Source organism: Myodes glareolus, chromosome 14 (genome assembly GCF_982192425.1).
Source record: "Myodes glareolus chromosome 14, mMyoGla1.1, whole genome shotgun sequence".
NCBI classification, from domain to species: Eukaryota; Metazoa; Chordata; class Mammalia; order Rodentia; family Cricetidae; genus Myodes; species Myodes glareolus.
The window spans coordinates 9,717,113-9,778,060 of NC_142039.1; the positions used below are offsets into that span (position 1 = coordinate 9,717,113).

Genomic DNA, 60,948 nt, shown 5'->3' on the forward strand with positions numbered 1-60,948 from the left:
CAAGAGGTCAGCACTGGACCTGAGGAGGACGAGGTTTTTATAGCTCAGGGGTAGGGGGGGTTCCAAATGGGGGATTCGGTGGGCAAAATAGGTGGGGATACAGAAGCAGAACACAAGGATAACAGATTAGTCTTGGCAACCTCCTAAAACAAAGGCATGGCTGCAAGGTGGTCATGAGGTAGTCATAACAACCTTTTGAAACAAAGGGAGGATTGCGAGGTGGTTATAACAACCTTTTGAAACAGGCATGGCTGTTGTTTCCAGGAATAGGCAGCGCAGAACCATCTGGAGTTAAGGTTACAGGCGGGGCATAGCCCAATCTTTGAGAAACAGATTTAATCATAAACAGGAAGGAATCCAGTTTGTTTTCTATAAGATGGCTTCGAGGCTAAGATGAAGGCAGGATGGTTTATCAGAACTGGGCCTTTCTTCTAGCATTTTATGTGTCTCAAAGGCCTCATGAAGAAATGCACACGGGGGACTTTGTAAGCCGGGGTGATCTTTATAAATGCCAGAGATTACTAGGGGCCAGATTTAAGGGGTGAAGCACTCTGACTGATTTGAGGATTTCCTCATGGGTTGTACTGGAAATTAGAGCTCATGCAGTCCCGGGAATGGAAAAGAATCATGGGGGCGTTTGATAAATGTCTCTGCCTTGGTAAATGAGAACTTGGAATAGAACCATGGTTCAGCCCTGGAGATGAGTACAGCCCCAATGGGTTAGCGATAATCGTTATGTCTAAAAGTGTAGTTTCTTCTTTTAAGCCTGAACTCTTTCCTATTCTGTCTAGGGGTAGCGTGTGGAGTGATCCAGTTTCAGAAGCCATTCATTTGGGACTTCACTTACCCAGTGGTTATCCCCGAGGCTGTCCCACAGAGGCAACAGAGACCTTGGAAGACCATCTTTAAAAAAAAATCAAAGCAGCCACACCAGTTTGAGAAGCTTTCTTTCTTGTGATGTTGGGGACCCTTGTTGATAGTAGGCAAGCTTTTCACCATAGAGCTACATCCCAGCCCGAGATTGGTTCTGGTGTGATACAGAGGGACCATAAAGATAAGTATGAGGAAGGGCAGGGGGGCATTTGCTGCTAAACCTGACCAGCTGAGTTCAAACCCTGGACCCCATTCGGTGAAATGAGAGAACTGCCTCCTGCAAGTTGTCTTCTGATTCCCACATGCGCTCTGTGGTATCCAGCCTGGGACTACAAAGCTCTGTGGAAACACCACACACACACACACACACACACACACACACACACGAACCCTAAAACAAACCCAAACAAAAAAAAAAAAAAAGAAGAAAAAAACAGGGGTCTGGGTGGGCCAAAGATACAACTAAGGACTTTACTTAGGTAAAGGTTTGGTTCTCTGATGCTGGCATTTAAGATTTAAGTTCACTGACATTTAAATAGTCTGTGTGCGCAGTCGGGAGAAGGTGGGGAATTCTGTGCGTGACCAAGATCTTGGGTTTACTGCTGTCTTTGTAGGGTTCTGTGCTTTTTCTGCAAGACTGCATGAGCACAAAGCCTTCACCAGAATGATGTCAGAAAACTTAATTAAAGTAAGAAGGAGTAAGGCTCTCGGGAAAGAGGTGGAGGTGGGGTCAGGGTGGAGGAAGATCGGGTTTCTTTGTCCCGATGATGCCCCGCGGAGCTCTCTGTGTACAGGCTGATTATGGAAGCTTTTTCCCGGGACACTTTGCTTTTCTGGTATTTGTGTTATTCTAGGGTTTTTGCAAAGCTCTGGGTACCTTTAGAACAGAGAGATGAGTCCCTGGATGCCAGCCCCTGAACTTTAGCCAAATCAGATGTAATTAAGACATCAAAGGGCCCATAGACAAATAAATAGTGCAAAGACTATGGCTAAAAGGGTGTGCAGCTTTATTTGACAAAGTAACAGAGATATAACATCATCTGGATCGAATATCTGTGACTGATAGGAGCCAGGCTCCCTGAATAGCCTTCTAAGAGTCCCTGTAAAGTTAATGGTTAACCTTTTGGGAAGCTGTCAAAACACTGGACATTTCCAAATGAGACAAAGAGGTGCATCTCAGGAAAGCGCTCCTGTATTCCTGCAAAAAACGTGCAAGCAGGGTTGTGGATTTGATCAGAGGCTTGGGCTCCAGCCATGGTACTATTGATGGGTGGTGGTACTTACTGTTAGAGGTGGGCTCTTGCAATGTTACATGTGTGCTCCAAAGGGGATAGTGGGACCCCGTGATGAAAATGGGTTGTTTTAGGGCGGGAATCCCCAAAGTGAACAGTTCTAATTATTGTCCTTGGCCAGAAACTGACAATAACTTTGATTCTGTCCTGGCCGGAGGTCAGGAAGGGATTTCTCATTTCCTCTTAACTGTCTGTCCTTTTACACAACCTAAAGAAGTACCCCTGCCTGGAAACTCCATGTGATGATGTGACTGAAGCTGAGAGGTCTCTGGACACTCGTGGGTGGGACAACCGGACTAACTGCTTCGCTGTGCCTCACCCAGTTTCCATAGGAAAAACCTCTAAGCTAACAGCTTGGTGACTCCATTTTCTGGCCCTGCTCCTGGTGTGAGGGAACTCTCCTGCCTATAACCTTACAATAAAACTTCATCTGAAACTCATAGTTCCATTGTCCCTGTCACAAGACATTGGACCTAGAAGTCACTGACCCAGGGTTACTTTGGTGGCTGTTGATTTGTCCAGGACTCTGGCATTCTAGATTGTGTTCACTTGCACAAGAGAGAAACTCCCCTCACTCTCAAGGACCCCTATTATTGGATATTTGCACATAGTGTGAAGATATATTGCTGTGATTGATTGGTTAATAAAGAGCTGAATGGCCAATAGTTAGGCAGTAAGTATAGGCGGTACTTCCAGGTAGAGAAAGGAAGTGGGAGGAGATAATGGAGGCATGGAGGAGACACCAATGAGACACTGAGGTAGACAGACACACAGAATGAAAGAGAGGCACAAAGTCACATGGTAAAAAGTAGGTTAACAGTAATGGGCTATTTTAAGTTGTAAGAGCTAGTTAGAAACAAGCCTAAGCTAAAGGCTGAGATTTCATAATTAATAATAAGTCTCTGTGTCATTATTTTAGAGCTGGCTGTGGGACAGAGAAAGGCTTGTTACAGACCACATTTTGCCAGTATCTCTCAGATCCTTGTTTTTTCCATTTTTTTTCTTGTTTGTTTCTGGTCACAAAGTGAGTGTTGTGCTACATACTTCTACTGTGGCATTGCTACAGGACTCAAAATAATGGGGCCTATGTACTATCAATGGAAAATCATTTGGCACCAAAATTGTTCCTCTTTTATTATGCTAGGTATTTTGTTATAGCAATGGAAAACAAATACATGAACTCCTCCTTTTTCAGTACTGTTAATAGAACCCTAGGCCTTCATGCAAGTTAGGCAAGTGATCTACCACTGAGTTGCATGCCCTAGACTTCTCACTAAATTTGTGTGTGAGAGTGTATGTGTGGACACATGTATGTGAAGGTCAAAGGACCCCTTTGAATACTGTTCCAAGCACTCTCTCTTGCTATTTGAGAGTCTCTCACTGGACTGGAGCTCAACAAATAGGGAAGGGTGCTTGGCCAGTGGGCTCCAGAGATCCTCTTGTCTCTGCTACCCAGTTCTGGGATTGCAAGCACACAGCAGGGCGCCTGGCCTTTTCGTGGGCTTCTCCCAGATACTTTGCAGGGCAGGAAGCTGAGGTCACATTCTTCTCAGTCTATGTGTACAATTTGATTTTCTATGGGAACCTGATGATGTATACTGGAATTCACTCTCCATGTAGGCTTTGCTTATTTCTCTAGAAATAGAGTAAGAGCTAGATATGCCAAGTCATGAGTGGAAGCAGTGATTGTCCTTGGGACAAGAATGAAGTTCTAGAAGGTAGCTTGCTGGGGCCAGCTCCAGGGAGGGGGAGGGGAAAGGAAGTCACTTTTGCTTTCCACTGCCCATCTCGTCCAGTCTATCAGGTTTCGAAAGTTAATCTGAGTGAAAACATTTTCTTCCCTTTGAAAGATTACTTGGTCTGAAAGTTTCTGTTTACTTTAATTCCCTGAGAATTTGAATACCACTACTTTATCAGTATATTAGGGTCCTGTGCCACTGCGAAGAAATTCTCAAGAAAAGAAATCCAATGGAGATAGGATGTTGGAGGGAGAGCACTGTTGGCTCCCGGCTTCTTAGCCCTGAAATAACCATACAGAAACTGTACTAATTAAATCACTGCTTGGTCCATTAGCTCTAGCTTCTTACTGGCTAGCTCTTACATATCAATTTAACCCATTTCTATTAATCTGTGTATGATTACGTGGCTGTGGCTTACCGGCTAAAGTTCCAGCGTCTGTCTCCAGTGGCTCCATCGCTTCTCTCTGACTCCACCCTTCTTTCTCCCAGCATAGAACCTAGCTTTCCCTTCCTAGTTCTGTTCTTCACTGCCATAGGCTCAAAGCAGTTCTTTATTCATTAACCAATAAAAGCAACACATAGACAAAAGGACCTCCCACACCAATAGGATTTATATTACCCTATAGCTTAGAGTCTATTCACGGTTGCTTGGTCCCATGCAGTGAAACAGAGCATCATGGTGGTAGGAGCTTTTGGCAGAGGAACATCTTCATCCTAGGGCTGACATCATGGCAGTGGGAGTGTGTGGCAGAGGAAAATCTTCATCCTAGGGATGATGAGGAGCAGAGAAGTGGTTTGACCGGCTTGCTGGGGTTTCTGTCCCGCTCAGTACCCCACAGCCGGCAACTCCCAAGGAAAATCACACGGAGTCTACATTAGATTATAAACTGATTGGCCCTTAGCTCTGCCTATTTATTAGCTCTTATAACATATATTACCCCATTATCCTTATCTATGTTAGCCACACAGCTCAGTACCTTTTCAGCTGGGCAGGTTACATGCTGTCTCTTCGGTGGTCTGCACAGGAATGGCGGAGGGAGCTTCCTCCTCTCTAGCCTTCTCCTATTCTCATTGTCCTGCCTCTACTTCCTGTCTGGTTAACCCACCTATACTTCCTGCCTGGCCAATCAGTGTTTTATTAAAATACATGATTGACAGAATACAGACAATTCTCCCACACCAGGGAGGGACCTATTCCCACTAGCCTACTTCTCAAGTTTCCAGAACCTTCCAAAATAATGTCACCTGTTGGGAACCAAACTTTTCATAGTTAAATCATAGGAATCAATACTTTTCGTTTGTGCCTATTTCTCCTTACTTATCATTAATGATTCTGCTAAGGAAGTTGTCATTTGGGGGTATAGTAGCCTGCGATAGCCCATATAGACTAGTCTTTCCCTTCTGGGTACAACTTTCTTCCCTCAGTGGACTTCACTGATGCTCTGTGGAATACACAAGATAATAGATTTATTTGTTGTTGTTGTTGTTGTTATTGTTTTTGTTTTTTGAGTCAGGGTTTCTCTGTGTAGCCCTGGCTGTCCTGAAACTGGCTCTGTAGGCCAGGCTGACTCTGAACTCACGAGCTCTACCTGCCTGTGCCTCCCAAGTGCTGGGGTTAAAGGTGTGTGCCATCACTGGCTAGACTGGTTCAGAATCCCAGTCTCAATTGGTGTTCTGTCACTTGTAAAGGACACACTAGTATCAGGACTACGATTTTGACAGCAGGTTTCTAAATTGATTAAGATGATTTTTCCCAACATTCATCTTTGTCTTCCTCAGCATTGGGTAAGGCAATTTCCACAGTAGATTTCAAAGGATTAGCTATCCTGATGTTCTTTACACATAGATGCACATAAAGCATATATGTGTGTGTGTGTGTGTGTGTGTGTGTGTGTGTGTGTAATGATATATTACATTTCTGGAGAGGTATTAAGCAATGAGGAACATTTTACTGTGCATAGTTCTATTAAAATCCAGAGCTAGGGGGTTGGAGGTGGCTTAGAGGTTAATAGCATTGGATGCTTTTGCAGTGGACCTGGGTTTGATTCCCAGCACCCAATGGGCAGCTCCAATCAGTAACTCCAGTCCTAGAGTGTTTGTCGCCCTCTTCTGGTCTCCACAGGCACCAGGCATGTACCTGGTGCATAGTTAAAAAGGCAGGCCAAATACTCATATGTATTAAAAAAGAAGAAAATCCAGTGTTAGTCAGATAAATCTCCCGGAGAAGAAATGCTTCATTTTTCCATTGGTCAAGGTCAGACTTGTTTGTCTGAAATAACTTTCTTACAGACATAGAAACACCACCTCAAAGTGATTTCCCCAGGACTTGCTGAGGACTGATAGGTCATTGATATAATAAGTAGGTAGGTCATTGATATAATAGCAAGGGGACACAGTAAGTTCCTGGCAGGGCAGAGAAGGGAAACTCTTCTTAACTGGTTTACATAATCCTGTTTTCACAGTAGCTTTGAGGTGGGAATTATCGGCCCCATTTTACAGAGGAGGAAAGAGAGGTTCACTTGAAATTTCTTGACCTGAATGAAAACCAGGCCTGTCTCCCTAGTCGTTTTTTCTTCGAGTTCCCTATTGCTGAGGTGACTGTCTTCCCTTTCTATATGGCTTAAGAAAGCCTGTTATTTATAGTTATTTTTAGAACAATTCTAAGTTCAAAGTGCCTTTGCAAAAATCCAAGGAACCTCATTCTTCCAACCCTGGCAGAAATTACTGTCTGGATCTGAACAGTGTATGTTCTGGGTTGGAAACGTGTAGTTTCTTGGCAGTGAACTGAGGTTTCTCAGACTGAGGGGAAAAAAAGAAAAAAAAAAACCTTTTAAATGGAGCCTTGTGCCCTGCTGCTAAGAGGAGAAGGAACTCCGGAGCCTGCGTTCCCAGTAGCACGCTGGGAAGGCTGCCTGGAACCCAGCGCCGGACAAACACACCTGCGGGCTCCGGGGATCTCATTAACATAGATCACTGAAAGTACTGGAGCTTGATTCCAAGCCTGGGTGGAGGTGGCAGCTGCGAATGGGCACCAGGACAGGCTCAGGGGTGATTTTGCACATCCTCGCGGACCTGGCGAGATGTCTGGTTTAAACCCACTGTGGTTGTTCAACCATGCTTGGGGCGCTGTTTAGGAGGCCCATTGACCAAGGCACACCGGAAACACTGAAAAAAAATCAGGTTAGGTAAATTGCCACAGTGGCCATGAGGTCAAAAACCTGCTTTCACTGTCCCTCAGGAGAATTTCAGTCCCATATGGGATGGTGGAGAAGAGATGGAAAGAGAAGGTAAGGGGTCATTTCCCCCTGGTGCTGGGTGTGAGTTTGTGCCGGAAGCAGAGTGAAACATAGGACGGGAAGGGCTGCCCTGGGCATGCCAACACGAACATCCACTTCCAGCTTTTGTTGTTGTTTGTTTAGTATGGAGACTCTGCTGGGTTTTTGTTTTGGGAGAATATCTCTCCATCCTTTCATTATTCTTGTTTTTACTCACTTCCCCTCATCGTATAGAAATATTTGATATTTGAAGTAAAGGATCATGGGGCTGGCAAGATGGCTGAGTGGGTAGAGGGAACTCTGCAAACCTGATGACTGAGTTCAGCCTCCAGGATTCACAAAGTGCAAGGAGAGAACCAGCTCTCACAAGTTCTCTCTCTCTCTCTCTCTCTCTCTCTCTCTCTCTCTCACACACACACACACACACGCACACACACACACGAGAGAGAGAGAGAGAGAGAGAGAGAGAGAGAGAAAGAGAGAGAATGGTTTGCTGTTTTGTTTTTGAGACATGGTTTTTCTTGTGTAGTCCTAGCTGAGCTCACTCTGTAGCCTAGGCTGGCCTGAAATTTAGAGATTCGTTTGTCTTTGTGCTGGGATTAAGGAAGTGTACCACTGCCTGGCTGAGAATGTATATCTTAAAAATTAAGAAAGAAGAATCATGAAACTGCCCACCAAACGCTTCCTTATGGTGGTATTTGTGCCAGTGGATCTGTCTGAAGCGGTTGAGAGCTGAGGGAAGAAGTGATTGTTGACGAGGTCCGTGCTATTTGCTCTGGACAGGGAGTAAGGGAAGGATGAACTGTGAAAGATAAATTTCAACTATATGTTTCAGTTTCAGTAAGTGATCCTTTCTTTTCAAATACATAAGGTTGTGGTAGCTTTTTGTTTGCTTCGATTTTTAAAGTCATCATTTAGGGACTGGGGCGACGACTCAGTTGATAAAATGTCTGCTGTGAGAGCAGGAGGCTCGGGGTTCAGATCCCAGAACCCAGGTAAGGTGATGGACACCTATAACCGCCTCTGCGGCCAGAGGCACGTAGGTGCCTGAAGCTCTTTGGCCAGACACCTAGTTGAATGGATGAACTTCAGGTTGGAAGAGATACAATATCAAACAATAAAGGGAAGACACTAAGCAAAGACTCCCTATAGACTTTTCTTATTGTTCTATGATTAGAAACTGCTTTGTGGATGTGATTATCTGTGGACGTTTCTTCCTTCCTTCCTTCCTTCCTTTTTTCTTCCTTCCTTCCTTCCTTTTCTTTTTCTTTCTTTTTTTTTTTTTAAGAGGTTTCTCTATGCACCCTGGCAGTACTGGAACTCACTCTATAGACCAGGTTGGCCTCATACTCCACCTGTCTCTGTCTCCTGAGTGCTGGGACTAAAAGCGTGCATCACCACTGCCTGGCTGTCTCTTTAATTTCAAGTAGTTCCTTTTTAAAACATTGTTCAGCCTATTTTTCTTCCAGATCAAGTCAGGAGTAAATTGTGTTATCTGATCTCCTGAATAAAGAACCATGATAGGCAAATTCCACTTTTTTTCTCTTTGAACCTGTTTCCCCATTCATCAGTCAGTGGTAATCCTCCCTGACTTCATGACTAACTTGGAGACAGACCAAGTTAACCTGTTTACCTTTGAAGCATCCTAATGAGTTTTTGGAGAACTGATTTGTGCACACTCAGATGGTGTTCTTGTAAGGATTCTGTTACCCCATCCTGCTTTTTCTGAGACAGAGCTGTCTATGAAGATTCTGGAACATCCATCCATGGGCACTGACTAGCACCGAAGGAACTTTTAATTTTAACCTTAAACAGTGTCTGCTATGGGACTCATGAGCTTCATGGAAGCACTGATGGTGTGGTCAGCTGGGTGTCAGTCACCACTAATGGAGCATGACCAATAGAAACCTTTCAGCTTCTTTCATCTTTACCTGCAGGGTATCCGCGCCCCCCCACCCCCCCCAGTGAGAACGTGCAAATGGGGAAACAGTCGGGGTAATCATTTCCTTTCTTTCCTTCACGTTTGCTTTGCCTGGCAAGCTCTCATTTAATAAATAGCGCAATGGGCAAGTATGGAGTGTCTACCTTGTCTGTCTGTGTCAAAGCATTTTGGGGTCATGCCAAACTTCCATAAAGGGAAATTGAAAACTGATTCCTTTCCTCACCCAAGCAAGGCACCACCGCCAGCATCCTTCTCTTATAAGCCCAGACCCTTGAAGCTGAAGATTTTCAAAGTAGGGTGTGTCTCTCCAGCTGCTGCTTCAAACAAAAGCCAACAGATTAAATTAATTTAGGTTTTGGGATAATTCTCATTCTTTTAATTCATAAAATGCTTCAGATACCGCAAGAAATGTCATCTCCCAGACGATGGGGGCTAATCTATATTCTCTCATATTCTCTCTCTCGCTCTCTCTCTTTCTCTTTCTCTCTCTCATCAGAATGCAAACTATTAAGACCTACCTCCTGGGTCCAAATAAACTTTTTATTCCAAATGCTTTCTCAGCATCTTACAAGGGTTTTCTCCATTCTGTACGTAGAAACTCAGGGGCTGTGTTCAGAAGAGAAAAGAGGAACAATGTATTCATTACAGTCTGTTAAGTTGCCAGCACTAGGCAATTAAAAGGTACGCCTTGTGGAAACACTGCAAAACAGCGCAGTTAGTCCTATTGTGTTCTCATTAACAAGACTGTTATTTTAGCTCTCCAGGTGGAAGCTGAAGAGAGTGGCAAAGCTTGCCTGGCTAGGAAGGATCTCCAGGAAAATCAGGACTTGTTGATAGCCGGAACTTGGGCAAAGACTTTTGTTTAGACTCTAAATAAACGTACACATCCCTTTGGTTGTATAAATACAATGCACATCCATTCTATGGGACTAGAGGAAGAAACCCTTTAAAGGGACATCAAAGTCTTCCCAAAGCTAATGGATGGTTCTGGTCCTACTGACTCTGTCAACGCTGTCGCCGCTAAGGAATGGCTCCCTTGAGACATGGGAATTTGGATTCTTTTCTGGTAGGGTACTATGTTGTGAATGCCACAGACAGTGCTGGGAAGGCTGGCTAAGGTTCTGATAGGTTTTCTGCTTGTGCCCGTTGCTCTTTGGCAACTGTTTAAAAACTATGACCATGTCATTGCCACTTGCCAAATTTTGTGGCAAAAGGATTGTGACTGTCTGATTTCTCCAGCTTTGCCTGTTTGTATGGAAAACACAGTCAAAAATGTTAGTTATTCAGATTCTCTTCCATTCTGAAGAGGAAACAAAGTAGCCTACCTTAAAGACTTTACACTTCATGCCAGTAACTTTAATTTTCACACAATGGGAACCTGTATAGTTCTTGTTATGATTCCTTGAAAATATAGCACATTGTTTTAAAACTTAAGTAAACAGGAGGGGAAAGTCCCATTAAGAAGTTGGCCCCAAAAAAAAAAAAAAAAAAAAAAAAAAGAAGTTGGCCCAGGGCTCTTTTTTTCTTAACGATAAGCATAGCATTTACCAGAAGACAGAGATAAAACTGAGATTGCTTCAGACTCACGCCGTCTTTAAGAAGAAAATCCCTCGAGTCACTTCCCTCAGGTCCTAATCCCCTAATTCCCCAAGGACCTAATAGTTATCTTTGTCCAGATGTCATAAAAATTCCTGCTCATCTGGGAGTGCCTGCCTTTAATCTCAGCACTCGGGAGGCAGAGGCAGGGAGTTTTCTCTGAATTTAAGGCCAGCTTGGTCTACAGAGCCAATTGCAGGACAGCTAGGGCTACATAGGGAAACCCTGTCATGAAAAACAAACAAATAAACAAAGTTCTTGCCCAGTGAGGTCTTTTGCACTGACAGTCAATAGCACGAGAGATCAAGACCATGTGCAGGTTTGACAGGCTACTGGTTTACACTTTCCTCTGACGGCCAGCTACTGCCTATTCCAGGATGCCGCCAGGTTAAAAGCCTACCACAGTTTGTTAATTAAAAGTTGATCTTGGGAAGCATGTAACTTTTATCTAAAACATAGCCTTACAGCAGTAATTTTCATAGAAATCTCCATAGCAACAAAGTGGAGAGGAGAAAGAAAATCATGCTCTGCTAGGGAGATCCAAACGCAAACTCCCTGGGAAATCCCTAGGGGTCTCTGTCCTCCATCCAGTCACGTGTGAGCACACACACAGGTGAAAGCTGGGCTGGCTCTGCACTTTTGGGGAGGAAAAACAAGTCCGGCAATTAATGTGTAACAGCAATTGTCATCTGTATGTGGGCTTAGTTCTAAAAAGAGCCAAGGTTTTCTTGTTCATTACTGTCATCATGATGATCTGATTTCTACGGCGAGCCTGGCGCCGAGTCGGAAGGGTCACAGATGGCCTTCAGTGATCCTAGCCTTCCTGCCCCCTTCCATGGCACCCTTTCTTCTCTTTGTCAGCATTTCTGTTTTAGCTTTTAGTGGAACCTGTTGAAAACTGATCATTTGGAGAAATTCTGAAAAGAGGAACCTCGAAGACCCAACACTGAAATTGTGTGGAGAAGGAAAGGTGTGTGTGTGTGTGTTAGAACCACACAGAATTAGATGCCCTTCTGTTCTCTTGCTAACATTAGACTATCTCCAAAATATGTTTAGATTGCTTTCAAAACAGAGACAACAGAAAAAAGTCAAAAGAACAATATTAGAAGAAAAGTGTAGACCTGGATTACCTGAATTTATACAGGGCGAGATATCCTGGGTGTGGTAACACAGTCCACTATCCCAGTATTCAAGAGGGAGGCAAGAACGTTGAACATTTGAAGACTGGTCTGTCTACAGTGAATTCCAGGCTAGCTTAGGCTCTCAGATCCCATCTGAAAACAATAACAACACAAAAACAAAACAAAAAGATGTTTGGTTTTGGGGACCATATAGTTTCGGTCCCAGTCTGCTCTTTTGTTAAATGCACCAGAGCACTTTAGTGGGGGCAATAAACAGGCAGCTGGCCAGATCTGTTTGTGAGCTGTATTCCCTAGTCCTTAGTCTGGTCTGGACTTGGAATACTGAGATCTCACTAGGCAGAATCTATTTTCAGTGAACTATATTAACAGAAAGGACTGCCTCATTGCTCAGAGATATCCCAATTTAGTTCTGACTTGCCTAAAGGTCAGAACAAAAAGGAAAAGTGGGTTTCGATTTAAAAGGCACACTTTCCATAAGATTTGAACACACCAGTTATGTAGAAGAGTGCTGGCTATGCTAATCCAAAGGGAAATGGGCAAGAAAAGGTCTAAGAGACAAAGACATCCTGTTTTCTACAGTTTCATATAGCTGCTAAGTGCCTCTGGGAGCTAAAGGCAGGATGTCCAAGCACAGTCTGGAAAGCTGGGTCGAGGACACAGGCCCTGCATTGTCGGTGCTTGTGTGATCACGGGATAGAACCCAGTGACTTGAAGGAACAAGTTCCCAATTAGTTGTCAGTAATGCCTAAGTCTGCCGAGCAGCCTCACATCCAGCTGCAGGCAGCTCTGTTAGCAGACAAAACCACAAGGCTTCTGGTGCTGTAGCTCCTCGAGGGCTTTTATTTGTGATTCTGGAGTTGAGCAGCACAGAACCAGGGCAGGCTCAGAGAGATGCTGCCTGCACTGTGCTCAGAAAACATCTCTGTACAGAAGACACAAATGTAGTCCAGGAGGTGGAGCTGAGAGGACAGGTGATGATCTCGCTGGAGCCCTTGGCCGCCTGCTCTGACTGGAAGGTGGTTGAGACTCAGGTCTTTGCTACTCCTAAGTTAGGTGTTCATTTGCACCCTAGGTTACTAGTTTAACTTTGAGGTCATTTCCTAATTCATGTCTGCTGTTGTTCTCTGGCCCCCACACACATGCTGGGGCATGGGCAACCCTTCACCACACCGCACACACCACAATACACGGAATAAGGCTTAAAAAAAGTAGGAGGAATTCACACAGCAATTATTTTCATGTCTGGCTATTACTTCAGCCCTTCATTACTGGTGTCCTATTGATTGCCATTTATTTAACGGTTTCTTGGTGCCAGGCTTTCAGCTAAGCAGGCTGTTTGCATGATGTCATTTGTGTCTCACCACCTACAGGGGTGCTTTCTGTGGATCCCATTCCCCTCTTTCTCCATCTCTGTTTCCCTCTCCTGATAAGGAAATTGAGACTCAGAGTGTAATAGATTGTCCAGAACCAGTCCCATAGTGTATGGATCTGAGCATATGTTCAGAGTCTTAATCAAAGCTAGTTTGTATTTTTATATTCAGTTTATTATCTTGTGTGTGTGTGCACATGGAGGAGATTAGAAGACAACTTTTGAAAGCTGGTTCTCCACTTCCACCATTACATGGGTCCTGGGATTGAATCCTACAGATAGTGAGGCTTGGTGACACGCACTCTTAGCCACCGAGCCTCCTCTTTGGCCAGTAACCAAGGCTCTTACCTGCCATCCTTCATAACATACCCAACTTCGAGCACTAGAGATGAAACTCAGTGCCTTAGGTGGGGGCCCTACTACTCAGACACATCCCCAGTCCTTAAAAAAAAAAGACCAAAAACAAAAAACTAAACCCAGAACTATTTATTTTTACTATTTCTATGCATGTGTATTTGTCTGTGTGAGCGTCTGTCATTGGTGTGCAGTGCCTGTGGAGGCTGGAAGATGGTGTGGGGTGATTGGGAGAAACTTGCTGAATGTGCTGAGAACTGAACTCAAACTGTCTGGGACAGCAAGAAGCATTTTAACTGCTGAACCATCTCTCCGACTCCCTGCCCCTGCCCTTTATGAAAATTTTATTCTGAGGCAGAATCTTGCAGCGTTTTTCAGGCTGCCCTAAAATTTGAATTCTGCTGCCTCAGCCTTGGAGCTAGGGGTTTGCAGGTGCCACCACACCAGCTCTTCTTGGCGTTCTTAGGGATTTGCAGGTGCCATGGCTTGCACACCTTGTTACCTGGCTTCTAGGTTGTGGCAGGTCGGGCTCTCATCTTCACTGCTTGGCTGCTGACCCTTGGATTGTCACTCGGCTTTCCACCCTGCCTCTCCATCACTGCTTCTCAGCCACACCTGCCATTATCGCTGTCTCTGTCTCTACCCCAGAGTGACAAAGACTGGGTTTTCATCTCACATATAATCAATCTCCATATCTCTGTAGCTGTAGTTTAGACTGTATCTACTAGAGGCCAGTGACAGAAAAGGTAAGTTCAATCTCATGGTTACATACGCAAGGTTGCATATACAATAGCAACAACAAGCAATACCTTTCTTAATGTGGCAGTTCTCTTCATATCTGACATCAACAGGAGCTTCATTATAATATTGGGAGCATTTCATTGGCGCAGCCATGCCCCCAAATAGAGAATGTAGTCATTTTCCATGACCACCACCGGGCACAAAGAATGTTATTAAACCAACAAGGATATAAAGATTCCTGAAATGGCAAGTATTTTCTGTCCCTAGTGATGAAAACCAAATATGCTGTTCGCATTGTAGACTTGTGTAACCTATTGGGTTGTTCCAGAACATAGCAGGGCGAATTCAACGACTAAGAAAGAACAGAAAATAAATCTATTCATTCATTCTGGTCTAGATAGACTGAGAAAGCCAAGGCCACAGCTAGGAAAATAATCAGAGGGGTCAGGCCGAGAGAAGGGAAAGCAGAAAGGGAAAAAGCGAGCAACAGTAAGTTGGGAGTCATGGGAGCTGCGTGGAATGTGGGTGACAAGTTCAAAGTTCAGACCCAGGACAGCGGAGGCTCTAACCACTTCTGCGGGGTGAGGGCCAGCTTGCCTGAGTAGAGAGTTGGCACAAGGGTGGCCTCTGAATGAACCGATTCACAAGTCAGAGAGCTATTTCTTTGCTAAGTAGTTCTTGTCTGAGTGTACTGACAGTGTTTGCAATCTCGTTGTAATAAAGGGTTTAGGTATTCTTGAAGTGGACTAGTTTATCCTGAACTTTTTTTCTCTCTCTTTTAGAAAGATCCCTACATATGTTCATGATGTATGTGTGCGTGCAGGTGGGTATGTGCTCCAGTGTGCATGAGGTCAGAAGGCAACTTCTGATGTCAGATGTTAGGTCCCTTGTCAGCTGCTGTGTGTGCCAGGCTAGCCGGCCCATGAGCTTCCAGGGTGTTTCCTGTTGACATCTCCCATCATGCCTTAGGAGTGCTGGGACGATAGATGTAAGCCATCCATCCCATCAGCTTTCTGTGGGTTCTGATATGAACTCTGGTCTTCATGCTTGCTTGGGAGTATTTTACCCCTGGGGGCATTGTTCCCCAGCTCTTACCTTGAGAAGTCTCAATGGAGCCTCAAGTTGTGCTGATTATTTTCTGGTTAATGACATAATTATAATTTTGCAATACTGACAGAGAGAGAGAGAGAGAGGAGACTGAAGAATTTTTTTTAAATTAAACCTTTCAGCTGGGTGGTGGTGGAACACGCCTTTATTACTCTTGCACTTTGGAGGCAGAGGCAGGCAGATCTCTGTGAGTTCGAGGCCAGCCTGGTCTACAGAGTGAGTTACAGAACAGCCAGGGCTACACAGAGAGAAACGCTGTCTCACAAAACAAAACAAAACAAAACAAAACAACAGCAATAACAAAACAAACCAAAAACAACAAAAAAAAACCCTAACCAACCCCCCAAAAATAGCGTTTTCAAACTTAAGCTTTGAAATAACACCATTTCGATAGGTAAGGTGGTGGTGCTTAAATGTAAAAGCTAAATGTAAAATGTTCAATCAGTTCACAAAAACAAGATTTTAAAAAAGTCATAACAGCATAAGGTTTGCAAAGTTCAGTAGAATTGTGGTGGTTTTAGCATATGATGGGGTGTCTATCTCCTTGTTAGTGCAGCTTTGAGGAACCGGTTGCGGAAAAAGGGAAGACAACTCCCTAAGCCCTGCAGAGGGGAGACTCCCTCAAAAGTAGAACCAAGTTTGGTAAGTCTCCGAGGTCTGGAGTGAAATACAGTGAAATTTGCATTTATATAGCACTCCTTCTGCACTGCTTTATGTGTGCCTTCCATATTAAATAAAAACACAATTAAGAGTTAGCTCCAAAACACCAGGTCAAACATATCAAACAAAATCAGGGATGGCAATTAGTGCCAGGATGCCAGAACAAACAGATGGCTATTGAGTTTGGATTTAAGAGGAGGAATAGGATGTGCCAGCTGCATATCAATAAAGAAGTCACTCTGGAGCTTGGGCAACAAGAGCTGGGAGGTTGGGCTACCGAAAGAGCCAGGATGGGACAGTGATTGGTCCTGCGCAGTGCGTTTATTAGAAACTGTAACTATCCGGGGCAGCTAAAATTATGGGACACTTCTGTGTGCCAGCCACGATGCCCTGTGATAAAGACCCAAAGATAATCAGATCTGAATTCTGTATTTCAGCCAATTATAATCCAGTTTAAAGGAGGAAAGCATGTGTGGAGCCACTTGGGGGACCTTCACTCTATGTGGTAGTGTGAAGACTTCATTCCAGGCATAAAAATAAGACCATGCTGTTCCATGTGAAAGCCGGGCGGGCGGGGCGGGTTGGGGGAGCTCAGAACTCTCATATTTTTAAATCTAAAACTCTCAGAAAAAAAGGAACAGATTTTCTTAAGATGGCGCTTAAGTTTTCTAGCTTTCTTGTTCTCTGTTTGATGTCAGGGCGCACCTAATTGACTGCAGAAAGATCGTGTTGGATGATTTCGTCTTAATTAATCAACAGACTGACTAGCTTATTTATTTTTGGTGCTAAAGATTGAACCCGGAGCCTCTTGTGTGCTACGCAAAGGCTCTACCAACATCTCTAAGTTAATAATGAGGCCTGTCCCCGGCCCGCTGGCTGTGTGATACCCACGGAGTGTACCGTCTGTGCTGTCTTACCTCTTTGTAAGACCCAAAGAGCACCTGTCCGCCTCTCTCCTTGTTAGTTCCGGGTCTGGCTTTGTTCTCCCTCCTCCATCCCCAGAGATCGCCCTCCCCAAGGCTGCTTCAGTTTGCTTACTTTCCCGGTACAAAGGCGCGCTTTCCCTCCCTTCCACGACCAAATCTCCGTTTTGTTTGTTTGCACCTTCCCGTAGGTCAGTTCTCCCTGCAGGGCCTCGCTCATGGCAAGCCCTAATAAATATTTGTAATGAAGCAATTCCCCCAGGTTTGTCTCTCTAATCTCCCCGCTGGCTCCTTCCTCCCCTGGGGAGCTCATCCATTCTCGGCTGTCCCCGCTGGGCAGAGGCTCTGGAATCTGCATATTCAGATCTGACCTGTCATTGGAATGCCTTTCTTACCCTCCCGGACGTTACTGATCTCTTCACCTAATTGTCTTGCTAGCGCCTCATTTTCAGCATCACCCACTGACATCACACCCAGACTTGTGCAGGGTGTGAATGGGTAAAAGCTGACGGGCTGCTGACCGAAGAAGGGCAACTTCCTTTTCCTCAGAAACTACATCTTTAGTTGTCCAGTTTGCACGTGAAAATTATTCTTTCCCCCTGAAAGAAAACTTTTATGATGACCAGGAAAAGGCAAATGGGCTGGAGATAGGCAGGAGATAGTGATTGCTGAAAGTTTGGGAAAAGAGAGGGAGGAATAGATGGAACACAGGATTTTTAGGGCTGTGAAATTGCATGGTAGGATACTTAACATGGAGTGTGTGTGTCAGTACACAGTTGTGAAAGCCTGTGACATGTACAACACAGAGCAGACTGTAAAGCAAGCTGTGCATGGTGATAATACATAGATAGAGACATAGGTTATAATTAATGTCCCACACAGGTACAGATACTCATGATGGGAGAGGGCATGAGAAAACTCAATGCATATTTCATTTAGTTTTATGTGAACTCAAAACAGTTTAAAAAAATTCTGTTGTCCGAGGATTTCTGTCCCGCCCTGTCCCCCAGCCATTTAGTCCCAAGAAATCATACAGAAGTCTACGTTAACTATAAACTGATTGGCCCATTAGCTTAGGCTTCTTATTAGCTCTTATAACTTATATTAGCCCATTATTCTTGTCTATGCTAGCCACGTGGCTCAGTACCTTTTTTCAGCGAGGCAGTCACATCTTGCTTCTTCTGTGGTGGGCTCACAACTGCAGAGGAATGGGCTTTTCTTTTTCCCAGAATTCTCCTGTTCTCCTTGACCCACCTCTTCTTCCTGTCTGCTTATCCCACCTATACTTCCTGCCTGGCTACTAGCCAATGAGTGTTTATTTAAAATGTAATTGACAAAATATAGACCATTCTCCCACACCAATTGTCTATTAAAAATATGATAGAAAAATAAAATAGATACAAGATAGAAAAAATATAAGATAGAAAACAATAAAGCTTGTGTTTTACTGAACACTTGTAATAGAGGGTTACAATTTTTTCCCACCAAGTAGAATGTTTCTATGTAACCCTGGCTGTCCTGGAACTCTCTCTGTAGACCAGGTTGGCCTTGAACTCAGAAATCTGCCTGCCTCTGCCTCCTGAGTGCTGGGATTAAAGATGTGTGCCACCACTGCCCAGTGAGGGTTACAATATATGTATCTTTAACTACTATATTTTATTTTTGTTTTGTGTGCATGTGGGGAGTGGGCAGCACATGGAGGCCAGAGGACACTGGCAGGAGCTGGGGCCCCTTTCTTCCATCCTGTGACTCCAGGGGGTGGAACTCAGGCAGAGGAGCTAGGTAGCCAGTGCTTTTACCTCCTGAGCCAAAACTTACAATGTTTATACCAAACAGACTCTGTGCAGACAAAATGGTTATTCACTGTGGAAGGAAGAGGATCTAGGGGAGGCAGCTCAGTCAGCAAAGTGTCCACCACACAAACATGAGGGCTGGAGTTTAGTTCTCAGCTCCCACGTGAAAAGCTGGCTGGGGCATGGCAGCAAAGGACTTTAATACTTGTGCCAGAGAGGCTAAGGCAGGTGGGTCCCTGGTTGGGCAGTTTAGCCTAATCACCGAGGCCCAAGCCAACAAGAAACCCTATCTTAAAACATACAAGCAAACAAACCCAAAATAAATCTAAGCTGAACAGCTCTGAGGAGCAAAACCTAAGACTGACTAATTAAATGTATGTTTTCATGTTTGTCTCTCTCCCACAAACCACACACCTACTTCTTAAAGTCCTAACATTGTTTCTCTTGGTTATATCTGGCAGCTATGTGAGTTCTGTCCATTGGTTCTAGAACCCAGCCCGCTCTAGTTTGCTGAAGGGACATCAGGGCTTCGGTGGTGCCAACACGGGAAAAATCGTGATGACTCTAATCTACAGGACTTGGGTGAGCATGTATGTAGACTTAGCAGAAGACTTCTTCAACCATCTCAGCTTTTCCTGTCCTGTCTATGTACCTAACCCTCTCTGTCCTTCCATCCAGCTCCCAAATCACATGGAAGCTAATTATTAATTATGAAAGCTCAGTCAATAGTTTAGACTTGCCACTAGCTCTTCCTACTTAAATTAATCCATTTCTATTCATCTATGTGTTGCCACATGACTGTGACATTTACCTGTTTTTCTGCTTGTCTTGTTCCCTCTCCATCTGGTTGGCAACTCTTCCTTCTTACTAGCGTTCTCTCTGCCCCGAAAATCCTGCCTAGCTGTTGACTGTTTAGCTTTTAATTAAACCAGTCCAAATGGCACATCTTCACAGTGTCAAGGGATATTCCACAACGCATCTGAACTGTCTTTTCTCTTTCTCTTTCCTACTAGTTTGTTGTCCTCATTTTTGAGACTGCATTTGTTGCTCAGGCTGGCCTCTAAATTACAGTTCTTCTGTCTCAGGGCTGGCATTAACAGATAAATGCTGCTGTTAATACTTGTCTATTTCGTGGTTTTTCTGGAAAGGCAAAGAAGTTTTAGAGAGATTCAGTAACAGATTATAAAATTGGCCCTTTTGTCCACTTATACTTGTGGGACGTGGATCAGACAGCTGCTCTAGCATCTCTTCAAAACTCTTGCTGAGCTCGAGACAATGGTGCCAGTGGGCCAAGGACCCAGGCATTAGGAATCAGGGGCCAGGCACCAAAACTATCTGTGGAGGACCACAAAGCAAGGCTGGTTTCTACATTTCCAAATGGTTGGGGGGTGGGGAGAGAGAGAATAAGCAAACCATGGTTGTATACACCTTCAATCCCAGAACTCAGGAAGCAGAGGCAGGGGCATCTCTGTGAATTAAAGGCCAACTTGGTCTACATAATGAGTTCCAGGCCAGCTAAGGCTGCATAAGGAACCTTGCCTTAAAAAAAGGGGGTGGGGGGAGAGGTCTGATAATGGCTTAGCAGTTAAGCGTACTGGCTGCTCTGTCAGAGGACTGGGGTTTGATTCCTAGAACCCACATAGCAGCTCACAGCCGTCTGTAACTCCAGTTTCAAGGGATCTGACACTCTAACATCAATGCACATAAAATAAAAATAAAGCAATTAAAGAATTATTTTGTTACATATGAACATATAGAATTCAAATTTCAGTATCCGTCAATAAAATTTTATTGATTTTTTATTTTCTTTTGTTTTGAGACAGAATCTCAATATGTAAACAAGCTAACCTTGAATTTACGGAGATCCTTCTGGCTCTGTCTCCCAAATGCTGGGATTAAAGGTGTGTGTCACCATGTCTGGCTAACAAAGTTTTATTAAAACTGGTGGCCCATTTACTAATTAATGTCCTATGGCTGCTTTTGGGCTGTCATGGCAGAGTTGAGACTGTGATTATGAGATTATAACCTGTAAAATCTAAAGACTAACTTTGCAGTTGTGACAGAGCTGTCCTCCTCTGGTGTGAGCAGCTACAGCAGGTACCTGCATCCTCCTCTGGTGTGAGCAGCTATAGCAGGTACCCGCAGCAGACTTCTCTTTGCTACGCTCATCTCTCTGAATGCAGGAGGGGCTTCTGGGATCTCACTGCCAGTGTCTTGGAGTTGTTGGTCCCTTCAGAGATGCCCTTCTCATGAAATACAATGGGAACAGTGCCCTCTGGAGGAGGTCACAAATTCCAAGTAGTATCTTGTGGTGAAAAAGGCCCCTGAAAGGCTTAATAATTGCCTGTTTCTTGCGGGTTGTAGTATGGTATGGTACTTTTGTACACTGTAGCTGCCTCATGACTTTTGATTTTGCTAATAGCTCTTCTCAAAAGTCCTGTGGAACCTGGGCTGATCACCGAAACGATTCAGATTTCAATTCTTATCTGTTAAAGGAGAGGACTGCATTTCCAATGACTTTAAAACTCTCCCTTCCTCCCTCCCTTCTTCTCTGCCTCTCTCTCTCTCTCTCCCTCCCTATGTTTGTCTCTTCTGAGCAAAATCCTTGACCCAGAGATAATAAAACAGTTGAAAGCAGAAGTGGATTCAGCTTGAGCCTCTCCCTCAGTGGTCCATAAGGGGCTGCAGAGAAGAAATCCTCAAACTCCTCCTAAGCCCTAAAAGACAAGGGTTCTGTTGTCCCACATTTTCCTGTTGGCATCCCAAACAGCCAGGACCAGTGTTTCTCAGGGGACTAGTTGGCAGTGCCCGAATCTCTGATGCCACTGATTTTGCCTCAGTTAGTACCACCTCTAAGGAGACTGTACTGGCTAGTTTTGTAAGCTTGGCACAGACTAGAAGCATCTAAAAGAAGGTAGCCATTGAGAAGATGCTTCTGTAAAATCCTGCTGTAGGGCATTTTCTTAATTAGTGATTGATGTGAGATGGGGAGGGCCCAGCCCATTGTAGGCAAGGCAATTTCTGGTCTGGCGGCTCTGTGTGCTATAAGAAAGCAGACTGAGCAAGCCATGGGGAGCAAGTCAGCAAGCAACACCCCTTCATTGTCTCTGCATCAGCTTCCACCTCTAGGTTCTGTCCCTGCTTGAGTTCCTGTCCTGGCTTCCTTCAGTGATGGGCTACGATGGATAGTCTCTTTCCTTTCTGCCTTGCTTTTGGTTGTGGTGTTCCATCCCAGCAATAGTAACCCTACCTAGGGTGGAGAAAGAACATTGTCCAGATGCTTTGGATAACAGAATTGCTTGCATTTACCCAACACTTCTTCCTTGCCAGAGACTAGGCTAAGCCCTTGAGGCGGCGTTTGTCATTTAGTAAAGACAATAGCTTTTTTTTTTTTTTTTTTTTTTTTTTTTTATAAAAGTGAAGGTTCTGGAGTCTTGCGAAGGGTGTGTTGCTATTAGGTGGTGTAAAGGTTGGGTGTGCACTCAAGAAGTTCGCTGTTATGGCCATTCTAAAGGAGGCCTTGTGATTACCCAATATTTCTCTGGCAACTCTTTGAATGAAAAGGCATGCTGTGGTGGTTTGAATGAAAAACGTCCCCATAGGCTCACATATTGGACTCTTGGTCTCTGCTGGTGTTGCCTTTTGGGAAGGCTGTGGAACCTTTAGAAGGCGGAGCCTTGCTGGATGAAGCACATCACTTCAGTCTCACCCCACTTCTGGTCCTGGCTCTGCTTTCTGTGAGTTGTTGAAGATCTGAGCTCTTAGCTTCCTGCTCTGGCCATCTGCTGCCAGGTCTCTCCTGCCTCTACAGAATCTCTTTCTGGAACTTGAACCCCAGCAAACCTTTCATCCTGTAAGTTGCCTTGATCATAATAGATCATTGTATCAATGAAGGGTAACATCCACATGATAACTGATGTCCGCCTCATTTGCTGAGTGATTTTTGGGCAGGCTTACCCTAAGTCTCTTTTCCTTCTTGATCAAATGGGAATCACGACGGGAGCATGTAGATTAGTTAGCTGGGATGTGTAGTCAGTTCCTGGCACAGCCCATGTTCAATAATCTATTATCACTAATGAGCACACACACTTTCTCCTTCTTTGTGACTTAGTGAGCAGTTCTTAGACGCAGTGCTGTGAGATTTCGCATGTTGAATGGACTGCCTTGATTTTCTTTAGTTGAATTCTCTGGTTTTATATAAGTTACTATGTTTTTTAAGACTCAAATTTTAAGACTCAATTCAAGACTGATACCTTTCACTTACTCTAATGGATCAGGTAGTATCTTATTTTATTGAGTGTCTATTAATACTTCCACCTTGGCTTGGATAAATGTTCCCAAAGGCTCATGCCCTAAACGTTTGATCAATGGTCTATAGCATGGTTGGGAGGTGAAGGACCTTTAAGAGGAGAGCCAGGTGTGGTGACACAGCACCCAGGAGGCAAAAAAATCTGTGGGTTCAAGGCTAGTTTGATCAACACAGTGATTTCCAGGACAGACAACAGGGAACAGAAGGAGGCATGGGAAACCTTTGAATGACTAGGGTCAGCCCCTTGAAGAGATATTGGTACTTCACTCTCTTGTCTTCCTCTCTTTCTCTTCCCTTCTCAGCCGCCATGAGACCAGCAGTCTTGTCCTACCACAGGCTCCCCTCTCCTATAGGAGTAAAAACAAAACAACAGCAGCCGCAACAACAAAAAGGTCAATAGAACATAGAAAATCTGAGAAACGAAGAACCCAAACCCAGCCCAGTATTTCCTCTTTTGAAGTTGCTCATCTCAGGTCATTTGCTACAGCAATGTGAAGCTGCCCGACGCAGATATTCTCATGGTCATCAAATGTTCTCCTCCCTGCGGGTTTCACGTTTTCATCCACGCTGTCAGTCACACTGTGCTGGGACAGACGTTGTCTCTACAGCACAAGAGAAAAGGCACGGACTTCTTCTGAAAGACAAAGGTTTAAATGCAGACTCTACCTCGACTCACTGGGTTCTTAGCTGTGAGTCACCAAGCCCAGGGATTTCACTCACAAGCCAGGAAGCAGGAGTTCTCGGTGGGGATTGCGCGAGAAGACGCTATGAATGACTCGCCAGGTGTTGAACTTTGCTCTGATTGCTTCCCGCTTCTTTTGCACCAATCGCAGAATTCTGTCGGTAGCTTTCTGCTAGCTGGAGTGTGAGGCGTGACTGGAGAGTAGACACTACCAGTCCATCCCAGGCTCAGTTCATTTATGACATTTCAGCTGTGCCATCTCCAAAGGCCGGGGCCGGTACTGATCTCCCAACGCTGGACATCTAAGAAGAAGATGCCAGTTCAGTTCTCTGTCAGTGTGGCTAGTTTTTGTACCATAGTTGCTCACAATCTACCAAAGCTATGAGAAACCACAGAGGAACAATCTGGGGAGGAGTCAAGGTCTGGTGTCTAACGACAAACTTGGATGCCACGGGAGGAGCCCTCTCTAAAGCCATCTTCAACCAGTGGTCAAAGATCGGCATTTGTTGATGGGGATCCTGACTGTGGAGAGTGTGTCTAGGGCAGTGCTTCTCAACCTTAGCTGCACTTTGACTTTGTCACTGAGTCCTTACTTAAAACACAAGTTAAAAACAAACAAGCAGGGGCTGGTGAGATGGCTCAGTGGTTAAGAGCACTGACTGCTACTCCAGAGGACCCAGGTTCAATTCCCAGCACCCACATGGCAGCTTGCAACTATCTGTAGCTCCAGTTCAAGAGAATCTGACATCATTATACCAATGCGCATGAAATAAAGTTAAATAAAGTTTTTTTTTTAAAAAAAAAAAGAGAAAAAAAGGAAAAAAACCAAACAAGCAAACAAAGCAAAAACAGAACAAAACCTAAGGGCTGGGAGATGGCTTAGCAGTTAAGAGCACATATTGTTGCTGCAGGGGACCCAAGTTTGCCTTCCAGCATCCACATTGGGTGGCTCTTGGGCTTCTGATGCATTGCCCTCTTCTGGCCTCTGCGGGCATCTTCACCTGCATGCAACATAGTCCCAAATAAACAAACAGGCATACACAGAATTAAAAATAAAAATAGGTCTTAAAAGCAAGACAAAGCAACAACAACAACAACAAAAAATCTACCTCTTAATGGTAGATTCCCACTCAGCAATTTCCATTTAATTGCTTTGGAGAGAAGCCTGGGCACTGAGACATTAAAAATTCCCTGACAGAGTTTGCTGCTAAGATGGAAATATCTAATACTGTAGCCGTCAGTCCCATGTGGCTATAGTGTGGCCGTCAGTCCCATGCGGCTATTGAGTCTTCAAAATATGGATAGTCAGACAGAGAACCTGAATTTTAGTGCATTTAAACTTAAATGTAAAATAGTCACATAGGGTTAGTGCCTTCAGTTTGGGGTGGCACAAGCCTGTAGTAATTAGTGGATATTGCTGCTGGAGAACCCTGCCTAGGTGGTATTATTTTCTTTAGCATCTTTCTGAAGTGTTAATATGCCTATTCACTGAGGAAGAAAGCAGAACTCAGGGAATTCATGTAATGTACCCAGGGCTGCACGAGGAAAGGCTAAGCAGTCACCATGCATGGTGCTGTGAGAAGCCTGAGGCACAGCCCAGGCCACAGTTAAGGCCTTTGGGCATCCCTAGAAACATGTTCCAATGAAACTCAAATGTTGGGAGACACTGGCCTGGCCCTGTCAGAAGTTGATAGGACCTGATTCTAATGACACAGGGAATCGTCTCAAGGGTCTAACTGGCCACATTGCCTCAAAGCTAATGGTTAAACTGGGCTCCCCATTGTGCCACTTCCTAGGGGTCAAGCAAGCTCCTGGGATGGAGCATGTTGTCAGGGTGAGAGGGCCAGAAAATAAGCATTTTCATTAAAAGTTTAAATGACCTACACCATTTTAATCTGCACACAACCTTTCAGAGGGATTTTTTGTACCAAGAATCTGGGCATGGTACAGTAGCTTTGGGTTTTCCTCGAACCTTTTGCTGTAGAAAGAATATTGAACAGGTTGTGTGTCTCCTTTGGAGGCTCAGCTGGGGAGACATCATCCCCTAGGTTGGGGACCTGGCTGGAATAAAACAGGATAAAGGAGGAGCTTCCTGACTGCTGGAAACCCAACTGCTCTGCTTTACCACGCCCCCTGTCATCAGAGATGCAAGTCCCTCAAACCATGAGCCAAAAAAACCCAAAAAGACCCTTTCCTTCTTGAAGTGTTTTACTCAGGTGTTTTGGTGCAACAGTGAAAAGTCTGACTAAAACAATGAGATAATACACTACCCATTTTTTTTTAACTTGGCTTTTTTCACTTAGCACAATATCTTCCAGAGTATTTTTGTTTTGTTGGAAATAGCAGGACTTCTTTCTTTTAATGGATGAAAACTATTCCTTTGGATAGGTATATCACTTATTACATATATAGTTTTCTTTACTCATCAGTGGTCCCTGGGCCTTTAGATTATACCCATATCTTAGCTACTGTAAACAATGCTGCAGTGGATATGGGACTGAAGATGCTTCAAGTTATAGATTTGGCTGTTTATGCCAAAGTTAGATTTCTAGGTTTTTAGATAGCCTTAATATTAATTGTCTGAGGAGCATATATAATATTTCCGTAACAGCTGCACTAGTTCATAATTTCTCCTCCGTGAACAGAAGGAATGTTGGCATCTGGCTTCCAAATTCTTCATATATATATATATATATATATATATATATATATATATATATATATGTATATATATTCTTTTTGGTTTTTCAAGACAGGGTTTCTATGTAGCTTAGGAGCCTGTTCTGGAACTAGCTATTGTAGACCAGGCTGGCTTTGAACTCATAGAAATCTGCCTGCCTCTGCCTCCCAAGGCACGGGCCACCACCGCCTGGTCAAATTCTTTATACTTTTAAGGTTATAATCTCTCTTTTTATATATTCAGCCCCAGCCCAGTCATGACCAAGAGCCCATTGATACAGTTGGATCAATGTAAAGTGTAAAGGATAAAAAACAAACTGAAAGACTAGCTTTCAGGTAGTTCATGACCTTTGGAGTGAAATAAAATATGTACATAAAACAATTAGTAATGTCTAGAAAAGTCTAATCAGGGGCTGGGGAGGTAGTTCAGTGGTTAAGAGCACTGACTGCTTTTCCAAAGGTCCTGAGTTCAATTCCCAGCAACCACATGGTGGTCTTTGTTTATAATCAGATCTGGTGCCCTCTTCTGGCCTGCAGGCACGCATGCAGACAGAACATTGTACACATAATAAATAAATAAAATAAAGAAAAATCTAATTGGTTGGTAGGCTTTATCAACAAGTACTGTGATAATCTGGAGATGTGAGGTTTACCTCAGGATGCTTACCAGAAGTTATTTCCATAGTTTGCAAATTCCTGAAAAAACTTAACACAATTAAGAAATTAACATTTCCCGTGGAAGACTGGCAACAAACTTGGAAGAGTTGCAGTATCGCCTGTGTCCACCAGATGATGCCACTATTCAGGGGAATTCCAGAGTTTGGCTTTGGGGCTGATAGCATAATTGTCGTAAATTTGAGATAATGCCTCGAAAGACACTTTAATTATTTCAGACAACAATTTCCTTACTGTAATTTTGCACAGAGTTCATGCACATTAGCTATGGAGAATTGGAAAACAAAGAAAGACTCAAGTTTCTCTTAAGTAAATTCTCTACGTTGGTTCATTTTCTGAGCCAAGTCTCTTTCCCCTTGTAGTGTTTGCTCTGTGCAAGTCAAGTGACTAGAAATGAATAGAAGCTGGAACAGATCTATACCTGGAGACCAAAGCTGGAAGAGAGGACCACCACCGCGGACGTAAACTTTTCACTCTATTAGACATTTACTCTCACTAAAATATGCAAATATATTCCCTTCAGTGATTCTGGATAAACAACAGATTTAGCCCAGCGGAAAAGCGAGTGTGGACAGCTTGATGCAATTATATTCAGCATTAATGAGCTGTGGGTTCCTACCTCAAGTGTTGATATTAGTAATCTTTGATAAGAAAAGAGTATCTAACCTTTGAAGTAAAAATGTTCTGTGTGGCTGGGTATTTCCAACCATGAGCATTTATGATTTTGTTTGACAAATTGGCCTGCTTTGGAATATTGAACACCCACTCTTCAGAGGATAAAGAAGATGAAAGCGACGGCATTCATTTGCTCCCAAGAATCTCAGAGCTCTTGCAAGGTTTTACCTGGGAGATCCTGTCTCTGGGAACCTCTGGAGGTGGATTTGGCAGGCATGCTCGTTTTTCACGCTTGTCTCGGGGAGGAAGGCCTGTTGGCTTCAGTCCAGCCAGCCTGAGACAGCTGTTGGAGTCGTCTGTCACACCGTGTGGTGCTACACACCTAGACGGAGTCGCCACCCCTGCTCAGAGGACTCAGCGAATGACTAGGAAAGCCATCATGTGAAGCCCACCCAGAAAGAGATGTGATGAGTGTCTCCATTTTATTGCTTCAATCCATTGCTTCGTTTGTATGCTTGTGAGACACTCAGCTCTCACAGTGACCCAAACATAGTTTTAATGCTATTGTGGCCACCACTATTACTGTGACTATTACTGTATTGTTTAGTGGAGTTGCCTTATTGCCTAATCTGGCCTTGAACTGTAGGCTGGTATGATTTTCTTGCCTTAGTTTCCTGAGTAGATGGGTCCTGAAGTATGTGCCATTGATTGTGGAAACTGATATTACTATTATTATTAATAATAATTTTTAGTGTTGGGGATTGAACTCAGGCACATGCTAATCAAGTGCTCTACCATTGAGCTAAGATCTAAAATCCAAAGCTCTAAAATCTAAATGATCAGGTTATGGTAACTGTGATAGTTTTAATGTTACTGGCCTCCACAATCTCATTGTGTCACTATTAGAAAATGTGGCTTTGTTGGAGTGGGTACGACCTTGTTAGAGGAAGTATGTCACTATTGGGGCAGGCTTTCAGGTTTCCTGTGCTCAGGATACTGCCCAGCGTCTCAGTCGACTTTTGCTTGCCTGCAAGGCGTAGGACTCAAAGCTACTACTCCGGCACCATGTCTGTCTGCACGCCACCATGCTTCCCATCATGATGATAATGGACTAAACCTCTGAAACGGTAAGTGAGCCCCCCAGTTAAATGTTTTCTTTGTAAGTGTAGCCATGGTCATGGTGTCTCTTTATAGCAACAGAAACTGTAGCTGAGACAGTCACTAAAATCCACTGAGTAAGCTGGATGGTAGTGGTGCACACCTGTAATCTCAGCACTCAGGAGGCAGAGGCAGACGGACCTCTGTGAGTTCAAGGCCAGCTTGGTCTGCAAAGCAAGTTCCAGGACAGCTAGAGCTGTTACATAGAAAAACCCTGCCTCAAAAGACAAAAAACAAGCAAAAATCTTGTTTATGATTATATTCTATATACCATACAAGCTATTATGAATGTATCTTCTTAATTTTTTCCAAGCACATTACAAGTTATATGCTAATTCCAAACAACCCATCCCCTTGTTGTATCATCTTGATTTTTTAGTTTCTGCTTTCTTCTGAGTGGCCATAAACTGTGTGTGTGTGTGTAGGGGGGGAGGCTGCCCCGCAGGATCATTTCAAATACCAGAGCTGAATACTGGTACAAGATCAAGCCAATCCTGAGAGCTTTGTTTCCTTTGCCAGTGATCCATTGGGAATAAGCACGTGGTCTGGACCTCCTTAGGTCTCAAGGACGTCATTCTGGCGTTGTGACTAGATTGCACATCATAGAATAGCTCTGTTCTGTCATCTGCCATGATGAAAGCTTCTTCCCAGTAGTTGTCACCCGCCACATGAAGCTACTGAGCACTTAATTTAATTTTGTTTCTTTGAGGTACTGGGCATTAATCCCAAGGCTTTGCACATCCTAGGTAAGAGCTGTACCACTGAACTACATCCCTAGCCTTTAGTTTTCTTCTTCTTGTTGCTGTTTGCTTTTTGTTGCTGTTTGTTCATTCACTTTTTTCAATTTTTTGTATGTCTTATGAGTGGTTCGCCTGCACGGATGTCTGTGCATCACACTGTACAGGGCCCAGGGAGGCCAGAAGAGTTGGATCCTCTGGAACTGCAGTTGAGGTGGTTGTGGTCCATCATGTTGTTGCTGGGAAATGAACCCAGGTCCTCTGGAAGAGCAGTCAGTGTTCTTAAGCCCTGAGTCCTCTCCTCAGCCTTTGTTTTTGATATAGGGTCTCACTGTGTAGCCCTGGATGACCTGGAACTTGCTTTGTAGACAAGGCTGGATTTGAACTCACAGAAATCTGCCTGCCTCTATCTCCCCAGTGCTGGGATTAAAGGCATGCATTGCTATGCCTGGGTAGGCCTTAGGTTTAAAGTACATTTTGTGTGTGTGTGTGTGTGTGTGTGTGTGTGTGTGTGTTTTGAGTCAGGGTTTCATGCATTCCAGGTTGGGTTTGAACTCACCACCCGCCTGAGGATGACCTTGAGTCCCTGATCCTCCCTCTTCTGTTTTCCTCGCGCTGGAATCACAGGTTTGTACCACTATGCTGGGGTTTATGTCCTGCTGAGGCAGGGCTTGGAAACGGCAGAATGCTATTTAGGTTGTATTTTTAACTGAAGATTCTGGAAACTGAGAATACCTTAGAGTATCTTGGGCACATGAGAAGCAAGTGTTCTAACAACACCGAGTTATATCTAAGGTCTACAACTGATCAATCAGATTATGGGAGCTGAAATTCACTGAATAGTTATTATAGTCTACATACCATATACACTAATATGAATTCTAAGAAGTTTTGCAGGAGGGGTGCTCAGCCTGGATTTAAAATCATCCCAGAAGCCAGTGTTCCTCTATGTTGCTGCTGTTACGGTTACTTTTATGCTTGTTACTGTGGCTTTGAGAGTACCAAACATGGAACTGCATCCATGCACGCAGTAGAGAATTGAAATACAAGACACCCTTGTTGTCCTTCAGACCCCCAGAAGGGCTGTCCTTTTACTTTCAGAGAACCTTTCTGGTCCCTCGACTCTGAGAGAGTGTCCTCTCCTGGGTTAGTTATTGCATTTATAGAATCTCCCCACTGGGTAATTATCTACAACTCTGCTATTTGGAGTGTCTACATGGTGCATTTAAAGGGCCTTGTAATCATGGGTGTACTGGAAAATCAGTCTACCCGCCAGTCAATTATCACAGAATCACAGGACTGGAAGGGATGACAGATGTTATTAAGTCCAGCTCTGTTCCCAGCCCTAGCCTCAGGGTGGGACCCTAAGTCCACCCAGTCTGCTCAGACACAGCCCAGCTTTATCTAGAAAATGTGGCATTTTGGGGCGGGATGATGACCTTGAATGTGATCACTTCCTGAGAGTAAACCCTTAAGCTTAACTGCCAACCCTTTGAGTTAGCCAAAGGCCCTGCTTCTTGTCTCTTCCTTTTGTTTCACCCAGAGTTTCCAGTCTTGGTACCAAAGGATGGGGGTAGGGACCTTTGTAGATGTGACACACTTCCCAGACCCGGTGGCCCGCAGGCCTGTAGCCAGCTAAGCCCTGGAGCTAGCAGAGACTCACTCCTGCAGCCCGGGACCCCCGTTGAAGGGCAGAGGGCATCGTCTTTTTCCAAATCAACTGACCTGGGGGCAAAGCCCTTGTGTCAACTTCAGGATGCCAAGTTCGTAAGCACATTTCAAACTCTTTCCCTCGTACAGGCTTTCGACATCAGTGCCTTCAAAGCAGCATCTACCCTCCTCCAGCATTTTCCCTAGGCCCAAGTCCTTCGTTCTTGGGGTTCATTTGATCCGTTTCCATAGCAACATCCACTTGTTGCATTTTGAATCTCCCATCGAGGTCCTTGCAATTTGCCAGCTAAGCCACCGATCACAGGCGTGTGTGCCAGGTTAATAAGACAAAGTCTGTTTCACTTTGGCCTCGCCCTTTTTGTCTCCTTCCAGTCGAGGGCAGCCTTACAAAAGAAAGGGCCTTTTGCCTTTCAAAATCCTGAGACCTCTGCTCATTATCCTAGGCGATACTTGGGACCGACTCAGTGTGCACTCCCATTTCCATGCTGTCTCCGGGCAGCTGCTCTTCTGAGTGAACCATGGCAACAGCTGGGAGTGAGAGACAGGGGCAGCAAGACCTGCTTTGGGCATGTGAATGTGTGTCAAAGGTGAGACACCTCTTTATTTCAAAGGTAAGGTGGTCAGGATGAAAACAATTCCATTGTGATTCTCAGCATCCTTTATTGAAGGCAAGAATTGAAGTTGGAATCGAAATAACGTCGGCCGCTTTGTCTTCAGAGAATCTGGGCGCTTTATGTCGGTGACATTAATCAGAGAAGCCTGGAGCTCTGCGGTCCCCACTGCTTTGACGTTTCAGATGTGTGGAGACTGGAGTTAGCCACCATTTCCCCAGGGTGTGTTTAGTCTAATAGATATAAACCAGGACCTGCAAGAAGTATTAGTGATGGGAGAGGAAAACTCTCCCCATAAGCGGAATCACAGAGAGAAATCCAATAAGGGGATCAGCAGATCAAAGCTCCCATCACCATCGGCTAACCCTCCTTACCGACTTGAGCGGCATGTTTCCTGCACACACTGGCCCTCTGCCTCCCCCTCCCTGAGGTTTTAAGCAGACGCTATCTGCTGATGTTCTGCAAATGTTGCTTGTTTGTTATTTGTTGCTCGTTGCTGCGGAGCCTTTGGAAGACTCTCTAAAGAAAAACGCTCTGGGCTACAGGAAGCGCTGCTTTGTGTGTGGCTGGGACTTTAGTCAGGGCACATGGAAGGGCAGCATTCTTCTCTTTAGGAGGTGCCAGGTATGAAGCAGGAACCAACTGGAGGTGCAGAGGCCGAGGGTTTGACCTTCAGAAGAATGTCGGAAAGTTCTGCTTGTCTGATTGCATTATGAATTTTAACAGAATCCCTGAGAAGGGAAAACAGAGGGACATAATGATCCAGTGCCTAGGGCTTTTTGGCTGCAGATACACCAAATACTCTAACGAATGAACACAGAAATCAAGGGCAGTTTGTAACGCAGCGTCAATCTGCAGATCTGTTTTAAAGGCAGGCAAAAAGAAAAGGGGAAATCCTCTAAATTAAAAGTAAATGCTTGTGATTGCAGACAAGTCAATGAAACACGTATTAATGGAGTGGAGGGGCCCACAAGATTGTCTGCACTCGGCAGGCTCTGTCAGTGAGGTTGGCACACCACAGACTCTGGACACTCTCCAGAACCTTCTGGGCCTTTCGGAAGTGACTCTGAAGCTGAACAGGGCTGCAGGACTCCTAGCTGGCACTGTCTTCTCCAGGCCCAGGAGGCTGCAGCAACCTGAACTGGATTCTTGGATGGGTTATCCAGTACTAGGGTTCCCCGTGGGCCTTAGTCACCCAGGGCTCTTCTGTTTTAAGGCAACCCAAACAAGTCAGTTAAGCAGCCAGGAAGCACGCTGACTTGTTTCCTAGGGAAACCTGGAAGTAAGACTGGGCCGGGCTGCCTGGACCTAGTGGCTCAGGGAAATAAAAAGTGTAGCTTGCATTCTGTCTTGTTTGACCCCCCATGGGGTGTCAATTATTCCAAGGTTGGCTCTGCTCTTGGTTTTAAGCTAGATGCCAACTGCTTTTAGGGTGGCATACATTCCCAGCCATGCTCAGAGACAGTGAGCAAAGGCATGGCCCTCCCTCAAACATCAAGCCAAAGTCATACATCTTTTCCCTCCACCATAGGTCCCTGCTCCCACCCTCTGGCTGTACCCTTGAAGCAAATGTGGCAAAGAGAAAAGAAACAAAACAAAACAAGGGTTTCTTGGTTTAGACATCAAGCACTTCTTGTATTAGGATTTTCATTGCCATCACAAAATAACAGAAGAAAAAGATTTTAAGGGACCAAAGCATTATTTGGGCTCACAGGTTCAGAAGGTCAGCTCTTCGTAGCAGGGAGGGCAAGCGGAGCAGAACAACTCATCCTGACAGCCGGGAAGGAGGGACCGAGGGGAGAGAGAGAGAGAGAGCACCATTTGCTCCTCACATTCAAGACTGTTTTCCCTCCTTGCTGATGCTCTCTGGACAAGCTCTCACAGGCTTCCGCAGAGATGTGCTGCCGGAGCTCACTGTGTGGAACAGCACAGGGAAGCCCTTTGCCTATGGTGTGCAGTAGGTCTTTATATTCAGACTGTGTTTTGACTCAGTTTACACAACACGATTCTGGCTGTCACTGCTTATTCATTTTTATCTCTTTCCCTCAGATGTGGTATCTCCACTCAGCTTCATAGTCAGCTGATTCTCATATCTGGTCTTTAGACATGATGTTCTCTCTCTAATTCCCATGTGTGCCACTCATGAGTTACACCGGTGTCTATGAGTACCAATCGCTTGGATTTCCTGAGTCACTAGAATGGCCTGGCCTGGAGCTCTTGGGGAAGGCGCCATCATCTTGGGGAAGGCGTCAAGCTGGTGGTAGGGAATGGGGCAGCGGAGTCTGGTAGGCTGTCCTATGAGTACCTGGACTAAGAGCTCCAATGAATTTGACCCTGTGCTGTTATACCACAGTACACTGTGTGAGCTAGTGAGATTGTGTACCATCTGAACACTGACCTCCAGCCAGCAACAGAGTGGTCACTGCCTGCTGAGAACAAGTTCAAGTCACAGATCCCCAGGAAGTAAAGTCCAGCCCAGGGCTGAGTAGTCAAGAATATATGCGTAGATTCCAGCAGAGGTGTGTGGAGTCCTGCCCGGGCTTCCTATTGTGTGTAGCTACAGGTGATCCCAGATCTCCTGCTTCATGTACATTGGATAGCTCTGTCTGTTCGGTCTGTGCCATCCAGGTAGCTTTGTCAAATCAGTCCCTAGATAACTGTCTTAACAGAACACGCAAGCTCTGCGGATACAAGATTCCATTATTCCTTTGAAATGTTATACATGAGAAGGTTCAAATGGCTTAGAAATCATCCTTATTATCAGAAGACACATAAATTTTACATTTATCAATAAAGACCATGGATAATTAATGGAGTCTTTAAATATCTCACTGCTGTACCTTTTAGATAGATAGAAGATGGCTTGAAAGGCTGAGCCAATGGCTCTGTTGGAAAAGCCCTTGCTGCAGAATCACGAGGACCCGAGCTTGATTCCTAGCGACCACAGAGAAGCTGACTGTGACCGTGTACACCTGTGATTCCTGTGTGGGGGAGGAAGGGACCTGTGGGTCCCCACGGTGCCCTGGTCAGCCACTCCAGCCGATTACCCAGCTCTAGCTTTAGTGAGAAACTTGGTACCAAAACATACGGTGGAGAGTGACTGAGGGAAACATCCAGTGTTGACCTCTGACCTGTACAGACACACACACATAGTGCACGCACACGTGCACGTGTACCCACAAACACACATGCACACCCATGGCTTACTTCACATTCACTGGTGCACATTTACACAATCGTTCTTCACTTAAAACTTGTGAGAGTTTTTTTATTTAAAAGGTGTCTCCTTTTGGAAATTTCAAGAGTTTTTCTTTTAAAAGTTGACAGTTTGGAGTCGGGGTGATGATACATGATGATATCCCTGTATATGGGAGACTGAGGTGAAAAGACTACAACCTTAAGTTTATCCCAAGTGACACAGTCAGAGTCTGTCTCAAAGCAGAATAATACAGTGACTTTTTGCTATTGAAGTTGAAATTTTTGCCATAATTGTCATAATTTGATATAAAAAGGTTGTGTTCTTAGAAGTAGTTCAATTTCCTTTTTAAAAAATTTAAAATGATTTTATTTGGTAAGATTAGAAGAATTTATTATTATTGTGTATGTATGCATGACGTGCACATGTGCCACAGCATACGTGTGGACATCAGAGATCAGCTTAGAGGAATGATTCACTCTTTCTGCTTTTAGGTAGGTTTGGGGGCTTGAACTGGGGCTGGAAGACTCGCACAGCAAATGCCTTTTACCTGCTCAGCTATCTTGATGGTCTGTGGTCCAGCCCCTGGGAAACAGAGGCAGGTGGATCTCTGTGAGTTCAAGGCCAACCTGGTCTACAGAGCAGGTTCCAGGGCAGCTAGGGCTACAAGGAAAAAGCCTGTCTCAAAAAACAAAACAAAACAAAACAACAACAATGATACTTTCAAAAGTTACAATATCATGAAGGATCCCAACTCGTTTTAACCACGGTTATACCGTTTTGCAAAGGTTCACAGATAACAAGCTCAGCTCAGGACCTCCGGAATGCTGAGCAAATAACAAGCTTAATTCAGGGCCTCCGGAACGCTGAGCAAAGATACCTGAGGTTAGAGCAAGGACAGCCTTATCTGGCTGCAAGACAGGGGATTTATGGACTGGCCATAGAAACAAAGAAAGAGAGGATTGCGAGGCCTGAGTCACGTATAAAGCGGGGCTCGTCACGAGTCAGGGGCTGTGCAATCAGACATCTGGTCGCCAGCCAGGAAAGGGGGGTGCGACGCGCATCCTGACCAGCAGGAATGAACGCCACTAAAAACGAGAATTCCTTCTCTGTACACGTCTTTATTCGGAGCATTCCATTGAGGAAAATTGGGGGAGGGGAAGAGAGCAGGGACAAGAGAAAGCTTAGAGAGAGGAAGTAGAGTCCCGAGGCAGCTGCTTTTAAACGGTGGAGAGGCTTGAATGCTGTCCTGATTGGTTAATGCCATTCTGCTGGTCTGAGCATGTGCAGGCAAGGGTGCAGGCAAGGGTGCTCAGCCCCACGTGGCTAAGCCAGGTATACCTCCAAACTGCAGGACCACCTGTGCCTCCAGGTGGCTCCCAACAGCTCCCCCTATTATTGTCTTTAAGAGCAATAAGGCAAAACTATTTTCCAATCTGGTCCCCACCTCATGATGTGTGGACCGATTAAAGAAAAGAAAAACAAGACACACCCTCCGCCTATGCATATCTTCCTCCATGCTTTGTGGGACTATCTGGTCCCTAGAGGGTGCAAAGGCTATGCATGGCTAATTGCCTATGAGCTCTTTTGAAGCTGAGAGCCAAACTTGGGGTGAGGGTACACATTCCAAGGCTTCCAAGGCCTGTGTCACAAAGACCTTGTCCCTCCTCACTTGGGCTAGCAGGTAGCACACCAATCAAAGACATACAGCACTTCCACCTAGACACAGCATGCCAAGAATATCTCTGCTCCCACCCGTTCCTAAGGAAGGAAAAGGCAAAGTAGAGTCAGTCAGAAAATCGTTAAGAGATAAGAGGTTGCACAGGGTGCTGCTCAAGTCAATGGTGTGAAACAGCTGCTCTTGGCACCGCCCAGAAGGTCATCTCTGCTGCCTCCGCATGAATCTTCCACAGCAGGACACTCAGCATCCACTGGATCATCTTTCTTCTTTATTTCTCTTGTCGGTCTTGCTGGCACCCAGATGTATGTCAGCATTCCTAGAAAAACATAAACAAAACTCTCCTCCCAAATAAACATTTAAGAGTACTAAAAACTCTCAGTGTAAAAATTCAGCACAATCAGTACTGGAAGTAGGCTGGTTTTGAACTTAGAGACTTGCAGGTCTCTGTTTCAAAGAGCAAATCTTGTTTGTCTGTGCCATCAAAGCAGGCCTTAGAATTAGACGGAATTGCTTTCAAACAGAGCATCTCTGTCTGCTGTTGTTTTTCCAGCAAAATTTTGAATTAAAAATTAAGTGTAAAGAATGCAAGAGAAATCCTTTCTCTGGGGGAAGCTGTCACTGGTAGTCCCCCTCTTTTGTCTAAAACCAAAACAGTTGTCACTGGGAATAGAACTCATGACCTTTGGAAGAGCAGGCAGTGCTCTTAACCTCTGAGCCATCTCTCCAGCTCCCCTATTCAGATGGAAAAACCTCTAGGTAGCATTGTTTTATTCCACCCGTTGCCAGAGGCAATAGGTAATGGTAACCAGGTTGACGCGCCTTTATTATGATAATTAGGACCAGTCCTGCCTGAAGTTTATGAGGGAAAATGGACGTCGACATTCGATCTGACTGCTTCCTGCTGACGACTGGACGATGTTTGGGGGATAAATGTTTTTATCTGACTGAATTTTTTGGCGACCGTGGTTGTGAGAGGCGGCAGCAGCAGCTCCGCCTCTGAGGCGCGGCCCACCGTGGCGCGCTCCGCATGGCCCAAAGGCATGGCTCCGCCCCGGGCCGTGCGCGGGCTCGCCAGTTTATCCTGTGCACCCTGCCTCACCTCAGGCATCGAACTCGCACCGCCGGCCGTGAGCCTTTTCCAAGCTCCGGCGAGGGGGGGCCTCTCCTGCCCGGTCTGCCCGCGCGCAGAGCCCCGTTCTCTGGGAACTCACCTCCCCGCTCGGGGAGGGCCCGGTTAGGGCCGCGGAGGGCCCCAGTCTCAGACCTTCCCAGGGGCCGGGGAGTGACGAGCACTCAGCACGTGGCCCCGCCGGTGAGCTTCCTCCGCCCGCCCATGTTGCTATGGAAATGCGGTTCAGAGTTTGGCCCCTCTCAGTCTTTAGCGGCGCTGCTGCTCACCACGCAGCTTCCGCCTCAGTCCGGGCAAGTCCGCTCAGGTGCTGAAAAAGTCCTCCAAAAACCATAGCCCCGCCAGAAGGCCGGGACACATAGCCTCTGATGTCACAGGGACTTTAGCCCGCCCATGTCGCCACAGCGACCTGGCTTTTCGCACGCCTCTGCGGACTTCAGCAAATCCTACCGGCGTGCGCCACCACTACCGGCTACTTCCTCAATCAAAATTAAAGTTTTCTGTACGTGAGAGCCAGAGACTGAGCTCTCTTAACAAAATTAGGCGAAAATCACCTCCAAAAGCTCTGCGGCTCTTTAAGAACAGGGAAGGCAGTCTTCACGCATGATCAAACCCCCTCCCTATGAGACTGTTGCCTCTGAGTCTCTAACAGCGAGTACGGACGGAGGAAGCCGCGGATCTCCCAACCATAAACCTCGCTTTTTTGGCTGCTGTTTTTTCACACTCCTCCTGCACTGAACTTAAGGAATTTTTCTTCCCCGTTGCTTTCTGTACCTTCTTTCAGATACCTTAACTTTGATTCTTTCTATTTTCTTTTCTTTTTAGGCCTATACTTTTTCCATTCTTTTTCCTCCTCCTTTCTGGAGGATTTAACTGACGTCACTCACCGCTCCACGTGTTCAGAGTTCTGAAATTCACGGCTCTCTGTGTCCTGGTGTCTGATTTCGGCTTTTTCTTCCGGGCTTTCAGCACGTTGCTGGGCGCTTCCTTCTCAGGGTCCCCCGGCGTAGTTGTCAGGGTCCCTCGGCGTCCCGGGGTTTCGAGCACCAGTTGCGACGCGCATCCTGACCAGCAGGAATGAACGCCACTAAAAACGAGAATTCCTTCTCTGTACACGTCTTTATTCGGAGCATTCCATTGAGGAAAATTGGGGGAGGGGAAGAGAGCAGGGACAAGAGAAAGCTTAGAGAGAGGAAGTAGAGTCCCGAGGCAGCTGCTTTTAAACGGTGGAGAGGCTTGAATGCTGTCCTGATTGGTTAATGCCATTCTGCTGGTCTGAGCATGTGCAGGCAAGGGTGCAGGCAAGGGTGCTCAGCCCCACGTGGCTAAGCCAGATATACCTCCAAACTGCAGGACCACCTGTGCCTCCAGGTGGCTCCCAACAGGGGGGGCAGGATAGGAGGAACAGTAAACCGCTGAGTAGTCCCCTCATTGTTATTTAGGTTAAGAATTTACCACCCTGCATCTTGCTTCTGTAAACCTCGCTTTTTGCTCTCCTATAAGAACCCCTCACCCCCAACCTGTGGGGCGCAAGTCCTTCGAGAGACTTTGTCGCCCCAGGTACCTGCGTATCCAATAAACCTCTTGCTGTTTGCATCCGGCTGCGTGTTTTCGACTGATCTTTGGGCACGGGGTCTCTCCCGAAGGAAGACGCCCACGGGAGTCTTTCAATCACAAAATAAGTCATCTTAATATTACATAGATCATCTATCTATCCATCCATCTATCCATTTTCTATTTACTGAACTGTTTAATCCATCAATGTGTTTCTGTTTGTCCTGTCTGCCTTTAGTGCTTGTGTGACTTTGTACTGATTCTGCCCTGGGCATTTAATTGCCCTGGAGAGGATTTTGATCCTTACACAGGAGTGAGAGAAGAGTCAAAGTGAAGTGTTTGATACCCACAGCAAGACGATGGGAGTCAGACTTTGAAACAGAGGAAGCTCCCGCTGGTGGATCAAAGGCTGGAGATTTTCCTCCAAGCTCAGGCGGCGATGTTTGTGGGTTGGAGAAGAGGAGGCTGTCCGTCCCAAATGTCAAATGAAGTGAGGTGGAGGACCCAGACTGTGGTTCCTGACTTCCATCTTGAACCAGCAGCCAGTGTGGGGCTGGTATGGGGGAAGAAGGAAGTTCAATGATCAAAAGGTCTAAGGTCTGCTTCAGTCGGCTAGGGCTGCTACAACAAATGATGTGAACAACACAGCTGCAGTCATCAGAAACGTGTCCAAAGTTTAGAGACGGAGACGTCTAGGATCAAGTGGGGGCAAACTCCTCCTCTCTGCTTCATACAAGGCCATCTTTTCTCTGCCACTCGCTTGGCAGTACAGGCAAAGGAAGCTTATAGGGCCTTTTTTTAGGGCAATAATTCCATTTATGAGGATTCCACCCTTATGACCTGATCTTTCTTTTCTTTCTTTTCTTTTATTATGTATGTAGTGTTCTGTCTGCATGTTTGCCTGCACACTAGACGAGAGCACCAGATCTCATTATAAATGGTTGTGAGCCACCATGTGGTTGCTAGAAATTGAGCTCAGGACCTCTAGAAGAACAGTCAGTGCTTTTAACCTCTGAGCCATCTCTCCAGTTCCCCTTTTTATTTTTCTTAATAAATTTATTTATTTGTTCTACATCCCAGTCACAGTTTCCTGTCCCTCCTCCCTTCCCAGCCATCCCCCCACTTTTCTCTGTCCCACCCCCCAATCTACCCCTCCTCTGTCTCTGCCCAGGAAAGGACAGGTCTCCAGTGAGTATCAACAAAACCTGGCGTATCAAGCTGCAATCAGACCAAGCACCTCTCCATGTAGTAAGGTTGGGAAAGGTGACCCAGTATGAGGAGAAGGGAGTCAAGAGCCAGCAAAAGAGTTGGAGACATGTTGGGGGAGGCTGTTTATTCGTTCCCTGCCCAGAACCAAAATAATCACATTTGGCTTATTAGCTCTTGCTTCTTATTGGCTAGCTCTTATATATTAAATTAACCCATTTCTATTAATTTATATTTTACCGTGAGGCTTGTGGCCTACCGGCAAGGTTCTAGTTGACAGCTTGTGTCTTTCCCCTCTGGCTGCTACATGGTATCTCACCAACTCTGCCTACTTTCTTCCAACATTCAGTTTAGTTTTCCCACCTAGCTCTACTGTGTCCTATCACAGGCCAAAGCAGCTTCTTTATCCATTAACCAATAAAAGCTACACATATACAGAAGGACTTCCCACATCAGAGGCAGCCCCTGTTCCCACTGTTATGAATCCAACAAGAGGACCAAGCTACACAACTGTAACATATCAGCAGGTCAGTCCCATGCAGGCTCTCTGGTAGTCGGTTTGGTCTCGGTGAGCCCCTGTGAGCCCAGGTCAGCTGACTCTGTGAGCCTTCCATGAGTATTGCCGTGGTGGGTTCCTCTAGTTCCCACAATTCCCTCTCCCCTCTTCTGCAGGAGTCCCTGAACTCTGCCTAGTGTTTGGTTGTGGGTCTGCATCTGTCTCCATCAACTGTTGGATAACTCACCTCTCTGATGACAATTGGGCTAGGCACCAGCCTGATTATAGCAGAGAGCCAGTTCAGGTGATGCATCAGTTATTGCTAGAAGTCTTAGCACGAGGTCACGCTTGTAGATTCCTGGGAGATTCCCTTGTGCCAGGATTTTACCTGACCCTGAAATGCTTCCCCTTTCCAGTAGTCTCTTTCAGTACGCTCCCTCTCTGTCCTCTCCTCCACCAACCTGATCTCTCATGTTCCCATCTGCATGTGCCCTCAATCCACTCAGGAAATCCCTATTTCCTCTTCCCATCGTGATCCAGGCAACCCCCTATGAATTACCTAGTCTTTCTGATGATCCGATCTTTCAATGACTCTGTCTTCAAATATGATTATGGTGATATTAGTATTTAACCTCTTTTTGGTGTGTGTGTGTGTGTGTGTGCGCACAACCATCTAGACCTTGTCTCGTAGACCTTGCAAAGACCCTATTTCCAAATAGGATCCCTTACACAGGTACTAGGAAGAATTTTGGAGACATTTTCAACCTACTACCTATGTGAAGGAAATCTTAAACACTGTTGAAGGAAGAGACATTATTGAAATTGATTACTTTACTCTAAAGAGGCAGAGATATCTCTTGACACTCAAAGTGTGTTTGTTTATTTACAGTGCTGGGCATTGAACCCAGGGCCTTGAACCCATGAAGCAGTTGCACTATCAGTAAACTATATCACTAGCAATTGACAGGTTAAAGAGTCTTTCCTAATCTGATCATGTCTTCAAGGAAGGAATGGAGGCCTATGAGGGAGATGAAATAGTTACAGATAATGAGCAAGTTACATCTTCAAATTTGCACCCCGATGTTGTTGCAGTTCAGACTGCCATGCCCCTGTGAATCTGGCTGCCATTCCCAAACCAAAAACAAAAACAAAAACAACAACAAAAAAACAGAGATAACAAGCACAGCCAAGTCAGCACAGCTGAGGTGAAATATTCTCCAAAGCCATATACTGGGAAAGGTAAATGAAAAACAAATATACAAGAAAAAATAGGTTTAAAGGACTGGAGAGATGGTGGTTCGGTGGTTAAGACCAATTGTTGCTGTTACAGAGGATCTAAGTTAGATCCCCAGCACTTATAGGGAGCTCAGCACCATCTGTAACTCCAGTTCCAGGAACTCTGATGCCCTCTTCTGGCCTCTGTGGGCACTGCACACAGGTGATGCGCCCACAGAGGGGAAACACTTAGACACAGAAAATAAAAGACAAATCTTTACACAAACAAAAGGAAATTTAAGAGGAATATAGTATTCCTAGCTTTGAGTTTCTTCTCCACCAGTAAAAAAGAGAAAGATAAACTTCACACTTATTATTCCTTAAAAAGAAGCAGAATGTATTTCTAAAAGGTTTTAAAAGTTTGAAATTGGATTAGCAAATAAAATACTGGATTGCAGAAATAAAACAAAAGTGGGCTTGCAGGCAGGGGCCGTCTGGCTCTCTAGTGTGATTCTTCATTAGGACTTCTACAGGAAACTGAAAGATATCTTTCACCTTGTAGTTTTTGTCTTTACCCTTAAACCAAGGATATAGTATTAATTTGAGGTTCTAAAAGGCTTTCTCATGAAAAGTTAGAGTGTGGCATAAATATTTCACTCTGTGGAAAAAAACCCTTAGACAATCTAGGGATTAAAATCTCTAGTATGGTAGGGTTCTTTCAATTTGAATTAAATTAAAAGTGCAATTCCTGTGTCATAGTAGTTACATTTAGCTTTTTCCTATTTCTGTATTTTAAAAAGATCAAAGCAATTTATGTGTAAGAGTTCTGTCTGCATGTATGTGGTACCTGTAGAGGCCAGAAGAGGACACCAGCTCCCCTGGAATTAGAGCTGTGGCCTCTATAAGCGTTTATTGGGTACTGGTTGGAGAATTTGGAAAAATTTCTGTCCTATGGCAAACCCTGTTAGATCCTAGAGAAATCTATGAATGCACCCCTGACATCCCTAGTGTCACCCCAAGACAGGGTTTCTCTGTGTAGCGTTGGCTGTCCTGGACTCACTTTATAGTCCAAGCTGGTCTCAAACTCACAGAGCTCTGTCTGCCTCTGCCTCCCAAGTACAGATTAAAAGCATGCACCACCACTGCCATTAGTGTGAATGCATTTTTGAAGTAAGTACTGTTTTGCAAACCAGGTGTAGTGGTGGCACAAATCTTTAATCTCAGCACACAGAAGGCAGAGGAAGGTAGACTCTGTGAGTTCCAGGCCAGCCAGAGCTACATACTGAGACTCTGTCTCAAAAAAGGAAACCAAACAAAAAGATGAAAAGAATACTAAGCTTTAAATAATCACAGGAAATATGTTATACATCTTAAAGATAAATTAGTATTCAAGTTACTATTTAGAATATGATATTAAATAAAATCGTAAAATGAGATCTACCCTTTAGTCTAATCTCCACAGACAATATTAATCCAGATGGACAAAACCCTACACATCAGAGCTAGGACCATAAAACTCACATAAGAAGACACAAGTGAAGGGCTTCATGAGATTACACACGACAGTGATATTTGTGGATATGACTCCAATCATCCAAGCTATACTCCCCCGCCCCCAAATCAAATAGCTTGGAATTCACCAAAGTTAAAAACTTTAGTCCATCTCAGGATCCTGCTAGCAGGTGGGAGAAGATGGTTTTAAGTCATGCATTTACTAAGAGCTTAATATCTAGTATATTAAAGAACTAAAACCCCAACAAATGGGGAGTAGTACATGTTGGAGTTATTAAGTGTAAAAGGAGCAGCGGGCCGCGTTCCCTCCCCCCGGCTCCTGGCTAGTTTACATCCGAAATAACTACATGGAAACTATATTCTTTTAAACATTGCCTGGCCCATTAGCTGTAGCCCCTTATTGGCTAACTCTCTCATATTGATTTAACCCATTTCTAATAATCTGTGTCTCACCACGAGGTCGTGGTTTACCGGGAGAGATTTAGCATGTCTGACCTGGCAGCTTCATGGAGGGTGGCTCTCTGCCTCTGCTTTCTTCCTCCCAGAATTTAGTTCTGTCTTCCCCGCCTACCTATGTTCTGACCTATCAGGCCAGGCAGTTTTCTTTATTAATTAACCAATGAAAGCAACAGATAAATAGAAGACCCTTCCACATCATTTCCCCTTTTTCTGTTTAAACAAAAAGGAAGGCTTTAACTTTAACATAGTAAAATTATATATAACAAAACAGTTATCGAGCAAGAATTATAGTTACAATATTTATATCTATTTTATCTTCTATCATAACTAAGAAAAACTATAATTATCTATCCATTTTTCAACTCTATCAAAGACTCCAGAAGGATATAATATTACCTAAACAAGAAATAAGCAACTTCCAAACTCTAGAAATGACAGAGACATCTCGCTGCCTGGACAGTCATCCAAAGTTTTTTGTACCGTTGGGGCATGCATCTTTGGCCTACAGGACCATAGTATCCAGCAGACATTTCTATGAAGCAGGAAATTTCAAAGACAGTTCAGCCACTATCTGCTTTGTCCTGCAGAATGTCTCGCAGACTCTTTCATGAATCAGGAACCCCGAAAGACCATCTCATCTTTAGGCAAGATCAGCAGTCCTCTCTCTGCGGGTTCTTTGTGTCCAGTTTATGCAACAGTCCAGGCAAGAGCAGCTTCTTGCCCAAATGGCTATCAAACTCCATAAGGAGCCTCTTTAATGCCCATCTTCCTCTTGAAGTACATTGGTGCTGCCAGGAGCAGACGTGTCTCACTGTCATGAAAAGCCCTAAGTTATTAGAACATTAAAATGCCATATTATGTAGTCTTTGAAAGATATGAAGAATGTCTATCTAACTAAAATATATCTCTATATATCTAGAAAGTCTAACTAATATGACTACAAGCTTGATTAATATCGATGATTATCCATTAACAACCTATATTTTCTAATTATACATTTTTAAAATGAACTACACAGTCACAATACCTTAATCAATATCAGAAATACATATATATAACAAAATTGATCTTAAAATCCATACCAATGCAAATTATTCATATCTATATCATATCTCATATCTCCCTTTAAATGTAAAAGAACATCAATTAAGGAAAGGAGTAGGGGGTGAACTGATCAGAATATATTGTATACATGTGTGAAATTTTCAAAGAAGTAATACAAACATTATTTTAAAATACACAACAGCAAAAATCAAAAAAACAGACGAAAGCTCTTGAATAGTTAGACAGTTCTTGCTGCTGTGGCAGAAACTTCTGGAGGGAGGGGTTTATTTTGGCTCACAGGTCATTCTGGTGGGGGCAGCCTGGTGACCAGGGGCTTGAGGCAGCTGGTCACATTCCATCTGTATTCAGGAGATGAGATGGATGTTGGTTCTTAGCTTGACTGTCTCCCTTTTCTTCAGCTGGTCAACTAGGGTGGTTCTTCTCACCTCCATTGACCTCATCTAGAAAAGTCCTTAAAAATATGGCGAAGATCTGTCTCCAAGTGTGATCCTAGATCTTGTCAAGTCAACAATTGGTGCTCACTGTGACACCGACAAGTGGCCAATAATGACATGAAACGATGCTCAACTTCCCCAAATGTTAGCGATGTGCAAAAGCTTAGTGAGATACCCTTAGAATGGTTATCATTGTTCAGTAAATAGAAAACTACAGGTTTGGTGAGGATGTAAAAGAAATTGGAAGCCTTGTCCATTGCTGATTGCATTGCAAAATGATACAGCTGCTGTGGAAAAGGAGGAAAAAAATTGAATATAGAATTACCACGTGTTCCAGCAATTCTTCTGGGTATGTAATGACAATAACTGAAAGCAGGATCTCATTATCCACTGTGCGGGCTAATTTTATGTCAGCTTGACCCAGAATCACTGGAGAGGGAACCCCAATTGAGAAAATGCCTCTATAAGATTGGGCTGTAGGCAAACCCATTTTCTTAATTATTCATTGATGTGGGATGTCACAGCCCCTTGGAGGCTGGTGGTCCTGGGTTCTATAAGAAGGCAGGCTAAGCAAGCACCGGAGAGTAAGTAGCACCCTTCCGTGGACTCTGAATCAGCTCCTGCCTCCAGGTTGCTGCCCTATTTGAATTTCTGTTCTTACTTCCTTCAGTTATGGACTATGAATGTGGAAGTGTAAGCTCAAGAAACCCTCCCCTCCTCAACATGGTGTTTCCTCATAGCAATAGTAACCCTGACTAAGACACCCACCATGCTCATAGCAGCATTCGTGGCAACCAAAAGATAGAGGTAGTCAAAGAGCTCATCATTGAGTGAGTAGAAAAAGAGGTATGTATATGCATGTGTGTAATGAAATGTTATTCAACCAGACAAAGGAATGATATTGTTTAGAAGTTTTATAATTCTAAAATTAGAATTTATAAATTTATTTTTTATTTATAATACTTATAAATCTAGTATTTATAATTCTAAACTAAGTATTTTAACAAACAAAAGTTATATATATTGTGAACATGTTTTAAAATGCATACATTTTGCAGTGGTTAAATCAATTTGTACATGAATTCATTACTTTAGTGAGGGAATTCTTGGGGTATTTGTTTTAATTCTTTGTTTGTTTTGGTTTTTCAAAACAGAGTTTCTCTGTGTAGCCCTGACTGTCTTAGAACTTGTTCTGTAGGCTAGGCTGACCTCAACTCAGAACTCAGAGATCTTCCTGCCTCTACCTCCCAAGTGCTGGGATTAAAGGAGTGTGCCACCACCACCCGGCAGTGATAAGAATTCTTAAAATCTGTTACCTAGGCAATTTTACAAATATAGTACAGAATCAGGTGTGGTAGTGCATCCCTTAATCCTAGCACTTGGGAGGCAGAGGCAGGTGGATCTTTGTGAGTTTGAGGCCAGCCTGTTGTACAGAGTGAGTTCCAGGAGAGTCAGGAATACATAAGAACCTGTCTCAAAACAAAAGAGAATAACACACCAAAACAAAACAAAACAAAACCACAGTATTCCAAACTACAAAACCAAAAATAAAACCAAGAACACCGAACACAAAACCTAAACAAGAGACTATAATACATTCTTAGTACCCATAGTAACCATGCTGTAAGCTGATGTCTAGAATTTACTCATCTGTGTTACTGAAAGTGTAGCTTTGATCAACATCACCGCAACTTCCCCATCCAGCCCTGGGGTAACCACTATTTCATTCTCAACGTCTGTGAATTTTCCCCTCCCCCTTTTGACACAGGGTTTTTCTGTGTAGCCTCAAACTCACAGAAGCAGTCTGCTGCTGCCTCCAGAGTGTTGGGACTAAAGGTAGGTGCCACCACACAGGGCTGTTACATAGAGAAACCCAGTCTTGGCAAAACAGAACAAAAAAAACAAACACCACAACAAAAAACAAAAAAGAAAAAAAAAAACCCCAAAAACCAGCAACAAAATAATTCACTGTCCTTATACATGTCATCAGGGTATCTACCCACTCATCATTTGATCGATGCTCAAGTCTGTGTCCTGGCTATTGTGAATCATCCTTCACTGAACACTGGAGTGACCACCACTCTATTTAATTCATGGACTTCATTTCATGTTGAAAATATGTATACCTAGAAGAAGGTTTGCTGTATCATATGGTAGTTCTGTTTTCATTTAAATTTTTACTCTTGTTGTGTGTGTTATTCTTTTTAAAGATAAGGTGTGGGGGAAGGCTGGTCCCATGAGGGGCGGCTGTCCACAAGGGGTAGTAGCAGGTCTCCCGAGGCCTCGGCGGGTCCCCAGAGGTCTCGGCAATTGGTGCGTGGGAGACCAAAGTGGGTGAGAGATGCCATGCAGAGAGAGAGCGTTTGGGTATAGAGTTTATTTAGTGGGTTATGGAAGGGAAAGGGAGAAGGGGGAGAGGGAGAGGAAGAGGAAGAGAGGGAAGAAAGGATGGGAGGGGGGGAGACAGAGAGAGGCAGCAGCCATCTCTTCAGAGAGAGAGAGAGAGCTGCAGGAGATCCACTTGCCTCAGTGGAAGTGGGGGGCGCTGGGAGTGGAAAGCTTGTCTCTTAAAGGGACAGGGTGTACGTGGTGTGTGTGTGTGCGCGCACGCACACATGTGTGCGTGCGTGAGTTTAAATCAGAGGACAACCGTGTAGAGTCGGTCCTTTCCTTCCACTTTATGTAAACTCAGATTGACTGGCTTAGCACTTTACTAACTGAACTGTCTTGCCCACTCTTAATTTTTAAAGTTTTAACTGTACTGGGGCTTGAATCCACAGCCTTGTGCTTGCTAGGCAAGCACTCTCCCACTGAGCCTCGGCCCCAGCCCTGTGATTAATTTTTTGGTGGAGACTTTGTGCTGTTCTATACAGGCAGCATCAGTCTGCGTTTCTAAAGAGTGTAACGATTTGCCCTTTCCCAGTGTTTCTCTGCACTTGCTCACTCTTGTCTGAAAACCATTTTTTAAAACGTGTGTCTGTATGTGTATGTGTCTGTGTGTGTGTGTGTGTATGTGTGTGTGCGTGCGTGTGTGTGTAGAGTGCAGGTCCAAGGACAACCTTCAAGAGCTGTTTTCTCTTTCCATCTTTATGTGAGTCCTGAGGATTGAAGTTAGGTTGTCAGGTATCTATCTATCTATATCTATATCTATCTATCTATCTATCTATCTATCTATCTATCTATCTATCTATCTATCTACTATGTATACAGGATTCTGTCTGCATATATTCCTGCAGGCCAGAAGAGGGCACCAGATTTCATTACAGATGGCTGTGAGCCACCATGTGGTTGCTGGGAATTGAACTCAGGACCTCTGGAAGAACAGGCAATGTTCTCCACCACTGAACTCCAGCCCCCTGATAACCATCTTAAGAGGTGTGTGGTGATCCTTTATTGCAGCTTTAATATGCTTTTGTCTGATAGTTAGTGGTTTTGTGCATTTTTATAGATCTGTTGGAATCTTATGTGTCTTCTGTTGGAAGATACCTATTTAGGCAAGAACAAAAAACATCCTAATGTGTTATAACACAAAGAACCTTGAAGACATGTTAAGTGTAAGAAGCCAGACACAAAAGTGTTCGATTAACTTGTACAGATACCTTGAACATTCCAATTCATAGTGGCAGAAGGAAGAACAATAGTTCCCAGCAGCATAGGAAATGGGAGACATGAATTTTGTAATGTGTGCAGCATTGGTGCGGCATTTGCCAGAAGTCATGCTGCTGGAGCTAATTGGCAGACACAGGAAAATCTGTCTCCCGGGTATCAGTGAGTCTATAAGTCATCCTGGGGTTAGCTTCCTTCCACAGTCCTTGTTATCTAAGCATTTTTTTTTCTATTTAAAAATAGGCTTTATGAGGCTGGAGAGATGGCTCAGTGGTTAAGAGCACTGGTTGCTCTTCCAGAGGACCCGGGGTTCAATTCCCAGCACCCACCTGACCGCTCACAACTGTCTGTAACTTCTGTTCCAGGGGATTCAACACCCTTACACAGACATACATGCAGGTAAAACATCAATGTGCATAAAAAATAAATAAAAATGAGCTCTACCAGCCTGGGGAGGTGGCTCAGGGGATCAAGCTCTTGTTATGGAAACCTGAGGACTTAGTTCAGATCTCCAGCACCCATGTAGAAAGCGACACATCTGTAACCCAGGGGCTGGGGAGGCAGAGACAGGTAGATTACTGGATCTCATAGACAAGCAGAGATAGCCAATTATGAGTGCACTTTGATGAGAAACTGTGCCCAGTGTTGATCTTTGCCTACACAAATATGCACACGTGTGCACGCACGTGAGCGCGCACACACACTTACCTATACCCATGCAAACATGTACCTTACCTCTCAAACACAGAATGTGAAAAAAGTCTTATGTTCTATTTTTTTTTTTTTTGGCGTGTATGTTGCATGTGTCTGTGTGTGGGCTATTTGTGTTTACACACGCCTGGGCTTACATGCCCACATATGTGAACCATGTATACGTAGGCCTGATACTGATGTCAGGCGTCTTTCTGGCTCATTCTGTATTTTTCAAGTCTTGCTGAATCTAAAGCTCACAGTCTCACCAATCTGGCTTGTCTGGTTTTCCAGCTGCTCCAGGGATCTACTGCCCCTGCCATCGGAGGGATGAAATTACTAGTGGCTCTCAGACCTGCCTAACTTTTATGTGGGCCTGCATTGTTAACTTTTTTAGTGTATGAAATAATGGATTTCATTATGACAGACTTATGAATGTATGTCGGGGTCACCTCGCCCTCTTACCTTTATTATCCCTGTGTCACTGATCTCCTCCTTCTCCAATCACTTTGCTCCTTTCATTTATATATCTGTGACATTTAAACATATATATTTTAAAATGAGTGCATCATAAAAATATATATTTAAATCTTGACTGGAGAGAGGGCTCAGTGGTTTAGAGCACTTGTTGCTCTGGCAGAGGACCAGGGTTCAATTCCCAGCACCCACATGGTTGCTTACAACACCCTAACTCCAGTTCCAGGGAACCCAGTGCCCTCTTCCGGCCTCTGGAGCCATCAGACGTGTATATATGTATATAGAAGCAGGCGAAACACTCATGCATACAAAACAAGATTTCAAAAAGTCTTTAAAAGGCATGTGCATGCTAGAGACATGGCTTAATGGTTAAGAGCACTGGCAGCTCTTCCAGAGGACCTGGACTCAATTCTCAGCATCCACATGGCAGCTCACAACTGTCTGTAACTCCAGCTCCAGAGGATCAGTACCCTCACACAGACATAGGTGCAGGCTAAACAGCAATATACATAAAATAAAGAACAAATACTTTTTAAAAATCTAAAAAAAATTAAAAATATTTACATTTAGGTCTTTTTACAGAGAAAGCCTGTTAATATTTAACTTATTTCCCCCTTTCTTGTTCCTCTTTGTTTCTTTTCTTCTCTGTCAGGATGGCTCTGCTATCAGAAGATAACTCCTGACACAGAGTTTAGGCATTTTAGGAAGTGTCAATAAATTCAAGAGTAAATTGCATTTCCTTTTAACCAGTTTCTGTAATAGGAAACTTTTAGCACCAACCTTATCCATTTAGTTCTGCTGACCAGTGGGATAAGGCTCTTGAGGGGCCCCTTTCCCTATCAGCCACTTTTCCCTGCATGAGGTGACACCTTCTCTTTGCTAGTTTGTGCCTCGGTTTTACAGTGGGCCTTTGTAAATCAATGGTCACCTTCCAGACACCAGAACTTTTGTTTGATGTCCCTGATGGGGGCCTATTGAGGGAGAGTTAGCCACATAGGTAGAGAAGGAGAGGAGAAAAGGCTCCCTTGAGAAGGTGGCTTCTTGTTCCCAGAAGACACTGTGAAGAGAAAGAGGACTCTCCAAGCTTGGGCGCAGTGTGTGTGTGTGTGTGTGTGTGTGTGTGTGTGTGTGTGTGTGTGTGTAAGCAGTACCATTGGGAAGAGGGGAGGACCCAGGGGCCCTATGAAGTACCCAAACCAGCTTCTGTTTGCAGAAATTAAGCCCTGGCCCTCTCTCATCCCCGAGGGACAAAGCTGATGCTTTCCCTTCTGTGTCTTTATGGATGTTTAGATCTTTGTCCATGCCAGGGAGTGAGCTCAGTGAACCCCTCAATGATGACCAGCATCTCCATTATACTAGGATTGTGTGAGAGCTTTCCTGAAGCAACTGGTAACTTTATAAGATATTCATGATGCTGCTGAGATTCAGGCACTGGGTTAGAATGGGTTTTTCCAACTCTCTCATCCCATTCTCAAATTAAAATCTAAACTCTGCACAGGGTGGAACAATCTCTCTCTTTCTCCTTCAGTTTGGCACTGCTGAGTCAAGACCCTCGGAGAAATGAATGGCGTGAGATGGGCCTGGTCAGGGTTTCACACTCTGCTGTCAAGTGGATGCAAAGACTCTGGTCAAGTGGACAGAGTGCCTGACTGTTGGACTGCTTGTTTGATGAGTCGAGTGGTCCTCAAAGAAGGATTCTTGGCCAGCAACATACACAGCACCCAACCTAAGGAATCAATTGGAAGATGTGGGGATAGGGCCCATACAACTTTCTTAAAAAGCTTATGCCAACTGAAGTCTGAGAACTACTGGTTCAAAGGTACCCAGGTTCTGTATCAGGAGGTTGGCCCCTTGGAAAACTGTATTCTGGGCACTGGTATGTCCATGGGAAAACACAGTTATGAAGAATACAGGCCTCCAAGCATATTCTTAGACCCGCCACTTAACAGCTGTGTGAATTTAGGCAAGGTAATTATTTTCTTAAAACCTCACGTTTAAAAAAAAATTCTAAAATAGGTAGAGTGGATACAAACGTCCAGACCACAAACCCAGGAGTGCCAAAAACTGACTTCCCTTTTAGATGGCCGATCTTTATTACTATATTGAGACCATATTCTTCTAGGTAGGAAAAATCCATAATCTTCATCAACAGAGATGAGTAAGTATTTAAGAAAGGAAATGCAACCACAGGACACTACTTGGCTGTGAGACAGAACACTATTTCTACACTCAAAACATGCAAATATAGCCGGGCCTGTTGGGAGAGCCTAGAACCCTGTCTGTTTAGCAGGTTGAAGCAGGAGGATTATAAATTCAAGGCCTTCCTGGGCTGGGCTGCAGAGAGGCCAACCTGGGCATGTGTGTGTGTTGGGGGGTCCTCTCAAAACAAAAGGCAAACGATTTGAGGGGATAGCTCCCTGGAGGCAGCTGGCCGGGTGTGTGGACTGCAGTAGAAATATAAAATATTGACTTAATCAAAACTTGTTAAAATGATTTGGAGTGCTTTGGGAGTGGGAAAGTGAAGATGGCAATAGGTAAAGCCCCACCTTATACATCACAACAGAAGACAGTAGAACTGTAAAAGGTTGAGAAATCCATATATAACAGCAGAAACAAATCCGAGTATAAAAAATGAATACAAGATCGAGGAGGTGATATTTGTGACATTAACTGAGGAAGAACAGGAAGCAAATGATAGAGGAGTGACGATTTTATTTATTATATTATTTATTATTATTTTTTTTTGAGACAGGGTTTCTCTGTGTAGCCCTAGTTGACCTGGAACTTGTTCTGTAGACCAGACTTACCTTCAACACAAAACTCAGAGATCCACCTGCCTGTACCTTGAGTCCTGGGATTAAAGATATGTGCCACCATGCTGGGAGAGCACTAAAACGCATTATCCATCCTTCGCTATGACTGTCAGTTCTCTCATTCTCTGGATATGTGTGTGTGTGCGGTGTATGTGTGTGTATAGTGTGCATGTGTGTGTGTTTGTATGTGTGTATATGTATATGTGTGGTGTATATGTGTGTGTATGTGTGTGTGTATATGTATGTGTGTGGTGTATATGTGTGTGTATGTGTGTGTGTTTGTGTGTGTTTGTATGTGTGAATGTGTGTATATGTATGTGTGTGGTGTATATGTGTGTGTATGTGTGTGTTTGTATGTATATGTGTGGTGTATATGTATATGTGTGTGTTTGTATGTGTGTGTAGTATATATGTGTGTATGTGTGTTTATGTATGTGTGTGTGGTATATTAGTGTGTATATGTGTGTTTATGTATGTGTGTGTGGTGTATTAGTGTGTGTATGTGTGTATGTGTGTGTGTGTGTGGTATGTGTGATATTTGCATGCTCCCAGGCCAGATGAATTTCGGGTGTCTTGCTCTATTACTCTCTGCGTTATTCTCTTGACACAAGTCTCTAGCTTGTGCTAGCTGGAGCTAGGCTGGTGATCAGCAAGCCTCAGCAATTCTTTTGTTCCCACTCTGCCCAGAACTGGGATAATAGGCATGTGTGGCTTTCTACACGTGTTCTAGAAACTGGAAATCTAACCAACACTCTTAACTGCTGAGTCGTTTACCCAGCCCCAGATAGAAGGTTTTTATAATAATTCTTTTAATTGAAAATTACAATTGCACATTCCCCCTTTGCATGTCTACTGAGGCAATGAAGACTTGTCTCAGCTGCTGGATGCCAATACTTCAGAGAATGCTGGCTTCACTATAAAGGGACTCAGAGCTACCACGAAGGGCCCAGGGGAACCCACTGGGTCGGTCTTCAGTCACTTCAGTGTAGAGCTCTGTCTCAATGGAAAGAAAAAGAAACTCAATGGCGGGGAACTAGCATTTTCCAACTTCTCATGTCTTGTGCAGAATTTGGTTTGGGGCACTGCTCTGGGTTTCTGTTACAGAATGTGTCTTGTCTTTTTGTTCCTGTCAACATTTTTAGGTTGGAAAATGCTTTTTGTTGAAATTAGAAATTTCTTGGGTGAAAATAAATCTGTAGGGAAGATGAAACTGCTTGTTCAGTAACAGAAGCCAAGAAAGATAAATTAATCTATGAAGGAAATAATACTGAATTTGTTCCAAATTCAGTTGCTTTGATCTAGCTGTTTAACTACAGTTAAAACAAGAATATCAAGCTAGGCAGTGATGGTGTACACCTTTGATCCCAGCACTCAAGAGGCAGAGGCAGGCGGATTTCTGAGTTTGCGTCTAGTCTGGTCTACAGAGTGAGTTTCAGGACAGTCAGGAGAGCAGAAGGAGGGAGAACATGAGCAAGGAAGTCAGGACCGCGAGGGGTGCATTCACCCACTGAGATGGTGTGACTGATCTAATGGGAGCTCACCAAGGCCAGCTGGACTGGAACTGAACGAGCATGGGATCAGACCAGACTCTCTGAATGTGGCTGACAATGAGGGCTGACTGAAAAGCCAATGATAATGGCATCGGGTTTTGATTCTACAGCATGTACTGGCTGTTTGGGAGCCTAGTCTGTTTGAATGTACACCTTCCTAGACCTGGATGGAGTGGGGAGGGCCTTGGACTTCCTACAGGGCAGGGCACCCTGACTTCTCTTAGGACTGGAGAGGGAGGGAGATGGGGAGTGGGGAGAGTGGGAGAGAAATGGGAGGAGGGGAGGAGGTGGACATTTTTAATAAATAAATAAATTAAAAAAATAAATAAAAATAAAAAGAGAAGAAATCATAGTTAATAAGATTAAATAAATGCTGTCCAAATAGGGCTAGGCTAATCCTGGTAGGACCTTGCTTTCCAAGTTTTTAATAACCTTAATCTCCTGGTTTGAGGTATGATGTCTTACCTCTGTAGAAGGAAGTTTTAGGTTATCATATATGTGAATATTCACATCATCAGACCTAAATTGATTGTGTTTTATTAGCAACTAATTTTTATATCAGACTATATTTTAGATCTGTCATTTTTGTTGTTGTTGTTTTATTTTCTCTTGGGAAGGGCCTTTTATACAGCATTTTGAAGGGTCTGAGATTGAGTTCCCTTTAGGGCAGTGTCTATGTAATTTAGGGCAATAGATAAAATTTTAACCAGTTTTTGATGCAACTTGGGCAAGGTAGACTTATGTATGTGACTGGTGTCTGCTTGTTGCATGCAACGTTCATTTTATTCCTAATGTCAAGGAAATTGCAGCTATTGCCTATGAAATAAAAGCAAGTCCACTGTCCTTTTGAATACATAGGAATAATATGAATCTGGAGATTAACTTTTTATAGTAAGTTTAATAAACTTATTAATAAGGTTAGTTAATAAGAAACCTGAGCTAATAAGTCAACCAATTTTGTAATTAATGTAGGCCTCTGTGCATTTCTTTGGGACTGAATGGGCAGGACTGGGTGGGACAGAACCTCAGTCAACTCTAACCTTCAAAAACCCACCCTTAGTGACCTACTTCTGCCACCTAGGATCAACCTTTTCAAGGTTCCACAGCCTCCGCTTATAACACCAGCAGCTGGGGACCAAGTGTTCAAGACACGAACCTGTCTGTTCAGATTCAAACCATAACTTCTTCCAAGTCCTTCCCCTCCCTCCCTCCCTGCCTCCCCCCTCCCTTTCTCCATCCTCTCTCCCTTCCTTTTCTTTAAGTAGTGTAGAGTTGAGAATAGATTTATTGATTGATTGATTGTGACTCTCCCGATCTTCTGTCACCTACATTAACCCCTCTCCCAATATTCCTACCTCAGCTTCCCAAACACTGAGATTGCTGGTATTGTCTAAGGAAACAGGCTCATCTGTCTGTATTTCTACAGCATGATCCCCAGGCTGAAGGCAATGAATGTGGCATGTCCTCATTGCTGCTGGATGGTGGGGGACAAGGTGGACAAGGAAGCACACACACTGACAACCTGCAGAAGTTCTGTTCCACAGAAGGAAGCACTCACCCCACACACTTACCATGAGCAGTTAAGGAGAGAATGGATGTGAAGTGTGTGGCATGGCTGTTATTGACATTGCTACTATAAACAAAAATAAAAACAAGCTAACAAACAAATCCAGCTCTCACCATAGACAGGATAAGAGAGTTTACTCTGGAGCCAAATATAAGTGACCACAGTTCTGAGACACGGATTTAGTTTACCCCAAATTCTATGTCCCAACGTGGTAACAATTTCATGAAGTTTTTATAGTAACAGAACAAAGGAAGCCATAAATCAAGACACTTTTCAAATACATTGCACCAGATAGGAGGGGTGCAGCAGAGTGAGGAACCCCTGCTCTGGGCCTCCGGTGCTCTCTGATGACATGTTTTTGCTTTTGAGGGGGTGAAATCAGGGTCTATTTATACTTTCCAAAGAATCTGCTTAAGAATCACAAGGATGTTCTGTTTCATATGGAGGTGGACAGTAAGAGGCCATTTCAGGAGGCAGAAGATAGCCCAAGATAACTGGGAATTAGGCTCTGAACCTGGAACCTTTCAACTCTTCACAAAGGCCTTGGCAGGTGCAGCCTCTTTCCCGGAACTTTTGTTCACGGCAGCTGTGCAGACACAGTATACATTGTTAGTTAATGACAACATTAATGACAAATAGCTCAGGAGAGCACCAGACAAAAGGGGACAGATCCTGCTTGATCCTACAGGCTGACAAGCTGGTAAGTTCCTCTTCAATACAGCCTGAGCATCTCTCTCTAAATTGTGGTGCTGTGGAACCAGTCTAGGGCCTCCTGCCCGCTAAGCACACCCTCCAACCACTGGGCTACACTCCCAGCCCCAGGTTGGTCATCTTGAATGAATGACTCCAGAGATTTCAATCTTACTCTGTAGACATTTCCCTGTGCACCAGAGTGTAGCCATGCAGCGTTCTTATCGGGCACCCTGATCATCTATCCTTCAGGTGTTCAAGGTTGAAAAGCAAGGGTTAAAGGGCTTTGAGGCTCTTCAAAGATAAGAAACGCTCTCAAAACCCTGACACCAAGGGGAGCGTGCCTGAGAGTGTTTCCCAGACTGGGAGAAGTCAGGGCTTACTGCTCTTTTCTCTTCGTTATTCCCATCCTGTCCCGTGCCTTTACTTAGCATTCTAGTTGCCGTTCTGCCTGTGATTTGGTTTACAGCTTTCATAGTTAAGGGTGTTTGGACAAGTCTGCTCTTTGTCTAGTTCTGGCTTGAACAATAATCCAGTCCTTTACCCATTTGCTATGTTCAGATTCTTCGAATCCTTTCTCAGTATGAACCTGCCTGTAGGATTGGTGACCCTGAGCCCCCTTTCCTCTGTTTGCTCAAGTTTTGCATCCTTCGGTCAACCCAACAGGTCATGACTTCGCTGAGACACAGGTCAATTCAAAGACTGGAATATAGAAGACAAGTGGAATCGCTGGTCTGTACAGAAAAGGTGGCTTTTATACATAGTAGATTTCTAGTCAGTCGTTGTTTTCAGAAAACTGAAGATCATCACATTAAGAGAAACAAGTCCAGCTCAGAAATACAAATGTCAGGTGCACATTTCCTCTCAGCTCAGAATCAAGACGTAAATGTGTATGGCCTGAGGCTAAGCACAGCGGTGCACACTTGGGAGGCTGAGACTATGTATCTGTGTGGGTTTTACACAGCTGGTTTACATAGTGAGTTCCTGGACAGCCAGTCTCTGTCCCCACCCCCCAATACTTACATACAGTTGTATCATCTACAGGAAGCCAATGCTTTGAACTTCTGCTAGGCCAAACTATAGTTGGGAACTTTCTTTGGACTATCAACTAGCTCCCAAATACAGACACGGAGATTTATTATTGATTAGGAATGCTCAGCCTTAGGCTTGTCCCACTAGCTCTTTTAACTTAATTTAACCTGTTTCTATTCATCTTCATTTTGCCTTGAGGCTCTTTACCTTTTTTTTCTTTCTGTATGTCCTACTTTCCTGCTTCCTCCATGTCTGTCTGGTGTCTCTTGTCTTTCTTTCCCAAGCCTAAGCTCCTCCTACTTTCTCTCCCTGCCAGGAAGTCCTGCCTATACCTCTTCCCTTGCTATTGGCCATTCAACTTTTTATTAGTCCAGGCAAGGTAAAACAGCAGCACATCTTTACATAGTTAAACAAATGCAACACATTTCTGCATAATAAACAAATACCCTGCAACACCGAACAGACCAACCCCAAATGGGATCATTCATGCTGAATGGCCAAACTGAAACTGAACTGTTCATCTGCCCCCATGAGAAGTCAGGAGAGTGGGGGATAATGGCCAAGTTCCCACATAGGCCAGTGTGATGATGATGTTCTCTCTCTTAATCCTTACGGAAAGGTAATCCAATGTCAACCAAGCAGTCATTTTCTATTGATCTATTTCTCTGTCCCTGCCTTGCAAAGACAGAAACTTTGAAAGAACCAATCTCTGTTTTTGTTCTCTGTTTTCCTTACTCTTTTCTCGATCAGGGCAATCCTCCTCCTCCAACCCCTCCTTTCTTCTTCTTCTCCACCATCATTATCATCACCATCAACATCAACATCCTCCTCCTCCTCCTCCTCATCAACTCTTTTTGAGACAGGGTCTCTCGCTGAGCCTGAAGTTCATCCATTAGACTGAACTGGCTGCTCAACAAACCCTTGGGATCAGTTTGTCGTTCAAGTAGGAGCTGCTGGCCTGGTTTTAAAATGTGGATGTTGGGATGGAATGAAGAGGTTACTGCTGGAGTTTTCTCCCCAGTCTCCATTCTGTTTTATAGAATAGGATGTTGCTTGGGTCTAGACTCCCAAAGAAAGCTAGTTAAGATGTTTAAACTACATTTGTCATGATTTTGTCTTCTGACAACTCTAAGTGCATTTCCCAACGTGAACGGAGGAGTGTCAGTCACGATGGTGTTAGTTTAGTGTGGATGTGTTGACTGGAGCTGAGAACATCTCATCCTGCTGGGGGAAGAACTGCCTGGAAAGCAAGGTCAAGGAACACAACCCTGGCCTGGACTAGTAGAGTTCACATGCAGTCTGGAGGTGCGGCTTCTCCACCCAGAGCCTCCTGTTTCTCTATGTGTAGTTTCTGAACCCTGACAGAGAGGACCCTCCCATCTTTCAGATGCCACCCTAAAACTGGGAAACACGCTAGCATGCATGCCAGGGAGCAAGCTCATGAAAGGAAAATGAAACATACTTTATTCTGGGACGAACTTCTCTTTTCACAACCCTGTGAAGTTGATAAAAATAAAGCAAAGAAGAAACAAGAAATCTGATAGTGGAAACCCAGAAGGAGGGGCTCACTGCAGCAATGCTCAGAATAGTTAACACGCGGACCCAGGACACGGGGCTCACTGCAGCAATGCTCAGCCTGTGAAAGTTGCAGACAGTTTGACACTGTTTTATCCCTCTCTATTCTTTATGAAAACAAATCTCTTTTTTTTTCTTTATAAGGATTTAAATCTTATAAATGATTTCTTCTCACCTCACAATTTTTCTTATTTACTATAAATTAGCAAAGTCAGAAATGATATGTCATTTTACATTTTTAGCCTTATATTATTTATTGCAAATTTTAAAAAGTTCAAAAAACAAAAAAATAAGACTCTAGGATGATGCTAAATATTTTTATATTTAGTAACATTTTATTTGTTCATTTGTTTTTTGAAACAAGGTCTCTCTATGTAGCCTTGTCTGGCCTGGATCTTATTACCTGGACCAGATGGGCCTCTACCTCATAGAGAGCCTCCTGCTTCTGTCTTCCCAGTACTGGGATTAAAGGTGTGCTCCATCATACCTCATAATGAGTTTTTAAAATCAAGATTATCTTTTTTTTAAACAACACAAATGCTTTATTTAATAGTCGCAGGTCATCATGGGTCAAGTAGTGGATACTCAGGACCCAGCAGGAAAGCAGGAAGATCAACGCAACCTACCTCTGCAACCTCCGAGCCTCCCTTTCTGACTCCAATAGGGTGAGCACGTCTCCCTCTCGAACGGGACCTTTGACGTTTCAGATGATGGAATGGCTGGTGTCATCCATAAATTCCACACACACCTGTGTGCACTGACCCTGCGAACCGGTCCTGCCCAGCACTTTGGTTCCCCTAGCAAGCTTGATGGGCTGCACGCGACTCGTGTCCATGATGGCGGCGAGCAGGCGGAGAGCTCAAGATTATCTTCAACAAATGATGATATTCTTGACTGTATATATACACACAATGTGTTTTTATGGCCCGAAATTAGCAGTAATCCCTTGAGGAAAGCGAACTGAAAAGCCAGAAGCATAGCTGAACCTGTCAACTGATGAGTTTCCAAGAGTTTGTAGCTTAGCTGATTCAGACTTAGAAACTGCTTGTTATGGGCTG

General features: G+C 44.2%; 2 pseudogenes; both read right to left on the minus strand.

Annotated features, from left to right (window-relative positions):
- Positions 1 to 23,579: 23,579 nt before the first annotated feature.
- On the minus strand, positions 23,580 to 60,745 carry LOC125417590 (small ribosomal subunit protein eS28 pseudogene; annotated as a pseudogene).
- LOC148119754 (Nuclear RNase P) lies at positions 37,886 to 38,148 on the minus strand (annotated as a pseudogene).
- Positions 60,746 to 60,948: the final 203 nt, after the last annotated feature.